This window comes from Gorilla gorilla, chromosome 15, assembly GCF_029281585.2.
Source record: "Gorilla gorilla gorilla isolate KB3781 chromosome 15, NHGRI_mGorGor1-v2.1_pri, whole genome shotgun sequence".
Taxonomy (NCBI): Eukaryota; Metazoa; Chordata; class Mammalia; order Primates; family Hominidae; genus Gorilla; species Gorilla gorilla.
In genome coordinates this window covers 41233705-41305793 of record NC_073239.2, presented here as the reverse complement: position 1 = coordinate 41305793, position 72089 = coordinate 41233705, and positions in this window count along the sequence as shown.

Sequence of the window (72089 nt, the reverse complement as noted above, 5' to 3'; positions counted from 1 at the left end):
AAGATATTTCTGTTTTCACCGTAGGCCTGAATTCGCTCAAAATGTCCACTTCCAGATACTACAGAAAGAGTGTTTCCAACCTGGGATATGAAAGGGAATGTTCAGCTCTGTGACTTGAATGCAGATATCACAAAGCAGTTTCTGACAGTGCTTCTGTGTAGATTTTAGATGAAGATATTCCCGTTTCCAACGAAATCCTTAGAGCTATCCAAATATCCACTTACAGATTCTACAAAAAGAGAGTTTCCAAACTGCTCTATTTGAAGAAAGGTTGAACTCTGTTAGTTGAGGACGCACACCACAAAGAAGTTTCTGAGAATGCTTTTGTCTAGATTTTATATGAAGATATTCCCGTTTCCAACGAAATCTTTAGAGTTATCCAAATATCCACTTACAGATTCTACAAAAAGAGAGTATCCAAACTGCTGTATCAAAAGAATGGTTGAACTCTGTTAGTTGAGGACACTCATCACAAAGAAGCTTCTGAGAATGCTTCTGTCTAGATTTTATATGAAGATATTCCCGTTTCCAACGAAATCTTCACAGTTATCCAAATATCCACTTGCAGATTCTACCAAAAGGGGGTTTTCAAACTTCTGTATCAAAAGAAAGTTTGAACTCTGTTAGTGGAGGACACTCATCACAAAGAAGTTTCTGAGAATGCTTCTCTCTAGATTTTATATGAAGATACTCCCGTTTACAATGAAATCATCAAAGTTATCCAAATATCCACTTGCAGATCCTACAAAAAGTGTGTTTCAAAACTGCTGTATGAAAAGAAAGGTTGAGCTCTGTTAGTTGAGGACACTCATTGCAAAGAAGTTTCTGGAAATGCTTCTGTCTAGATTTTATATGAATATATTCCCGTTTCCAGGGAAATCTTCACATTTATCCAAGTACCCACTTGCAGATTCTACAAAAAGAGGGTTTCCAAACTGCTGTATCAAAAGAATGGTTGAACTCTGTTAGTTGAGGACACACATCACAAAGAAGTTTCTGAGAATGCTTCTGTCTAGATTTTATATGAAGATATTCCCGTTTCCAACGAAATCTTCACAGTTATCCAAATATCCACTTGCAGATTCTACAGAAAGATTATTTCCAAGCTGCTGTATCAAAAGGAAGGTTGGACTCTGTTAGTTGAGGACACACATCACAAAGAAGTTTCGGAGAATGTTTCTGTCTAGATTTTATATGAAGATATTCCCGTTTCCACCGAAATTGTTAGAGGTATCCAAATATCCACTTACAGATTCTACAAAAAGAGGGTTTCCAAACTGCTCAATCAAAACAAAGGTTGAACTCTGTTAGGGGAGGACACTCATCACAAAGAAGTTTATGAGAATGCTTCTGTCTAGATTTTACATGAAGGTAATCCCGTTTCCAACGAAATCTTCACAGTTATCCAAATATCCACTTGCAGATTCTACCAAAAGGGGGTTTTCAAACTTCTGTGTCAAAAGAAAGGTTGAACTCTGTTAGTTGAGGACACACATCACAAAGAAGTTTCGGAGAATGCTTCTGTCTAGATTTTATATGAAGATATTCCCGTTTCCAATGTAATTGTTAGAGGTATCCAAATATCCACTTACAGATTCTAAAAAAAGAGTGATTCCAAACCGCTCAATCAAAAGAAAGGTTGAACTCTGTTAGTGGAGGACACTCATCACAAAGAAGTTTCTGAGAATGCTTCTGTCTAGATTTTATATGAAGATATTCCCGTTTCCAACGAAATCTTCAAAGTTATCCAAATATCCACCTGCAGATTCTAGAAAAAGAGTGTTTCAAAACTGCTGTATCAACATAAAGGTTCACATTTGGAAACTGGGTACACACATCCCGATTAAGTTTCTGAGAATCTTTCTGTCTCTTTTTTATGGGAAGATATTTCATTTTTCACTGTAGGCCTGAATTCGCTCAAAATGTCCAATTCCAGATACTACAAAAAGAGTGTTTCAAACCTGGTCTATGAAAGGGAATGTTCAGCTCTGTGACTTGAATGCAGATATCACAAAGCAGTTTCTGACAGTGCTTCTGTCTAGATTTTATATGAAGATATTCCCGTTTCCAACGAAATCGTTAGAGATATCCAAATATCCACTTACAGATTCTACAAAAAGAGAGTTTCCAAACTGCTCCATTTAAAGAAAGGTTGAACTCTGTTAGTTGAGGACGCACACCACAAAGAAGTTTCTGAGAATGCTTTTGTCTAGATTTTATATGAAGATATTCCCGTTTCCAGTGAAATCTTTAGAGGTATCCAAATATCCACTTACAGATTCTACAAAAAGAGAGTATCCAAACTGCTGTATCAAAAGAATGGTTGAACTCTGTTAGTTGAGGACACTCATCACAAAGAAGCTTCTGAGAATGGCTCTGTCTAGATTTTATATGAAGATATTCCCGTTTCCAACGAAATCTTCACAGTTATCCAAATATCCACTTGCAGATTCTACCAAAAGAGTGTTTCCAAACTGCTGTATCAAAAGAATGGCTGAGCTCCGTTAGTTGAGGACACTCATCACAAACAAGCTTTTGAGAATGCTTCTGTCTAGATTTTATATGAAGATATTCCCGTTTCCAATGAAATTGTTAGAGGTATCCAAATATCCACTTACAGATTCTACAAAAAGAGTGTTTCCAAACTGCTCTATCAAAAGAAAGGTGGAACTCGGTTAGTTGAAGACACACATCAAAAAGATGTTTCTGAGAATGCTTCTGTCTAGATTTTATTTGAAGATATTCCCATTTCCTACGAAATCTTCACAGTTATCCAAATATCCACATGCAGATTCTACAAAAAGAGTGTTTCCAAACTACAGTGTCAAAAGAAAGTTTGAACTCTGTTAGTGGAGGACACACATCACAATGAAGTTTCTGAGAATGCTTCTGTTTAGATTTTATATGAAGATATTCCCGTTTCCTACAAAATCTTCACTGTTATCCAAATATCCACTTGCAGATTCTTCTAAAAGAGGGTTTCCAAACTGCTGTATGAAAAGAAAGGTTGAACTCCTTTAGTTGAGGAAACTCATGTCAAAGAAGTTTCTGAGAATGCTTCCGTCTAGATTTTATAGGAAGATATTCCCGTTTCCAACGAAATTTTCACAGTTATCCCAATATCCACTTGCAGATTCTACCAAAAGAGTGTTTCCAAACTGCTGTATCAAAGAATGGTTGAGCTCCGTTAGTTGAGGACACTCATCACAAACAAGCTTTTGAGAATGCTTCTGTCTAGATTTTATATGAAGATATTCCCGTTTCCAATGAACTCTTCACAATTATCCAAATATCCACTTGCCGATTCTACAAAAAGAGTGTTTCCAAACTGCTGTATCAAAAGGAAGGTTGAACTCTGTAAGTAGAGAAAACACATCACAAAGAAGTTTCTGAGAATGCTTCTGTCTAGATTTTATATGAAGATATTCCCGTTTCCAACGAAATCTTCAAAGTTATCCAAATATCCACTTGCAGATTCTACAAAAAGAGTGTTTCCAAACTACTGTATCAACAGAAAGGTTCAACTCTGGTAACTGAGTACACACATCCCGATTAAGTTTCTGAGAATCTTTCTGTCTCTTTTTTATGGGAAGATATTTCTGTTTTCACCGTAGGCCTGAATTCGCTCAAAATGTCCACTTCCAGATACTACAGAAAGAGTGTTTCAAACCTGGGCTATGAAAGGGAATGTTCAGCTCTGTGACTTGAATGCAGATATCACAAAGCAGTTTCTGACAGTGCTTCTGTGTAGATTTTAGATGAAGATCTTCCCGTTTCCAACGAAATCGATAGAGCTATCCAAATATCCACTTACAGATTCTACAAAAAGAGAGTTTCCAAACTGCTCTATTTAAAGAAAGGTTGAACTCTGTTAGTTGAGGACACACATCACAAGCTTCTGAGAATGCTTCTGTCTAGATTTTATATGAAGATATTCCCGTTTCCAACGAAGTCTTCACAGTTATCCAAATATCCACTTGCAGATTCTACCAAAGGGGGGTTTTCAAACTTCTGTATCAAAAGAAAGGTTGAACTCTGTTAGTTGAGGACACACATCACAAAGAAGTTTCGGAGAATGCTTCTGTGTAGATTTTATATGAAGATATTCCCGTTTCCAATGAAATTGTTAGAGGTATCCAAATATCCACTTACAGATTCTACAAAAAGAGTGTTTCCAAACTGATCTATCAAAAGAAAGGTGGAACTCGGTTAGTTGAAGACACACATCAAAAAGATGTTTCTGAGAATGCTTCTGTCTAGATTTTATTTGAAGATATTCCCATTTCCTACGAAATCTTCACAGTTATCCAAATATCCACTTGCAGATTCTACAAAAAGAGTGTTTCCAAACTACAGTGTCAAAAGAAAGTTTGAACTCTGTTAGTGGAGGACACACATCACAATGAAGTTTCTGAGAATGCTTCTGTTTAGATTTTATATGAAGATATTCCCGTTTCCTACAAAATCTTCACTGTTATCCAAATATCCACTTGCAGATTCTTCTAAAAGAGGGTTTCCAAACTGCTGTATGAAAAGAAAGTTTGAACTCCTTTAGTTGAGGAAACTCATGTCAAAGAAGTTTCTGTGAATGCTTCCGTCTAGATTTTATACGAAGATATTCCCGTTTCCAACGAAATTTTCACAGTTATCCCAATATCCACTAGCAGATTCTACCAAAAGAGTGTTTCCAAACTGCTGTATCAAAAGAATGGTTGAGCTCCGTTAGTTGAGGACACTCATCACAAACAAGCTTTTGAGAATGCTTCTGTCTAGATTTTATATGAAGATATTCCCGTTTCCAATGAACTCTTCACAATTATCCAAATATCCACTTGCCGATTCTACAAAAAGAGTGTTTCCAAACTGCTGTATCAAAAGAAAGGTAGAACTCTGTAAGTAGAGAAAACACATCACAAAGAAGTTTCTGGGAATGCTTCTGTCTAGATTTTATATGAAGATATTCCCGTTTCCTACGAAATCTTCAAAGTTATCCAAATATCCACTTGCAGATTCTACAAAAAGAGTGTTTCCAAACTACTGTATCAACAGAAAGGTTCAACTCTGGTAACTGAGTACACACATCCCGATTAAGTTTCTGAGAATCTTTCTGTCTCTTTTTTATGGGAAGATATTTCTGTTTTCACCGTAGGCCTGAATTCGCTCAAAATGTCCACTTCCAGATACTACAGAAAGAGTGTTTCAAACCTGGGCTATGAAAGGGAATGTTCAGCTCTGTGACTTGAATGCAGATATCACAAAGCAGTTTCTGACAGTGCTTCTGTGTAGATTTTAGATGAAGATATTCCCGTTTCCAACGAAATCGATAGAGCTATCCAAATATCCACTTACAGATTCTACAAAAAGAGAGTTTCCAAACTGCTCTATTTAAAGAAAGGTTGAACTCTGCTAGTTGAGGACGCACATCACAAAGAAGTTTCTGAGAATGCTTTTGTCTAGATTTTATATGAAGATATTCCCGTTTCCAACGAAATCTTTAGAGGTATCCAAATATCCACTTGCAGATTCTACCAAAGGGGGGTTTTCAAACTTCTGTATCAAAAGAAAGGTTGAACTCTGTTAGTTGAGGACACACATCACAAAGAAGTTTCGGAGAATGCTTCTGTCTAGATTTTATATGAAGATATTCCCGTTTCCAATGAAATTGTTAGAGGTATCCAAATATCCACTTACAGATTCTACAAAAAGAGTGTTTCCAAACTGCTCTATCAAAAGAAAGGTGGAACTCGGTTAGTTGAAGATACACATCAAAAAGATGTTTCTGAGAATGCTTCTGTCTAGATTTTATTTGAAGATATTCCCATTTCCTACGAAATCTTCACAGTTATCCAAATATCCACTTGCAGATTCTACAAAAAGAGTGTTTCCAAACTACAGTGTCAAAAGAAAGTTTGAACTCTGTTAGTGGAGGACACACATCACAATGAAGTTTCTGAGAATGCTTCTGTTTAGATTTTATATGAAGATATTCCCGTTTCCTACAAAATCTTCACTGTTATCCAAATATCCACTTGCAGATTCTTCTAAAAGAGGGTTTCCAAACTGCTGTATGAAAAGAAAGGTTGAACTCCTTTAGTTGAGGAAACTCATGTCAAAGAAGTTTCTGAGAATGCTTCCGTCTAGATTTTATACGAAAATATTCCCGTTTCCAACGAAATTTTCAGAGTTATCCCAATATCCACTTGCAGATTCTACCAAAAGAGTGTTTCCAAACTGCTGTATCAAAAGAATGGTTGAGCTCCGTTAGTTGAGGACACTCATCACAAACAAGCTTTTGAGAATGCTTCTGTCTAGATTTTATATGAAGATATTCCCGTTTCCAATGAACTCTTCACAATTATCCAAATATCCACTTGCCGATTCTACAAAAAGAGTGTTTCCAAACTGCTGTATCAAAAGAAAGGTTGAACTCTGTAAGTAGAGAAAACACATCACAAAGAAGTTTCTGAGAATGCTTCTGTCTAGATTTTATATGAAGATATTCCCGTTTCCTACGAAATCTTCAAAGTTATCCAAATATCCACTTGCAGATTCTACAAAAAGAGTGTTTCCAAACTACTGTATCAACAGAAAGGTTCAACTCTGGTAACTGAGTACACACATCCCGATTAAGTTTCTGAGAATCTTTCTGTCTCTTTTTTATGGGAAGATATTTCTGTTTTCACCGTAGGCCTGAATTCGCTCAAAATGTCCACTTCCAGATACTACAGAAAGAGTGTTTCAAACCTGGGCTATGAAAGGGAATGTTCAGCTCTGTGACTTGAATGCAGATATCACAAACCAGTTTCTGACAGTGCTTCTGTGTAGATTTTAGATGAAGATATTCCCGTTTCCAACGAAATCGATAGAGCTATCCAAATATCCACTTACAGATTCTACAAAAAGAGAGTTTCCAAACTGCTCTATTTAAAGAAAGGTTGAACTCTGCTAGTTGAGGACGCACACCACAAAGAAGTTTCTGAGAATGCTTTTGTCTAGATTTTATATGAAGATATTCCCGTTTCCAACGAAATCTTTAGAGGTATCCAAATATCCACTTGCAGATTCTACCAAAGGGGGGTTTTCAAACTTCTGTATCAAAAGAAAGGTTGAACTCTGTCAGTTGAGGACACACATCACAAAGAAGTTTCGGAGAATGCCTCTGTCTAGATTTTATATGAAGATATTCCCGTTTCGAATGAAATTGTTAGAGGTATCCAAATATCCACTTACAGATTCTACAAAAAGAGTGTTTCCAAACTGCTCTATCAAAAGAAAGGTGGAACTCGGTTAGTTGAAGACACACATCGAAAAGATGTTTCTGAGAATGCTTCAGTCTTGATTTCATTTGAAGATATTCCCATTTCCAACGAAGTCTTCACAGTTATCGAAATATCCACTTGCAGATACTACAAAAAGAGTGTTTCCAAACTACAGTGTCAAAAGAAAGTTTGAACTCTGTTAGTGGAGGACACACATCACAATGAAGTTTCTGAGAATGCTTCTGTTTAGATTTTATATGAAGATATTCCCGTTTCCAACGAAATCTTCACTGTTATCCAAATATCCACTTGCAGATTCTTCTAAAAGAGGGTTTCCAAACTGCTGTATGAAAAGAAAGGTTGAACTCCTTTAGTTGAGGAAACTCATGTCAAAGAAGTTTCTGAGAATGCTTCCGTCTAGATTTTATATGAAGATATTCCCGTTTCCAACGACATTTTCACAGTTATCCCAATATCCACTTGCAGATTCTACCAACAGAGTGTTTCCAAACTGCTGTATCAAAAGAATGGTTGAGCTCCGTTAGTTGAGGACACTCATCACAAACAAGCTTTTGAGAATGCTTCTGTCTAGATTTTATATGAAGATATTCCCGTTTCCAACGAAATCTTCACAGTTATCCAAATATCCACTTGCAGATTCTACCAAAAGGGGGTTTTCAAACTTCTGTATCAAAGGAAAGGTTGAACCCTGTCAGTTGAGGACACACATCACAAAGAAGTTTCGGAGAATGCTTCTGTCTAGATTTTATATGAAGATATTCCCGTTTCCAATGAAATTGTTAGAGGTATCCAAATATCCACTTACAGATTCTACAAAAAGTGTGTTTCCAAACTGCTCTATCAAAAGAAAGGTGGAACTCGGTTAGTTGAAGACACACATCAAAAAGATGTTTCTGAGAATGCTTCTGTCTAGATTTTATTTGAAGATATTCCCATTTCCAACGAAATCTTCACAGTTATCCAAATATCCACTTGCAGATTCTACAAAAAGAGTGTTTCCAAACTACAGTGTCAAAAGAAAGTTTGAACTCTGTTAGTGGAGGACACACATCACAATGAAGTTTCTGAGAATGCTTCTGTTTAGATTTTATATGAAGATATTCCCGTTTCCAATGAAATCTTCACTGTTATCCAAATATCCACTTGCAGATTCTTCTAAAAGAGGGTTTCCAAACTGCTGTATGAAAAGAAAGGTTGAACTCCGTTAGTTGAGGAAACTCATCTCAAAGAAGTTTCTGAGAATGCTTCCGTGTAGATTTTATATGAAGATATTCCCGTTTCCAACGAAATTATCACAGTTATCCAAATATCCACTTGCAGATTCTACCAAAAGGGTGTTTCCAAACTGCTGTATCAAAAGAATGGTTGAGCACCGTTAGTTGAGGACACTCATCACAAACAAGCTTTTGAGAATGCTTCTGTCTAGATTTTATATGAAGATATTCCCGTTTCCAACGAACTCTTCACAGTTATCCTAATATCCATTTGCCGATTCTACAAAAAGAGTGTTTCCAAACTGCTGTATCAAAAGAAAGGTGGAACTCTGTAAGTAGAGAAAACACATCACAAAGAAGTTTCTGAGAATGCTTCTGTCTAGATTTTATATGAAGATATTCCCGTTTCCAACGAAATCTTCAAAGTTATCCAAATATCCACTTGCAGATTCTACAAAAAGAGTGTTTCCCAACTACTGTATCAACAGAAAGGTTCAACCCTGGTAACTGAGTACACACATCCCGATTAAGTTTCTGAGAATCTTTCTGTCTCTTTTTTATGGGAAGATATTTCTGTTTTCACCGTAGGCCTGAATTCGCTCAAAATGTCCACTTCCAGATACTACAGAAAGAGTGTTTCCAACCTGGGATATGAAAGGGAATGTTCAGCTCTGTGACTTGAATGCAGATATCACAAAGCAGTTTCTGACAGTGCTTCTGTGTAGATTTTAGATGAAGATATTCCCGTTTCCAACGAAATCCTTAGAGCTATCCAAATATCCACTTACAGATTCTACAAAAAGAGAGTTTCCAAACTGCTCTATTTGAAGAAAGGTTGAACTCTGTTAGTTGAGGACGCACACCACAAAGAAGTTTCTGAGAATGCTTTTGTCTAGATTTTATATGAAGATATTCCCGTTTCCAACGAAATCTTTAGAGGTATCCAAATATCCACTTACAGATTCTACAAAAAGAGAGTATCCAAACTGCTGTATCAAAAGAATGGTTGAACTCTGTTAGTTGAGGACACTCATCACAAAGAAGCTTCTGAGAATGCTTCTGTCTAGATTTTATATGAAGATATTCCCGTTTCCAACGAAATCTTCACAGTTATCCAAATATCCACTTGCAGATTCTACCAAAAGGGGGTTTTCAAACTTCTGTATCAAAAGAAAGTTTGAACTCTGTTAGTGGAGGACACTCATCACAAAGAAGTTTCTGAGAATGCTTCTCTCTAGATTTTATATGAAGATACTCCCGTTTCCAATGAAATCATCAAAGTTATCCAAATATCCACTTGCAGATCCTACAAAAAGTGTGTTTCAAAACTGCTGTATGAAAAGAAAGGTTGAGCTCTGTTAGTTGAGGACACTCATTGCAAAGAAGTTTCTGGAAATGCTTCTGTCTAGATTTTATATGAATATATTCCCGTTTCCAGGGAAATCTTCACATTTATCCAAGTACCCACTTGCAGATTCTACAAAAAGAGGGTTTCCAAACTGCTGTATCAAAAGAATGGTTGAACTCTGTTAGTTGAGGACACACATCAAAAAGAAGTTTCTGAGAATGCTTCTGTCTAGATTTTATATGAAGATATTCCCGTTTCCAAGGAAATCTTCACAGTTATCCAAATATCCACTTGCAGATTCTACAGAAAGATTATTTCCAAGCTGCTGTATCAAAAGAAAGGTTGGACTCTGTTAGTTGAGGACACACATCACAAAGAAGTTTCGGAGAATGTTTCTGTCTAGATTTTATATGAAGATATTCCCGTTTCCACCGAAATTGTTAGAGGTATCCAAATATCCACTTACAGATTCTACAAAAAGAGGGTTTCCAAACTGCTCAATCAAAACAAAGGTTGAACTCTGTTAGGGGAGGACACTCATCACAAAGAATTTTATGAGAATGCTTCTGTCTAGATTTTACATGAAGGTAATCCCGTTTCCAACGAAATCTTCACTGTTATCCAAATATCCACTTGCAGATTCTACCAAAAGGGGGTTTTCAAACTTCTGTGTCAAAAGAAAGGTTGAATTCTGTTAGTTGAGGACACACATCACAAAGAAGTTTCGGAGAATGCTTCTGTCTAGATTTTATATGAAGATATTCCCGTTTCCAATGTAATTGTTAGAGGTATCCAAATATCCACTTACAGATTCTAAAAAAAGAGTGATTCCAAACCGCTCAATCAAAAGAAAGGTTGAACTCTGTTAGTGGAGGACACTCATCACAAAGAAGTTTCTGAGAATGCTTCTGTCTAGATTTTATATGAAGATATTCCCGTTTCCAACGAAATCTTCACAGTTATCCAAATATCCACCTGCAGATTCTACAAAAAGAGTGTTTCAAAACTACTGTATCAACAGAAAGGTTCAAATTTGGAAACTGGGTACACACATCCCGATTAAGTTTCTGAGAATCTTTCTGTCTCTTTTTTATGGGAAGATATTTCTGTTTTCACCGTAGGCCTGAATTCGCTCAAAATGTCCAATTCCAGATACTACAAAAAGAGTGTTTCAAACCTGGTCTATGAAAGGGAATGTTCAGCTCTGTGACTTGAATGCAGATATCACAAAGCAGTTTCCGACAGTGCTTCTGTCTAGATTTTATATGAAGATATTCCCGTTTCCAACGAAATCGTTAGAGATATCCAAATATCCACTTACAGATTCTACAAAAAGAGAGTTTCCAAACTGCTCTATTTAAAGAAAGGTTGAACTCTGTTAGTTGAGGACGCACACCACAAAGAAGTTTCTGAGAATGCTTTTGTCTAGATTTTATATGAAGATATTCCCGTTTCCAGTGAAATCTTTAGAGGTATCCAAATATCCACTTACAGATTCTACAAAAAGAGAGTATCCAAACTGCTGTATCAAAAGAATGGTTGAACTCTGTTAGTTGAGGACACTCATCACAAAGAAGCTTCAGAGAATGCTTCTGTCTAGATTTTATATGAAGATATTCCCGTTTCCAACGAAATCTTCACAGTTATCCAAATATCCACTTGCAGATTCTACCAAAAGAGTGTTTCCAAACTGCTGTATCAAAAGAATGGCTGAGCTCCGTTAGTTGAGGACACTCATCACAAACAAGCTTTTGAGAATGCTTCTGTCTAGATTTTATATGAAGATATTCCCGTTTCCAATGAAATTGTTAGAGGTATCCAAATATCCACTTACAGATTCCACAAAAAGAGTGTTTCCAAACTGCTCTATCAAAACAAAGGTGGAACTCGGTTAGTTGAAGACACGCATCAAAAAGATGTTTCTGAGAATGCTTCTGTCTAGATTTTATTTGAAGATATTCCCATTTCCAACGAAATCTTCACAGTTATCGAAATATCCACTTGCAGATTCTACAAAAAGAGTGTTTCCAAACTACAGTGTCAAAAGAAAGTTTGAACTCTGTTAGTGGAGGACACACATCACAATGAAGTTTCTGAGAATGCTTCTGTTTAGATTTTATATGAAGATATTCCCGTTTCGAACGAAATCTTCCCTGTAATCCAAATATCCACTTGCAGATTCTTCTAAAAGAAGGTTTCCAAACTGCTGTATGAAAAGAAAGGTTGAGCTCCTTTAGTTGAGGAAACTCATGTCAAAGAAGTTTCTGAGAATGCTTCCGTCTAGATTTTATATGAAGATATTCCCGTTTCCAACGAAATTTTCACAGTTATCCAAATATCCACTTGCAGATTCTACCAAAAGAGTGTTTCCAAACTGCTGTATCAAAAGAATGGTTGAGCTCCGTTAGTTGAGGACACTCATCACAAACAAGCTTTTGAGAATGCTTCTGTCTAGATTTTATATGAAGATATTCCCGTTTCCAACGAACTCTTCACAGTTATCCAAATATCCACTTGCCGATTCTACAAAAAGAGTGTTTCCAAACTGCTGTATCAAAAGAAAGGTTGAACTCTGTAAGTAGAGAAAACACATCACAAAGAAGTTTCTGAGAATGCTTCTGTCTAGATTTTATATGAAGATATTCCCGTTTCCAACGAAATCTTCAAAGTTATCCAAATATTCACTTGCAGATAATACAAAAAGAGTGTTTCCAAACAACTGTATCAACAGAAAGGTTCAACTCTGGTAACTGTGTACACACATCCCGATTAAGTTTCTGAGAATCTTTCTGTCTCTTTTTTATGGGAAGATATTTCTGTTTTCACCGTAGGCCTGAATTCGCTCAAAATGTCCACTTCCAGATACTACAGAAAGAGTGTTTCAAACCTGGGCTATGAAAGGGAATGTTCAGCTTTGTGACTTGAATGCAGATATCACAAAGCAGTTTCTGACAGTGCTTCTGTGTAGATTTTAGATGAAGATATTCCCGTTTCCAACGAAATCCTTAGAGCTATCCAAATATCCACTTACAGATTCTACAAAAAGAGAGTTTCCAAACTGCTCTATTTAAAGAAAGGTTGAACTCTGTTAGTTGAGGACGCACACCACAAAGAAGTTTCGGAGAATGCTTTTGTCTAGATTTTATATGAAGATATTCCCGTTTCCAACGAAATCTTTAGAGGTATCCAAATATCCACTTACAGATTCTACAAAAAGAGAGTATCCAAACTGCTGTATCAAAAGAATGGTTGAACTCTGTTAGTTGAGGACACTCATCACAAAGAAGCTTCTGAGAATGCTTCTGTCTAGATTTTATATGAAGATATTCCAGTTTCCAACGAAATCTTCACAGTTATCCAAATATCCACTTGCAGATTCTACCAAAGGGGGGTTTTCAAACTTCTGTATCAAAAGAAAGGTTGAACTCTGTTAGTTGAGGACACACATCACAAAGAAGTTTCGGAGAATGCTTCTGTCTAGATTTTATATGAAGATATTCCCTTTTCCAATGAAATTGTTAGAGGTATCCAAATATCCACTTACAGATTCTACAAAAAGAGTGTTTCCAAACTGCTCTATCAAAAGAAAGGTGGAACTCGGTTAGTTGAAGACACACATCAAAAAGATGTTTCTGAGAATGCTTCTGTCTAGATTTTATTTGAAGATATTCCCATTTCCTACGAAATCTTCACAGTTATCCAAATATCCACTTGCAGATTCTACAAAAAGAGTGTTTCCAAACTACAGTGTCAAAAGAAAGTTTGAACTCTGTTAGTGGAGGACACACATCACAATGAAGTTTCTGAGAATGCTTCTGTTTAGATTTTATATGAAGATATTCCCGTTTCCTACAAAATCTTCACTGTTATCCAAATATCCACTTGCAGATTCTTCTAAAAGAGGGTTTCCAAACTGCTGTATGAAAAGAAAGGTTGAACTCCTTTAGTTGAGGAAACTCATGTCAAAGAAGTTTCTGAGAATGCTTCCGTCTAGATTTTATACGAAGATATTCCCGTTTCCAACGAAATTTTCACAGTTATCCCAATATCCACTTGCAGATTCTACCAAAAGAGTGTTTCCAAACTGCTGTATCAAAAGAATGGTTGAGCTCCGTTAGTTGAGGACACTCATCACAAACAAGCTTTTGAGAATGCTTCTGTCTAGATTTTATATGAAGATATTCCCGTTTCCAATGAATTCTTCACAATTATCCAAATATCCACTTGCCGATTCTACAAAAAGAGTGTTTCCAAACTGCTGTATCAAAAGAATGGTTGAACTCTGTAAGTAGAGAAAACACATCACAAAGAAGTTTCTGAGAATGCTTCTGTCTAGATTTTATATGAAGATATTCCCGTTTCCTACGAAATCTTCAAAGTTATCCAAATATCCACTTGCAGATTCTACAAAAAGAGTGTTTCCAAACTACTGTATCAACAGAAAGGTTCAACTCTGGTAACTGAGTACACACATCCCGATTAAGTTTCTGAGAATCTTTCTGTCTCTTTTTTATGGGAAGATATTTCTGTTTTCACCGTAGGCCTGAATTCGCTCAAAATGTCCACTTCCAGATACTACAGAAAGAGTGTTTCAAACCTGGGCTATGAAAGGGAATGTTCAGCTCTGTGACTTGAATGCAGATATCACAAAGCAGTTTCAGACAGTGCTTCTGTGTAGATTTTAGATGAAGATATTCCCGTTTCCAACGAAATCGATAGAGCTATCCAAATATTCACTTACAGATTCTACAAAAAGAGAGTTTCCAAACTGCTCTATTTAAAAAAGGTTGAACTCTGCTAGTTGAGGACGCACACCACAAAGAAGTTTCTGAGAATGCTTTTGTCTAGATTTTATATGAAGATATTCCCGTTTCCAACGAAATCTTTAGAGGTATCCAAATATCCACTTGCAGATTCTACCAAAGGGGGGTTTTCAAACTTCTGTATCAAAAGAAAGGTTGAACTCTGTTAGTTGAGGACACACATCACAAAGAAGTTTCGGAGAATGCTTCTGTCTAGATTTTATATGAAGATATTCCCGTTTCCAATGAAATTGTTAGTTGTATCCAAATATCCACTTACAGATTCTACAAAAAGAGTGTTTCCAAACTGCTCTATCAAAAGAAAGGTGGAACTCGGTTAGTTGAAGACACACATCAAAAAGATGTTTCTGAGAATGCTTCTGTCTAGATTTTATTTGAAGATATTCCCATTTCCTACGAAATCTTCACAGTTATCCAAATATCCACTTGCAGATTCTACAAAAAGAGTGTTTCCAAACTACAGTGTCAAAAGAAAGTTTGAACTCTGTTAGTGGAGGACACACATCACAATGAAGTTTCTGAGAATGCTTCTGTTTAGATTTTATATGAAGATATTCCCGTTTCCTACAAAATCTTCACTGTTATCCAAATATCCACTTGCAGATTCTTCTAAAAGAGGGTTTCCAAACTGCTGTATGAAAAGAAAGGTTGAACTCCTTTAGTTGAGGAAACTCATGTCAAAGAAGTTTCTGAGAATGCTTCCGTCTAGATTTTATAGGAAGATATTCCCGTTTCCAACGAAATTTTCACAGTTATCCCAATATCCACTTGCAGATTCTACCAAAAGAGTGTTTCCAAACTGCTGTATCAAAAGAATGGTTGAGCTCCGTTAGTTGAGGACACTCATCACAAACAAGCTTTTGAGAATGCTTCTGTCTAGATTTTATATGAAGATATTCCCGTTTCCAATGAACTCTTCACAATTATCCAAATATCCACTTGCCGATTCTACAAAAAGAGTGTTTCCAAACTGCAGTATCAAAAGGAAGGTTGAACTCTGTAAGTAGAGAAAACATATCAGAAAGAAGTTTCTGAGAATGCTTCTGTCTAGATTTTATATGATGATATTCCCGTTTCCAACGAAATCTTCAAAGTTATCCAAATATCCACTTGCAGATTCTACAAAAAGAGTGTTTCCAAACTACTGTATCAAAAAAAGGTTCAACTCTGGTAACTGAGTACACACATCCCGATTAAGTTTCTGAGAATCTTTCTGTCTCTTTTTTATGGGAAGATATTTCTGTTTTCACCGTAGGCCTGAATTCGCACAAAATGTCCACTTCCAGATACTACAGAAAGGATGTTTCAAACCTGGGCTATGAAAGGGAATGTTCAGCTCTGTGACTTGAATGCAGATATCACAAACCAGTTTCTGACAGTGCTTCTGTGTAGATTTTAGATGAAGATATTCCCGTTTCCAACGAAATCGATAGAGCTATCCAAATATCCACTTACAGATTCTACAAAAAGAGAGTTTCCAAACTGCTCTATTTAAAGAAAGGTTGAACTCTGCTAGTTGAGGACGCACACCACAAAGAAGTTTCTGAGAATGCTTTTGTCTAGATTTTATATGAAGATATTCCCGTTTCCAACGAAATCTTTAGAGGTATCCAAATATCCACTTACAGATTCTACAAAAAGAGAGTATCCAAACTTCTGTATCAAAAGAAAGGTTGAACTCTGTTAGTTGAGGACACTCATCACAAAGAAGTTTCGGAGAATGCTTCTGTCTAGATTTTATATGAAGATATTCCCGTTTCCAATGAAATTGTTAGTTGTATCCAAATATCCACTTACAGATTCTACAAAAAGAGTGTTTCCAAACTGCTCTATCAAAAGAAAGGTGGAACTCGGTTAGTTGAAGACACACATCGAAAAGATGTTTCTGAGAATGCTTCTGTCTAGATTTTATTTGAAGATATTCTGATTTCCAACGAAATCTTCACAGTTATCGAAATATCCACTTGCAGATTCTACAAAAAGAGTGTTCCCAAACTACAGTGTCAAAAGAAAGTTTGAACTCTCTTAGTGGAGGACCACATCACAATGAAGTTTCTGAGAATGCTTCTGTTTAGATTTTAGATGAAGATATTCCCGTTTCCAACGAAGTCTTCACAGTTATCCAAATATCCACTTGCAGATTCTACAAAAAGAGTGTTTCCAAACTACAGTGTCAAAAGAAATTTTGAACTCTGTTAGTGGAGGACACACATCACAATGAAGTTTCTGAGAATGCTTCTGTTTAGATTTTATATGAAGATATTCCCGTTTCCAACAAAATCTTCACTGTTATCCAAATATCCACTTGCAGATTCTTCTAAAAGAGGGTTTCCAAACTGCTGTATGAATAGAAAGGTTGAACTCCTTTAGTTGAGGAAACTCATGTCAAAGAAGTTTCTGAGAATGCTTCCGTCTAGATTTTATATGAAGATATTCCCGTTTCCAACGAAATTTTCACAGTTATCCCAATATCCACTTGCAGATTCTACCAAAAGAGTGTTTCCAAACTGCTGTATCAAAAGAATGGTTGAGCTCCGTTAGTTGAGGACACTCATCACAAACAAGCTTTTGAGAATGCTTCTGTCTAGATTTCATATGAAGGTATTCCCGTTTCCAATGAACTCTTCACAGTTATCCAAATATGCACTTGCCGATTCTACAAAAAGAGTGTTTCCAAACTGCTGTATCAAAAGAAAGGTTGAACTCTGTAAGTAGAGAAAACACATCACAAAGAAGTTTCTGAGAATGATTCTGTCTAGATTTTATATGAAGATATTCCCATTTCCAACGAAATCTTCAAAGTTATCCAAATATCCACTTGCAGATTCTACAAAAAGAGTGTTTCCAAACTACTGTATCAACAGAAAGGTTCAACTCTGGTAACTGAGTACACACATGCCGATTAAGTTTCTGAGAATCTTTCTGTCTCTTTTTTATGGGAAGATATTTCTGTTTTCACCGTAGGCCTGAATTCGCTCAAAATGTCCACTTCCAGATACTACAGAAAGAGTGTTTCAAACCTGGGCTATGAAAGGGAATGTTCAGCTCTGTGACTTGAATGCAGATATCACAAAGCAGTTTCTGACAGTGCTTCTGTGTAGATTTTAGATGAAGATATTCCCGTTTCCAACGAAATCGTTACAGCTATCCAAATATCCACTTACAGATTCTACAAAAAGAGAGTTTCCAAACTGCTCTATTTAAAGAAAGGTTGAACTCTGTTAGTTGAGGACGCACACCACAAGGAAGTTTCTGAGAATGCTTTTGTCTAGATTTTATATGAAGATATTCCCGTTTCCAACGAAATCTTTAGAGGTATCCAAATATCCACTTACAGATTCTACAAAAAGAGAGTATCCAAACTGCTGTATCAAAAGAATGGTTGAACTCTGTTAGTTGAGGACACTCATCACAAAGAAGCTTCTGAGAATGCTTCTGTCTAGATTTTATATGAAGATATTCCCGTTTCCAACGAAATCTTCACAGTTATCCAAATATCCACTTGCAGATTCTACCAAAGGGGGGTTTTCAAACTTCTGTATCAAAAGAAAGGTTGAACTCTGTTAGTTGAGGACACACATCACAAAGAAGTTTCGGAGAATGCTTCTGTCTAGATTTTATATGAAGATAGTCCCGTTTCCAATGAAATTGTTAGATGTATCCAAATATCCACTTACAGATTCTACAAAAAGAGTGTTTCCAAACTGCTCTATCAAAAGAAAGGTGGAACTCGGTTAGTTGAAGACACACATCAAAAAGATGTTTCTGAGAATGCTTCTGTCTAGATTTTATTTGAAGATATTCCCATTTCCAACGAAATCTTCACAGTTATCCAAATATCCACTTGCAGATTCTACAAAAAGAGTGTTTCCAAACTACAGTGTCAAAAGAAAGTTTGAACTCTGTTAGTGGAGGACACACATCACAATGAAGTTTCTGAGAATGCTTCTGTTTAGATTTTATATGAAGATATTCCCGTTTCCTACAAAATCTTCACTGTTATTCAAATATCCACTTGCAGATTCTTCTAAAAGAGGGTTTACAAACTGCTGTATGAAAAGAAAGTTTGAACTCCTTTAGTTGAGGAAACTCATGTCAAAGAAGTTTCTGAGAATTCTTCCGTCTAGATTTTATACGAAGATATTCCCGTTTCCAACGAAATTTTCACAGTTATCCCAATATCCACTTGCAGATTCTACCAAAAGAGTGTTTCCAAACTGCTGTATCAAAAGAACGGTTGAGCTCCGTTAGTTGAGGACACTCATCACAAACAAGCTTTTGAGAATGCTTCTGTCTAGATTTTATACGAAGATATTCCCGTTTCCAATGAACTCTTCACAATTATCCAAATATCCACTTGCCGATTCTACAAAAAGAGTGTTTCCAAACTGCTGTATCAAAAGAATGGTTGAACTCTGTAAGTAGAGAAAACACATCACAAAGAAGTTTCTGAGAATGCTTCTGTCTAGATTTTATATGAAGATATTCCCGTTTCCTACGAAATCTTCAAAGTTATCCAAATATCCACTTGCAGATTCTACAAAAAGAGTGTTTCCCAACTACTGTATCAACAGAAAGGTTCAACTCTGGTAACTGAGTACACACATCCCGATTAAGTTTCTGAGAATCTTTCTGTCTCTTTTTTATGGGAAGATATTTCTGTTTTCACCGTAGGCCTGAATTCGCTCAAAATGTCCACTTCCTGATACTACAGAAAGAGTGTTTCAAACCTGGGCTATGAAAGGGAATGTTCAGCTCTGTGACTTGAATGCAGATATCACAAAGCAGTTTCTGACAGTGCTTCTGTGTAGATTTTAGATGAAGATATTCCCGTTTCCAACGAAATCGTTACAGCTATCCAAATATCCACTTACAGATTCTACAAAAAGAGAGTTTCCAAACTGCTCTATTTAAAGAAAGGTTGAACTCTGTTAGTTGAGGACGCACACCACAAAGAAGTTTCTGAGAATGCTTTTGTCTAGATTTTATATGAAGATATTCCCGTTTCCAACGAAATCTTTAGAGGTATCCAAATATCCACTTACAGATTCTACAAAAAGAGAGTATCCAAACTTCTGTATCAAAAGAAAGGTTGAACTCTGTTAGTTGAGGACACACATCACAAAGAAGTTTCGGAGAATGTTTCTGTCTAGATTTTATATGAAGATATTCCCGTTTCCAATGAAATTGTTAGTTGTATCCAAATATCCACTTACAGATTCTACAAAAAGAGTGTTTCCAAACTGCTCTATCAAAAGAAAGGTGGAACACGGTTAGTTGAAGACACACATCGAAAAGATGTTTCTGAGAATGCTTCTGTCTAGATTTTAATTGAAGATATTCTGATTTCCAACGAAATCTTCACAGTTATCGAAATATCCACTGGCAGATTCTACAAAAAGAGTGTTCCCAAACTACAGTGTCAAAAGAAAGTTTGAACTCTGTTAGTGGAGGACACACATCACAATGAAGTTTCTGAGAATGCTTCTGTTTAGATTTTATATGAAGATACTCCCGTTTCAAACGAAATCTTCACTGTTATCCAAATATCCACTTGCAGATTCTTCTAAAAGAGGGTTTCCAAACTGCTGTATGAAAAGAAAGGTTGAACTCCTTTAGTTGAGGAAACTCATGTCAAAGAAGTTTCTGAGAATGCTTCCGTCTAGATTTTATATGAAGATATTCCCGTTTCCAAGGAAATTTTCACAGTTATCCAAATATCCACTTGCAGATTCTACCAAAAGAGTGTTTCCAAACTGCTGTGTCAAAAGAATGGTTGAGCTCCGTTAGTTGAGGACACTCATCAAAAACAAGGTTTTGAGAATGCTTCTGTCTAGATTTTATATGAAGATATTCCCTTTTCCAACGAACTCTTCACAGTTATCCAAATATCCACTTGCCGATTCTACAAAAAGAGTGTTTCCAAACTGCTGTATCAAAAGAAAGGTGAAACTCTGTAAGTAGAGAAAGCACATCACAAAGAAGTTTCTGAGAATGCTTCTGTCTAGATTTTATATGAAGATATTCCCTTTTCCAACGAAAACTTCAAAGTTATCCAAATATCCACTTGCAGATTCTACAAAAAGAGTGTTTCCAAACTACTGTATCAACAGAAAGGTTCAACCCTGGTAACTGAGTACACACATCCCGATTAAGTTTCTGAGAATCTTTCTGTCTCTTTTTTATGGGAAGATATTTCTGTTTTCACCGTAGGCCTGAATTCGCTCAAAATGTCCACTTCCAGATACTACAGAAAGAGTGTTTCAAACCTGGGCTATGAAAGGGAATGTTCAGCTCTGTGACTTGAATGCAGATATCACAAAGCAGTTTCTGACAGTGCTTCTGTGTAGATTTTATATGAAGATATTCCCGTTTCCAACGAAATCTTTAGAGGTATCCAAATATCCACTTACAGATTCTACAAAAAGAGAGTATCCAAACTGCTGTATCAAAAGAATGGTTGAACTCTGTTAGTTGAGGACACTCATCACAAAGAAGCTTCTGAGAATGCTTCTGTCTAGATTTTATATGAAGATATTCCAGTTTCCAACGAAATCTTCACAGTTATCCAAATATCCACTTGCAGATTCTACCAAAGGGGGGTTTTCAAACTTCTGTATCAAAAGAAAGGTTGAACTCTGTTAGTTGAGGACACACATCACAAAGAAGTTTCGGAGAATGCTTCTGTCTAGATTTTATATGAAGATATTCCCTTTTCCAATGAAATTGTTAGAGGTATCCAAATATCCACTTACAGATTCTACAAAAAGAGTGTTTCCAAACTGCTCTATCAAAAGAAAGGTGGAACTCGGTTAGTTGAAGACACACATCAAAAAGATGTTTCTGAGAATGCTTCTGTCTAGATTTTATTTGAAGATATTCCCATTTCCTACGAAATCTTCACAGTTATCCAAATATCCACTTGCAGATTCTACAAAAAGAGTGTTTCCAAACTACAGTGTCAAAAGAAAGTTTGAACTCTGTTAGTGGAGGACACACATCACAATGAAGTTTCTGAGAATGCTTCTGTTTAGATTTTATATGAAGATATTCCCGTTTCCTACAAAATCTTCACTGTTATCCAAATATCCACTTGCAGATTCTTCTAAAAGAGGGTTTCCAAACTGCTGTATGAAAAGAAAGGTTGAACTCCTTTAGTTGAGGAAACTCATGTCAAAGAAGTTTCTGAGAATGCTTCCGTCTAGATTTTATACGAAGATATTCCCGTTTCCAACGAAATTTTCACAGTTATCCCAATATCCACTTGCAGATTCTACCAAAAGAGTGTTTCCAAACTGCTGTATCAAAAGAATGGTTGAGCTCCGTTAGTTGAGGACACTCATCACAAACAAGCTTTTGAGAATGCTTCTGTCTAGATTTTATATGAAGATATTCCCGTTTCCAATGAATTCTTCACAATTATCCAAATATCCACTTTCCGATTCTACAAAAAGAGTGTTTCCAAACTGCTGTATCAAAAGAATGGTTGAACTCTGTAAGTAGAGAAAACACATCACAAAGAAGTTTCTGAGAATGCTTCTGTCTAGATTTTATATGAAGATATTCCCGTTTCCTACGAAATCTTCAAAGTTATCCAAATATCCACTTGCAGATTCTACAAAAAGAGTGTTTCCCAACTACTGTATCAACAGAAAGGTTCAACTCTGGTAACTGAGTACACACATCCCGATTAAGTTTCTGAGAATCTTTCTGTCTCTTTTTTATGGGAAGATATTTCTGTTTTCACCGTAGGCCTGAATTCGCTCAAAATGTCCACTTCCTGATACTACAGAAAGAGTGTTTCAAACCTGGGCTATGAAAGGGAATGTTCAGCTCTGTGACTTGAATGCAGATATCACAAAGCAGTTTCTGACAGTGCTTCTGTGTAGATTTTAGATGAAGATATTCCCGTTTCCAACGAAATCGTTACAGCTATCCAAATATCCACTTACAGATTCTACAAAAAGAGAGTTTCCAAACTGCTCTATTTAAAGAAAGGTTGAACTCTGTTAGTTGAGGACGCACACCACAAAGAAGTTTCTGAGAATGCTTTTGTCTAGATTTTATATGAAGATATTCCCGTTTCCAACGAAATCTTTAGAGGTATCCAAATATCCACTTACAGATTCTACAAAAAGAGAGTATCCAAACTTCTGTATCAAAAGAAAGGTTGAACTCTGTTAGTTGAGGACACACATCACAAAGAAGTTTCGGAGAATGTTTCTGTCTAGATTTTATATGAAGATATTCCCGTTTCCAATGAAATTGTTAGTTGTATCCAAATATCCACTTACAGATTCTACAAAAAGAGTGTTTCCAAACTGCTCTATCAAAAGAAAGGTGGAACACGGTTAGTTGAAGACACACATCGAAAAGATGTTTCTGAGAATGCTTCTGTCTAGATTTTAATTGAAGATATTCTGATTTCCAACGAAATCTTCACAGTTATCGAAATATCCACTGGCAGATTCTACAAAAAGAGTGTTCCCAAACTACAGTGTCAAAAGAAAGTTTGAACTCTGTTAGTGGAGGACACACATCACAATGAAGTTTCTGAGAATGCTTCTGTTTAGATTTTATATGAAGATACTCCCGTTTCAAACGAAATCTTCACTGTTATCCAAATATCCACTTGCAGATTCTTCTAAAAGAGGGTTTCCAAACTGCTGTATGAAAAGAAAGGTTGAACTCCTTTAGTTGAGGAAACTCATGTCAAAGAAGTTTCTGAGAATGCTTCCGTCTAGATTTTATATGAAGATATTCCCGTTTCCAAGGAAATTTTCACAGTTATCCAAATATCCACTTGCAGATTCTACCAAAAGAGTGTTTCCAAACTGCTGTGTCAAAAGAATGGTTGAGCTCCGTTAGTTGAGGACACTCATCAAAAACAAGGTTTTGAGAATGCTTCTGTCTAGATTTTATATGAAGATATTCCCTTTTCCAACGAACTCTTCACAGTTATCCAAATATCCACTTGCCGATTCTACAAAAAGAGTGTTTCCAAACTGCTGTATCAAAAGAAAGGTGAAACTCTGTAAGTAGAGAAAGCACATCACAAAGAAGTTTCTGAGAATGCTTCTGTCGAGATTTTATATGAAGATATTCCCTTTTCCAACGAAAACTTCAAAGTTATCCAAATATCCACTTGCAGATTCTACAAAAAGAGTGTTTCCAAACTACTGTATCAACAGAAAGGTTCAACCCTGGTAACTGAGTACACACATCCCGATTAAGTTTCTGAGAATCTTTCTGTCTCTTTTTTATGGGAAGATATTTCTGTTTTCACCGTAGGCCTGAATTCGCTCAAAATGTCCACTTCCAGATACTACAGAAAGAGTGTTTCAAACCTGGGCTATGAAAGGGAATGTTCAGCTCTGTGACTTGAATGCAGATATCACAAAGCAGTTTCTGACAGTGCTTCTGTGTAGATTTTATATGAAGATATTCCCGTTTCCAACGAAATCTTTAGAGGTATCCAAATATCCACTTACAGATTCTACAAAAAGAGAGTATCCAAACTGCTGTATCAAAAGAATGGTTGAACTCTGTTAGTAGAGGACACTCATCACAAAGAAGCTTCTGAGAATGCTTCTGTCTAGATTTTATATGAAGATATTCCAGTTTCCAACGAAATCTTCACAGTTATCCAAATATCCACTTGCAGATTCTACCAAAGGGGGGTTTTCAAACTTCTGTATCAAAAGAAAGGTTGAACTCTGTTAGTTGAGGACACACATCACAAAGAAGTTTCGGAGAATGCTTCTGTCTAGATTTTATATGAAGATATTCCCTTTTCCAATGAAATTGTTAGAGGTATCCAAATATCCACTTACAGATTCTACAAAAAGAGTGTTTCCAAACTGCTCTATCAAAAGAAAGGTGGAACTCGGTTAGTTGAAGACACACATCAAAAAGATGTTTCTGAGAATGCTTCTGTCTAGATTTTATTTGAAGATATTCCCATTTCCTACGAAATCTTCACAGTTATCCAAATATCCACTTGCAGATTCTACAAAAAGAGTGTTTCCAAACTACAGTGTCAAAAGAAAGTTTGAACTCTGTTAGTGGAGGACACACATCACAATGAAGTTTCTGAGAATGCTTCTGTTTAGATTTTATATGAAGATATTCCCGTTTCCTACAAAATCTTCACTGTTATCCAAATATCCACTTGCAGATTCTTCTAAAAGAGGGTTTCCAAACTGCTGTATGAAAAGAAAGGTTGAACTCCTTTAGTTGAGGAAACTCATGTCAAAGAAGTTTCTGAGAATGCTTCCGTCTAGATTTTATACGAAGATATTCCCGTTTCCAACGAAATTTTCACAGTTATCCCAATATCCACTTGCAGATTCTACCAAAAGAGTGTTTCCAAACTGCTGTATCAAAAGAATGGTTGAGCTCCGTTAGTTGAGGACACTCATCACAAACAAGCTTTTGAGAATGCTTCTGTCTAGATTTTATATGAAGATATTCCCGTTTCCAATGAATTCTTCACAATTATCCAAATATCCACTTTCCGATTCTACAAAAAGAGTGTTTCCAAACTGCTGTATCAAAAGAATGGTTGAACTCTGTAAGTAGAGAAAACACATCACAAAGAAGTTTCTGAGAATGCTTCTGTCTAGATTTTATATGAAGATATTCCCGTTTCCTACGAAATCTTCAAAGTTATCCAAATATCCACTTGCAGATTCTACAAAAAGAGTGTTTCCCAACTACTGTATCAACAGAAAGGTTCAACTCTGGTAACTGAGTACACACATCCCGATTAAGTTTCTGAGAATCTTTCTGTCTCTTTTTTATGGGAAGATATTTCTGTTTTCACCGTAGGCCTGAATTCGCTCAAAATGTCCACTTCCTGATACTACAGAAAGAGTGTTTCAAACCTGGGCTATGAAAGGGAATGTTCAGCTCTGTGACTTGAATGCAGATATCACAAAGCAGTTTCTGACAGTGCTTCTGTGTAGATTTTAGATGAAGATATTCCCGTTTCCAACGAAATCGTTACAGCTATCCAAATATCCACTTACAGATTCTACAAAAAGAGAGTTTCCAAACTGCTCTATTTAAAGAAAGGTTGAACTCTGTTAGTTGAGGACGCACACCACAAAGAAGTTTCTGAGAATGCTTTTGTCTAGATTTTATATGAAGATATTCCCGTTTCCAACGAAATCTTTAGAGGTATCCAAATATCCACTTACAGATTCTACAAAAAGAGAGTATCCAAACTTCTGTATCAAAAGAAAGGTTGAACTCTGTTAGTTGAGGACACACATCACAAAGAAGTTTCGGAGAATGTTTCTGTCTAGATTTTATATGAAGATATTCCCGTTTCCAATGAAATTGTTAGTTGTATCCAAATATCCACTTACAGATTCTACAAAAAGAGTGTTTCCAAACTGCTCTATCAAAAGAAAGGTGGAACACGGTTAATTGAAGACACACATCGAAAAGATGTTTCTGAGAATGCTTCTGTCTAGATTTTAATTGAAGATATTCTGATTTCCAACGAAATCTTCACAGTTATCGAAATATCCACTGGCAGATTCTACAAAAAGAGTGTTCCCAAACTACAGTGTCAAAAGAAAGTTTGAACTCTGTTAGTGGAGGACACACATCACAATGAAGTTTCTGAGAATGCTTCTGTTTAGATTTTATATGAAGATACTCCCGTTTCAAACGAAATCTTCACTGTTATCCATATATCCACTTGCAGATTCTTCTAAAAGAGGGTTTCCAAACTGCTGTATGAAAAGAAAGGTTGAACTCCTTTAGTTGAGGAAACTCATGTCAAAGAAGTTTCTGAGAATGCTTCCGTCTAGATTTTATATGAAGATATTCCCGTTTCCAAGGAAATTTTCACAGTTATCCAAATATCCACTTGCAGATTCTACCAAAAGAGTGTTTCCAAACTGCTGTGTCAAAAGAATGGTTGAGCTCCGTTAGTTGAGGACACTCATCAAAAACAAGGTTTTGAGAATGCTTCTGTCTAGATTTTATATGAAGATATTCCCTTTTCCAACGAACTCTTCACAGTTATCCAAATATCCACTTGCCGATTCTACAAAAAGAGTGTTTCCAAACTGCTGTATCAAAAGAAAGGTGAAACTCTGTAAGTAGAGAAAGCACATCACAAAGAAGTTTCTGAGAATGCTTCTGTCTAGATTTTATATGAAGATATTCCCTTTTCCAACGAAAACTTCAAAGTTATCCAAATATCCACTTGCAGATTCTACAAAAAGAGTGTTTCCAAACTACTGTATCAACAGAAAGGTTCAACCCTGGTAACTGAGTACACACATCCCGATTAAGTTTCTGAGAATCTTTCTGTCTCTTTTTTATGGGAAGATATTTCTGTTTTCACCGTAGGCCTGAATTCGCTCAAAATGTCCACTTCCAGATACTACAGAAAGAGTGTTTCAAACCTGGGCTATGAAAGGGAATGTTCAGCTCTGTGACTTGAATGCAGATATCACAAAGCAGTTTCTGACAGTGCTTCTGTGTAGATTTTATATGAAGATATTCCCGTTTCCAACGAAATCTTTAGAGGTATCCAAATATCCACTTACAGATTCTACAAAAAGAGAGTATCCAAACTGCTGTATCAAAAGAATGGTTGAACTCTGTTAGTTGAGGACACTCATCACAAAGAAGCTTCTGAGAATGCTTCTGTCTAGATTTTATATGAAGATATTCCAGTTTCCAACGAAATCTTCACAGTTATCCAAATATCCACTTGCAGATTCTACCAAAGGGGGGTTTTCAAACTTCTGTATCAAAAGAAAGGTTGAACTCTGTTAGTTGAGGACACACATCACAAAGAAGTTTCGGAGAATGCTTCTGTCTAGATTTTATATGAAGATATTCCCTTTTCCAATGAAATTGTTAGAGGTATCCAAATATCCACTTACAGATTCTACAAAAAGAGTGTTTCCAAACTGCTCTATCAAAAGAAAGGTGGAACTCGGTTAGTTGAAGACACACATCAAAAAGATGTTTCTGAGAATGCTTCTGTCTAGATTTTATTTGAAGATATTCCCATTTCCTACGAAATCTTCACAGTTATCCAAATATCCACTTGCAGATTCTACAAAAAGAGTGTTTCCAAACTACAGTGTCAAAAGAAAGTTTGAACTCTGTTAGTGGAGGACACACATCACAATGAAGTTTCTGAGAATGCTTCTGTTTAGATTTTATATGAAGATATTCCCGTTTCCTACAAAATCTTCACTGTTATCCAAATATCCATTTGCAGATTCTTCTAAAAGAGGGTTTCCAAACTGCTGTATGAAAAGAAAGGTTGAACTCCTTTAGTTGAGGAAACTCATGTCAAAGAAGTTTCTGAGAATGCTTCCGTCTAGATTTTATACGAAGATATTCCCGTTTCCAACGAAATTTTCACAGTTATCCCAATATCCACTTGCAGATTCTACCAAAAGAGTGTTTCCAAACTGCTGTATCAAAAGAATGGTTGAGCTCCGTTAGTTGAGGACACTCATCACAAACAAGCTTTTGAGAATGCTTCTGTCTAGATTTTATATGAAGATATTCCCGTTTCCAATGAATTCTTCACAATTATCCAAATATCCACTTTCCGATTCTACAAAAAGAGTGTTTCCAAACTGCTGTATCAAAAGAATGGTTGAACTCTGTAAGTAGAGAAAACACATCACAAAGAAGTTTCTGAGAATGCTTCTGTCTAGATTTTATATGAAGATATTCCCGTTTCCTACGAAATCTTCAAAGTTATCCAAATATCCACTTGCAGATTCTACAAAAAGAGTGTTTCCCAACTACTGTATCAACAGAAAGGTTCAACTCTGGTAACTGAGTACACACATCCCGATTAAGTTTCTGAGAATCTTTCTGTCTCTTTTTTATGGGAAGATATTTCTGTTTTCACCGTAGGCCTGAATTCGCTCAAAATGTCCACTTCCTGATACTACAGAAAGAGTGTTTCAAACCTGGGCTATGAAAGGGAATGTTCAGCTCTGTGACTTGAATGCAGATATCACAAAGCAGTTTCTGACAGTGCTTCTGTGTAGATTTTAGATGAAGATATTCCCGTTTCCAACGAAATCGTTACAGCTATCCAAATATCCACTTACAGATTCTACAAAAAGAGAGTTTCCAAACTGCTCTATTTAAAGAAAGGTTGAACTCTGTTAGTTGAGGACGCACACCACAAAGAAGTTTCTGAGAATGCTTTTGTCTAGATTTTATATGAAGATATTCCCGTTTCCAACGAAATCTTTAGAGGTATCCAAATATCCACTTACAGATTCTACAAAAAGAGAGTATCCAAACTTCTGTATCAAAAGAAAGGTTGAACTCTGTTAGTTGAGGACACACATCACAAAGAAGTTTCGGAGAATGTTTCTGTCTAGATTTTATATGAAGATATTCCCGTTTCCAATGAAATTGTTAGTTGTATCCAAATATCCACTTACAGATTCTACAAAAAGAGTGTTTCCAAACTGCTCTATCAAAAGAAAGGTGGAACACGGTTAGTTGAAGACACACATCGAAAAGATGTTTCTGAGAATGCTTCTGTCTAGATTTTAATTGAAGATATTCTGATTTCCAACGAAATCTTCACAGTTATCGAAATATCCACTGGCAGATTCTACAAAAAGAGTGTTCCCAAACTACAGTGTCAAAAGAAAGTTTGAACTCTGTTAGTGGAGGACACACATCACAATGAAGTTTCTGAGAATGCTTCTGTTTAGATTTTATATGAAGATACTCCCGTTTCAAACGAAATCTTCACTGTTATCCAAATATCCACTTGCAGATTCTTCTAAAAGAGGGTTTCCAAACTGCTGTATGAAAAGAAAGGTTGAACTCCTTTAGTTGAGGAAACTCATGTCAAAGAAGTTTCTGAGAATGCTTCCGTCTAGATTTTATATGAAGATATTCCCGTTTCCAAGGAAATTTTCACAGTTATCCAAATATCCACTTGCAGATTCTACCAAAAGAGTGTTTCCAAACTGCTGTGTCAAAAGAATGGTTGAGCTCCGTTAGTTGAGGACACTCATCAAAAACAAGGTTTTGAGAATGCTTCTGTCTAGATTTTATATGAAGATATTCCCTTTTCCAACGAACTCTTCACAGTTATCCAAATATCCACTTGCCGATTCTACAAAAAGAGTGTTTCCAAACTGCTGTATCAAAAGAAAGGTGAAACTCTGTAAGTAGAGAAAGCACATCACAAAGAAGTTTCTGAGAATGCTTCTGTCTAGATTTTATATGAAGATATTCCCTTTTCCAACGAAAACTTCAAAGTTATCCAAATATCCACTTGCAGATTCTACAAAAAGAGTGTTTCCAAACTACTGTATCAACAGAAAGGTTCAACCCTGGTAACTGAGTACACACATCCCGATTAAGTTTCTGAGAATCTTTCTGTCTCTTTTTTATGGGAAGATATTTCTGTTTTCACCGTAGGCCTGAATTCGCTCAAAATGTCCACTTCCAGATACTACAGAAAGAGTGTTTCAAACCTGGGCTATGAAAGGGAATGTTCAGCTCTGTGACTTGAATGCAGATATCACAAAGCAGTTTCTGACAGTGCTTCTGTGTAGATTTTATATGAAGATATTCCCGTTTCCAACGAAATCTTTAGAGGTATCCAAATATCCACTTACAGATTCTACAAAAAGAGAGTATCCAAACTGCTGTATCAAAAGAATGGTTGAACTCTGTTAGTTGAGGACACTCATCACAAAGAAGCTTCTGAGAATGCTTCTGTCTAGATTTTATATGAAGATATTCCAGTTTCCAACGAAATCTTCACAGTTATCCAAATATCCACTTGCAGATTCTACCAAAGGGGGGTTTTCAAACTTCTGTATCAAAAGAAAGGTTGAACTCTGTTAGTTGAGGACACACATCACAAAGAAGTTTCGGAGAATGCTTCTGTCTAGATTTTATATGAAGATATTCCCTTTTCCAATGAAATTGTTAGAGGTATCCAAATATCCACTTACAGATTCTACAAAAAGAGTGTTTCCAAACTGCTCTATCAAAAGAAAGGTGGAACTCGGTTAGTTGAAGACACACATCAAAAAGATGTTTCTGAGAATGCTTCTGTCTAGATTTTATTTGAAGATATTCCCATTTCCTACGAAATCTTCACAGTTATCCAAATATCCACTTGCAGATTCTACAAAAAGAGTGTTTCCAAACTACAGTGTCAAAAGAAAGTTTGAACTCTGTTAGTGGAGGACACACATCACAATGAAGTTTCTGAGAATGCTTCTGTTTAGATTTTATATGAAGATATTCCCGTTTCCTACAAAATCTTCACTGTTATCCAAATATCCACTTGCAGATTCTTCTAAAAGAGGGTTTCCAAACTGCTGTATGAAAAGAAAGGTTGAACTCCTTTAGTTGAGGAAACTCATGTCAAAGAAGTTTCTGAGAATGCTTCCGTCTAGATTTTATACGAAGATATTCCCGTTTCCAACGAAATTTTCACAGTTATCCCAATATCCACTTGCAGATTCTACCAAAAGAGTGTTTCCAAACTGCTGTATCAAAAGAATGGTTGAGCTCCGTTAGTTGAGGACACTCATCACAAACAAGCTTTTGAGAATGCTTCTGTCTAGATTTTATATGAAGATATTCCCGTTTCCAATGAATTCTTCACAATTATCCAAATATCCACTTTCCGATTCTACAAAAAGAGTGTTTCCAAACTGCTGTATCAAAAGAATGGTTGAACTCTGTAAGTAGAGAAAACACATCACAAAGAAGTTTCTGAGAATGCTTCTGTCTAGATTTTATATGAAGATATTCCCGTTTCCTACGAAATCTTCAAAGTTATCCAAATATCCACTTGCAGATTCTACAAAAAGAGTGTTTCCAAACTACTGTATCAACAGAAAGGTTCAACTCTGGTAACTGAGTACACACATCCCGATTAAGTTTCTGAGAATCTTTCTGTCTCTTTTTTATGGGAAGATATTTCTGTTTTCACCGTAGGCCTGAATTCGCTCAAAATGTCCACTTCCAGATACTACAGAAAGAGTGTTTCAAACCTGGGCTATGAAAGGGAATGTTCAGCTCTGTGACTTGAATGCAGATATCACAAAGCAGTTTCAGACAGTGCTTCTGTGTAGATTTTAGATGAAGATATTCCCGTTTCCAACGAAATCGATAGAGCTATCCAAATATTCACTTACAGATTCTACAAAAAGAGAGTTTCCAAACTGCTCTATTTAAAGAAAGGTTGAACTCTGCTAGTTGAGGACGCACACCACAAAGAAGTTTCTGAGAATGCTTTTGTCTAGATTTTATATGAAGATATTCCCGTTTCCAACGAAATCTTTAGAGGTATCCAAATATCCACTTGCAGATTCTACCAAAGGGGGGTTTTCAAACTTCTGTATCAAAAGAAAGGTTGAACTCTGTTAGTTGAGGACACACATCACAAAGAAGTTTCGGAGAATGCTTCTGTCTAGATTTTATATGAAGATATTCCCGTTTCCAATGAAATTGTTAGTTGTATCCAAATATCCACTTACAGATTCTACAAAAAGAGTGTTTCCAAACTGCTCTATCAAAAGAAAGGTGGAACTCGGTTAGTTGAAGACACACATCAAAAAGATGTTTCTGAGAATGCTTCTGTCTAGATTTTATTTGAAGATATTCCCATTTCCTACGAAATCTTCACAGTTATCCAAATATCCACTTGCAGATTCTACAAAAAGAGTGTTTCCAAACTACAGTGTCAAAAGAAAGTTTGAACTCTGTTAGTGGAGGACACACATCACAATGAAGTTTCTGAGAATGCTTCTGTTTAGATTTTATATGAAGATATTCCCGTTTCCTACAAAATCTTCACTGTTATCCAAATATCCACTTGCAGATTCTTCTAAAAGAGGGTTTCCAAACTGCTGTATGAAAAGAAAGGTTGAACTCCTTTAGTTGAGGAAACTCATGTCAAAGAAGTTTCTGAGAATGCTTCCGTCTAGATTTTATAGGAAGATATTCCCGTTTCCAACGAAATTTTCACAGTTATCCCAATATCCACTTGCAGATTCTACCAAAAGAGTGTTTCCAAACTGCTGTATCAAAAGAATGGTTGAGCTCCGTTAGTTGAGGACACTCATCACAAACAAGCTTTTCAGAATGCTTCTGTCTAGATTTTATATGAAGATATTCCCGTTTCCAATGAACTCTTCACAATTATCCAAATATCCACTTGCCGATTCTACAAAAAGAGTGTTTCCAAACTGCAGTATCAAAAGGAAGGTTGAACTCTGTAAGTAGAGAAAACATATCAGAAAGAAGTTTCTGAGAATGCTTCTGTCTAGATTTTATATGATGATATTCCCGTTTCCAACGAAATCTTCAAAGTTATCCAAATATCCACTTGCAGATTCTACAAAAAGAGTGTTTCCAAACTACTGTATCAAAAAAAGGTTCAACTCTGGTAACTGAGTACACACATCCCGATTAAGTTTCTGAGAATCTTTCTGTCTCTTTTTTATGGGAAGATATTTCTGTTTTCACCGTAGGCCTGAATTCGCACAAAATGTCCACTTCCAGATACTACAGAAAGGATGTTTCAAACCTGGGCTATGAAAGGGAATGTTCAGCTCTGTGACTTGAATGCAGATATCACAAACCAGTTTCTGACAGTGCTTCTGTGTAGATTTTAGATGAAGATATTCCCGTTTCCAACGAAATCGATAGAGCTATCCAAATATCCACGTACAGATTCTACAAAAAGAGAGTTTCCAAACTGCTCTATTTAAAGAAAGGTTGAACTCTGCTAGTTGAGGACGCACACCACAAAGAAGTTTCTGAGAATGCTTTTGTCTAGATTTTATATGAAGATATTCCCGTTTCCAACGAAATCTTTAGAGGTATCCAAATATCCACTTACAGATTCTACAAAAAGAGAGTATCCAAACTTCTGTATCAAAAGAAAGGTTGAACTCTGTTAGTTGAGGACACTCATCACAAAGAAGTTTCGGAGAATGCTTCTGTCTAGATTTTATATGAAGATATTCCCGTTTCCAATGAAATTGTTAGTTGTATCCAAATATCCACTTACAGATTCTACAAAAAGAGTGTTTCCAAACTGCTCTATCAAAAGAAAGGTGGAACTCGGTTAGTTGAAGACACACATCGAAAAGATGTTTCTGAGAATGCTTCTGTCTAGATTTTATTTGAAGATATTCTGATTTCCAACGAAATCTTCACAGTTATCGAAATATCCACTTGCAGATTCTACAAAAAGAGTGTTCCCAAACTACAGTGTCAAAAGAAAGTTTGAACTCTCTTAGTGGAGGACCACATCACAATGAAGTTTCTGAGAATGCTTCTGTTTAGATTTTAGATGAAGATATTCCCGTTTCCAACGAAGTCTTCACAGTTATCCAAATATCCACTTGCAGATTCTACAAAAAGAGTGTTTCCAAACTACAGTGTCAAAAGAAATTTTGAACTCTGTTAGTGGAGGACACACATCACAATGAAGTTTCTGAGAATGCTTCTGTTTAGATTTTATATGAAGATATTCCCGTTTCCAACAAAATCTTCACTGTTATCCAAATATCCACTTGCAGATTCTTCTAAAAGAGGGTTTCCAAACTGCTGTATGAATAGAAAGGTTGAACTCCTTTAGTTGAGGAAACTCATGTCAAAGAAGTTTCTGAGAATGCTTCCGTCTAGATTTTATATGAAGATATTCCCGTTTCCAACGAAATTTTCACAGTTATCCCAATATCCACTTGCAGATTCTACCAAAAGAGTGTTTCCAAACTGCTGTATCAAAAGAATGGTTGAGCTCCGTTAGTTGAGGACACTCATCACAAACAAGCTTTTGAGAATGCTTCTGTCTAGATTTCATATGAAGGTATTCCCGTTTCCAATGAACTCTTCACAGTTATCCAAATATGCACTTGCCGATTCTACAAAAAGAGTGTTTCCAAACTGCTGTATCAAAAGAAAGGTTGAACTCTGTAAGTAGAGAAAACACATCACAAAGAAGTTTCTGAGAATGATTCTGTCTAGATTTTATATGAAGATATTCCCATTTCCAACGAAATCTTCAAAGTTATCCAAATATCCACTTGCAGATTCTACAAAAAGAGTGTTTCCAAACTACTGTATCAACAGAAAGGTTCAACTCTGGTAACTGAGTACACACATGCCGATTAAGTTTCTGAGAATCTTTCTGTCTCTTTTTTATGGGAAGATATTTCTGTTTTCACCGTAGGCCTGAATTCGCTCAAAATGTCCACTTCCAGATACTACAGAAAGAGTGTTTCAAACCTGGGCTATGAAAGGGAATGTTCAGCTCTGTGACTTGAATGCAGATATCACAAAGCAGTTTCTGACAGTGCTTCTGTGTAGATTTTAGATGAAGATATTCCCGTTTCCAACGAAATCGTTACAGCTATCCAAATATCCACTTACAGATTCTACAAAAAGAGAGTTTCCAAACTGCTCTATTTAAAGAAAGGTTGAACTCTGTTAGTTGAGGACGCACACCACAAGGAAGTTTCTGAGAATGCTTTTGTCTAGATTTTATATGAAGATATTCCCGTTTCCAACGAAATCTTTAGAGGTATCCAAATATCCACTTACAGATTCTACAAAAAGAGAGTATCCAAACTGCTGTATCAAAAGAATGGTTGAACTCTGTTAGTTGAGGACACTCATCACAAAGAAGCTTCTGAGAATGCTTCTGTCTAGATTTTATATGAAGATATTCCCGTTTCCAACGAAATCTTCACAGTTATCCTAATATCCACTTGCAGATTCTACCAAAGGGGGGTTTTCAAACTTCTGTATCAAAAGAAAGGTTGAACTCTGTTAGTTGAGGACACACATCACAAAGAAGTTTCGGAGAATGCTTCTGTCTAGATTTTATATGAAGATATTCCCGTTTCCAATGAAATTGTTAGATGTATCCAAATATCCACTTACAGATTCTACAAAAAGAGTGTTTCCAAACTGCTCTATCAAAAGAAAGGTGGAACTCGGTTAGTTGAAGACACACATCAAAAAGATGTTTCTGAGAATGCTTCTGTCTAGATTTTATTTGAAGATATTCCCATTTCCAACGAAATCTTCACAGTTATCCAAATATCCACTTGCAGATTCTACAAAAAGAGTGTTTCCAAACTACAGTGTCAAAAGAAAGTTTGAACTCTGTTAGTGGAGGACACACATCACAATGAAGTTTCTGAGAATGCTTCTGTTTAGATTTTATATGAAGATATTCCCGTTTCCTACAAAATCTTCACTGTTATTCAAATATCCACTTGCAGATTCTTCTAAAAGAGGGTTTACAAACTGCTGTATGAAAAGAAAGTTTGAACTCCTTTAGTTGAGGAAACTCATGTCAAAGAAGTTTCTGAGAATTCTTCCGTCTAGATTTTATACGAAGATATTCCCGTTTCCAACGAAATTTTCACAGTTATCCCAATATCCACTTGCAGATTCTACCAAAAGAGTGTTTCCAAACTGCTGTATCAAAAGAATGGTTGAGCTCCGTTAGTTGAGGACACTCATCACAAACAAGCTTTTGAGAATGCTTCTGTCTAGATTTTATACGAAGATATTCCCGTTTCCAATGAACTCTTCACAATTATCCAAATATCCACTTGCCGATTCTACAAAAAGAGTGTTTCCAAACTGCTGTATCAAAAGAATGGTTGAACTCTGTAAGTAGAGAAAACACATCACAAAGAAGTTTCTGAGAATGCTTCTGTCTAGATTTTATATGAAGATATTCCCGTTTCCTACGAAATCTTCAAAGTTATCCAAATATCCACTTGCAGATTCTACAAAAAGAGTGTTTCCCAACTACTGTATCAACAGAAAGGTTCAACTCTGGTAACTGAGTACACACATCCCGATTAAGTTTCTGAGAATCTTTCTGTCTCTTTTTTATGGGAAGATATTTCTGTTTTCACCGTAGGCCTGAATTCGCTCAAAATGTCCACTTCCTGATACTACAGAAAGAGTGTTTCAAACCTGGGCTATGAAAGGGAATGTTCAGCTCTGTGACTTGAATGCAGATATCACAAAGCAGTTTCTGACAGTGCTTCTGTGTAGATTTTAGATGAAGATATTCCCGTTTCCAACGAAATCGTTACAGCTATCCAAATATCCACTTACAGATTCTACAAAAAGAGAGTTTCCAAACTGCTCTATTTAAAGAAAGGTTGAACTCTGTTAGTTGAGGACGCACACCACAAAGAAGTTTCTGAGAATGCTTTTGTCTAGATTTTATATGAAGATATTCCCGTTTCCAACGAAATCTTTAGAGGTATCCAAATATCCACTTACAGATTCTACAAAAAGAGAGTATCCAAACTTCTGTATCAAAAGAAAGGTTGAACTCTGTTAGTTGAGGACACACATCACAAAGAAGTTTCGGAGAATGTTTCTGTCTAGATTTTATATGAAGATATTCCCGTTTCCAATGAAATTGTTAGTTGTATCCAAATATCCACTTACAGATTCTACAAAAAGAGTGTTTCCAAACTGCTCTATCAAAAGAAAGGTGGAACACGGTTAGTTGAAGACACACATCGAAAAGATGTTTCTGAGAATGCTTCTGTCTAGATTTTAATTGAAGATATTCTGATTTCCAACGAAATCTTCACAGTTATCGAAATATCCACTGGCAGATTCTACAAAAAGAGTGTTCCCAAACTACAGTGTCAAAAGAAAGTTTGAACTCTGTTAGTGGAGGACACACATCACAATGAAGTTTCTGAGAATGCTTCTGTTTAGATTTTATATGAAGATACTCCCGTTTCAAACGAAATCTTCACTGTTATCCAAATATCCACTTGCAGATTCTTCTAAAAGAGGGTTTCCAAACTGCTGTATGAAAAGAAAGGTTGAACTCCTTTAGTTGAGGAAACTCATGTCAAAGAAGTTTCTGAGAATGCTTCCGTCTAGATTTTATATGAAGATATTCCCGTTTCCAAGGAAATTTTCACAGTTATCCAAATATCCACTTGCAGATTCTACCAAAAGAGTGTTTCCAAACTGCTGTGTCAAAAGAATGGTTGAGCTCCGTTAGTTGAGGACACTCATCAAAAACAAGGTTTTGAGAATGCTTCTGTCTAGATTTTATATGAAGATATTCCCTTTTCCAACGAACTCTTCACAGTTATCCAAATATCCACTTGCCGATTCTACAAAAAGAGTGTTTCCAAACTGCTGTATCAAAAGAAAGGTGAAACTCTGTAAGTAGAGAAAGCACATCACAAAGAAGTTTCTGAGAATGCTTCTGTCTAGATTTTATATGAAGATATTCCCTTTTCCAACGAAAACTTCAAAGTTATCCAAATATCCACTTGCAGATTCTACAAAAAGAGTGTTTCCAAACTACTGTATCAACAGAAAGGTTCAACCCTGGTTACTGAGTACACACATCCCGATTAAGTTTCTGAGAATCTTTCTGTCTCTTTTTTATGGGAAGATATTTCTGTTTTCACCGTAGGCCTGAATTCGCTCAAAATGTCCACTTCCAGATACTACAGAAAGAGTGTTTCAAACCTGGGCTATGAAAGGGAATGTTCAGCTCTGTGACTTGAATGCAGATATCACAAAGCAGTTTCTTACAGTGCTTCTGTGTAGATTTTAGATGAAGATATTCCCGTTTCCAATGAAATCGTTAGAGCTATCCAAATATCCACTTACAGATTCTACAAAAAGAGAGTTTCCAAACTGCTCTATTTAAAGAAAGGTTGAACTCTGTTAGTTGAGGACGCACACCACAAAGAAGTTTCTGAGAATGCTTTTGTCTAGATTTTATATGAAGATATTCCCGTTTCCAACGAAATCTTTAGAGGTATCCAAATATCCACTTACAGATTCTACAAAAAGAGAGTATCCAAACTGCTGTATTAAAAGAATGGTTGAACTCTGTTAGTTGAGGACACTCATCACAAAGAAGCTTCTGAGAATGGTTCTGTCTAGATTTTATATGAAGATATTCCCGTTTCCAACGAAATCTTCACAGTTATCCAAATATCCACTTGCAGATTCTACCAAAGGGGGGTTTTCAAACTTCTGTATCAAAAGAAAGGTTGAACTCTGTTAGTTGAGGACACACATCACGAAGAAGTTTCGGAGAATGCTTCTGTCTAGATTTTATATGAAGATATTCCCGTTTCCAATGAAATTGTTAGAGGTATCCAAATATCCACTTACAGATTCTACAAAAAGAGTGTTTCCAAACTGATCTATCAAAAGAAAGGTGGAACTCGGTTAGTTGAAGACACACATCAAAAAGATGTTTCTGAGAATGCTTCTGTCTAGATTTTATTTGAAGATATTCCCATTTCCTACGAAATCTTCACAGTTATCCAAATATCCACTTGCAGATTCTACAAAAAGAGTGTTTCCAAACTACAGTGTCAAAAGAAAGTTTGAACTCTGTTAGTGGAGGACACACATCACAATGAAGTTTCTGAGAATGCTTCTGTTTAGATTTTATATGAAGATATTCCCGTTTCCTACAAAATCTTCACTGTTATCCAAATATCCACTTGCAGATTCTTCTAAAAGAGGGTTTCCAAACTGCTGTATGAAAAGAAAGTTTGAACTCCTTTAGTTGAGGAAACTCATGTCAAAGAAGTTTCTGAGAATGCTTCCGTCTAGATTTTATATGAAGATATTCCCGTTTCCAACGAAATTTTCACAGTTATCCCAATATCCACTTGCAGATTCTACCAAAAGAGTGTTTCCAAACTGCTGTATCAAAAGAATGGTTGAGCTCCGTTAGTTGAGGACACTCATCACAAACAAGCTTTTGAGAATGCTTCTGTCTAGATTTTATATGAAGATATTCCCGTTTCCAATGAACTCTTCACAATTATCCAAATATCCACTTGCCGATTCTACAAAAAGAGTGTTTCCAAACTGCTGTATCAAAAGAAAGGTTGAACTCTGTAAGTAGAGAAAACACATCACAAAGAAGTTTCTGAGAATGCATCTGTCTAGATTTTATATGAAGATATTCCCGTTTCCTACGAAATCTTCAAAGTTATCCAAATATCCACTTGCAGATTCTACAAAAAGAGTGTTTCCAAACTACTGTATCAACAGAAAGGTTCAACTCTTGTAACTGAGTACACACATCCCGATTAAGTTTCTGAGAATCTTTCTGTCTCTTTTTTATGGGAAGATATTTCTGTTTTCACCGTAGGCCTGAATTCGCTCAAAATGTCCACTTCCAGATACTACAGAAAGAGTGTTTCAAACCTGGGCTATGAAAGGGAATGTTCAGCTCTGTGACTTGAATGCAGATATCACAAAGCAGTTTCTGACAGTGCTTCTGTGTAGATTTTAGATGAAGATATTCCCGTTTCCAACGAAATCCTTAGAGCTATCCAAATATCCACTTACAGATTCTACAAAAAGAGAGTTTCCAAACTGCTCTATTTAAAGAAAGGTTGAACTCTGCTAGTTGAGGACGCACACCACAAAGAAGTTTCTGAGAATGCTTTTGTGTAGATTTTATATGAAGATATTCCCGTTTCCAACGAAATCTTTAGAGGTATCCAAATATCCACTTGCAGATTCTACCAAAGGGGGGTTTTCAAACTTCTGTATCAAAAGAAAGGTTGAACTCTGTTAGTTGAGGACACACATCACAAAGAAGTTTCGGAGAATGCTTCTGTCTAGATTTTATATGAAGATATTCCCGTTTCCAATGAAATTGTTAGAGGTACCCAAATATCCACTTACAGATTCTACAAAAAGAGTGTTTCCAAACTGCTCTATCAAAAGAAAGGTGGAACTCGGTTAGTTGAAAACACACATCAAAAAGATGTTTCTTAGAATGCTTCTGTCTAGATTTTATTTGAAGATATTCCCATTTCCTACGAAATCTTCACTGTTATCCAAATATCCACTTGCAGATTCTACAAAAAGAGTGTTTCCAAACTACAGTGTCAAAAGAAAGTTTGAACTCTGTAAGTGGAGGACACACATCACAATGAAGTTTCTGAGAATGCTTCTGTTTAGATTTTATATGAAGATATTCCCGTTTCCTACAAAATCTTCACTGTTATCCAAATATCCACTTGCAGATTCTTCTAAAAGAGGGTTTCCAAACTGCTGTATGAAAAGAAAGGTTGAACTCCTTTAGTTGAGGAAACTCATGTCAAAGAAGTTTCTGAGAATGCTTCCGTCTAGATTTTATACGAAGATATTCCCGTTTCCAACGAAATTTTCACAGTTATCCCAATATCCACTTGCAGATTCTACCAAAAGAGTGTTTCCAAACTGCTGTATCAAAAGAATGGTTGAGCTCCGTTAGTTGAGGACACTCATCACAAACAAGCTTTTGAGAATGCTTCTGTCTAGATTTTATATGAAGATATTCCCGTTTCCAATGAACTCTTCACAATTATCCAAATATCCACTTGCCGATTCTACAAAAAGAGTGTTTCCAAACTGCTGTATCAAAAGAAAGGTTGAACTCTGTAAGTAGAGAAAACACATCACAAAGAAGTTTCTGAGAATGCTTCTGTCTAGATTTTATATGAAGATATTCCCGTTTCCTACGAAATCTTCAAAGTTATCCAAATATCCACTTGCAGATTCTACAAAAAGAGTGTTTCCAAACTACTGTATCAACAGAAAGGTTCAACTCTGGTAACTGAGTACACACATCCTGATTAAGTTTCTGAGAATCTTTCTGTCTCTTTTTTATGGGAAGATATTTCTGTTTTCACCGTAGGCCTGAATTCACTCAAACTGTCCACTTCCAGATACTACAGAAAGAGTGTTTCAAACCTGGGCTATGAAAGGGAATGTTCAGCTCTGTGACTTGAATGCAGATATCACAAACCAGTTTCTGACAGTGCTTCTGTGTAGATTTTAGATGAAGATATTCCCGTTTCCAACGAAATCGTTACAGCTATCCAAATATCCACTTACAGATTCTACAAAAAGAGAGTTTCCAAACTGCTCTATTAAAAGAAAGGTTGAACTCTGTTAGTTGAGGACGCACACCACAAAGAAGTTTCTGAGAATGCTTTTGTCTAGATTTTATATGAAGATATTCCCGTTTCCAACGAAATCTTTAGAGGTATCCAAATATCCACTTACAGATTCTACAAAAAGAGAGTATCCAAACTGCTGTATCAAAAGAATGGTTGAACCCTGTTAGTTGAGGACACTCATCACAAAGAAGTTTCGGAGAATGCTTCTGTCTAGATTTTATATGAAGATATTCCCGTTTCCAATGAAATTGTTAGTTGTATCCAAATACCCACTTACAGATTCTACAAAAAGAGTGTTTCCAAACTGCTCTATCAAAAGAAAGGTGGAACTCGGTTAGTTGAAGACACACATCGAAAAGATGTTTCTGAGAATGCTTCTGTCTAGATTTTAATTGAAGATATTCTGATTTCCAACGAAATCTTCACAGTTATCGAAATATCCACTGGCAGATTCTACAAAAAGAGTGTTCCCAAACTACAGTGTCAAAAGAAAGTTTGAACTCTGTTAGTGGAGGACCACATCACAATGAAGTTTCTGAGAATGCTTCTGTTTAGATTTTAGATGAAGATATTCCCGTTTCCAACGAAGTCTTCACAGTTATCCAAATATCCAGTTGCAGATTCTACAAAAAGAGTGTTTCCAAACTACAGTGTCAAAAGAAATTTTGAACTCTGTTAGTGGAGGACACACATCACAATGAAGTTTCTGAGAATGCTTCTGTTTAGATTTTATATGAAGATATTCCCGTTTCCTACAAAATCTTCACTGTTATCCAAATATCCACTTGCAGATTCTTCTAAAAGAGGGTTTCCAAACTGCTGTATGAAAAGAAAGGTTGAACTCCTTTAGTTGAGGAAACTCATGTCAAAATAGTTTCTGAGAATGCTTCCGTCTAGATTTTATACGAAGATATTCCCGTTTCCAACGAAATTTTCACAGTTATCCCAATATCCACATGCAGATTCTACCAAAAGAGTGTTTCCAAACTGCTGTATCAAAAGAATGGTTGAGCTCCGTTAGTTGAGGACACTCATCACAAACAAGCTTTTGAGAATGCTTCTGTCTAGATTTTATATGAATGTATTCCCGTTTCCAATGAACTCTTCAAAGTTATCCAAATATCCACTTGCCGATTCTACAAAAAGGGTGTTTCCAAACTGCTGTATCAAAAGAAAGGTTGAACTCTGTAAGTGGAGAAAACACATCACAAAGAAGTTTCTGAGAATGCTTCTGTCTAGATTTTATATGAAGATATTCCCGTTTCCAATGAAATTGTTAGAGGTATCCAAATATCCACTTACAGATTCTACAAAAAGAGTGATTCCAAACTGCTCAATCAAAAGAAAGGTTGAATTCTGTTAGTGGTGGACACTCATCACAAAGAAGCTTCTGAGAATGCTTCTGTGTAGATTTTATATGTGGATATTCCCGTTTCCAACGAAATCTTCACAGTTATCCAAATATCCACCTGCAGATTCTACAAAAAGAGTGTTTCCAAACTACTGTATCAACAGAATGGTTCAACTCTGGAAACTGAGTACACACATCCTGATTAAGTTTCTGAGAATCTTTCTGTCTTTTTTTTATGGGAAGATATTTCATTTTTCACCATAGGCCTGAATTCGCTCAAAATGTCCACTTCCAGATACTACAGAAAGAGTGTTTCAAACCTGGTCTATGAAAGGGAATGTTCAGCTCTGTGACATGAATGCAGATATCACAAAGCAGTTTCTGACAGTGCTTCTGTGTAGGTTTTAGGTGAAGATATTCCCGTTTCCAACGAAATCGTTAGAGCTATCCAAATATCCACTTAAAGATTCTACAAAAAGAGAGTTTCCAAACTGCTCTATTTAAAGAAAGATTGAACTCTGTTAGTTGAGGACGCACACCACAAAGAAGTTTCTGAGAATGCTTTTGTCTAGATTTTATATGAAAATATTCCCGTTTCCAACGAAATCTTTAGAGGTATCCAAATATCCACCTACAGATTCTACAAAAAGAGAGTATCCAAACTGCTGTATCTAAAGAATGGTTGAGCTCCGTTAGTTGAGGACACTCATCACATACAAGCTTTTGAGAATGCTTCTGTCTAGATTTTATATGAAGATATTCCCGTTTCCAACGAACTCATCACAGTTATCCAAATATCCACTTGCCGATTCTACAAAAAGAGTGTTTCTAAACTGCTCTATCAAAGAAAGGTTGAACTCTGCAAGTAGAGAAAACACATCACAAAGAAGTTTCTGAGAATGCTTCTGTCTAGATTTTATATGAAGATATTCCCGTTTCCAACGAAATCTTCAAAGTTATCCAAATATCCACTTGCAGATCCTACAAAAAGGGTGTTTCAAAACCGCTGTATGAAAAGAAAGGTTGAGCTCTGTTAGTTGAGGACACTCATTGCAAAGAAGTTTCTGGAAATGCTTCTGTCTAGATTTTATATGAATATATTCCCGTTTCCAGGGAAATCTTCACATTTATCCAAGTATCCACTTGCAGATTCTACAAAAAGAGGGTTTCCAAAGTGCTGTATCAAAAGAATGGTTGAACTCTGTTAGTTGAGGACACACATCAAAAAGAAGTTTCTGAGAATGCTTCTGTCTAGATTTTATATGAAGATATTCCCGTTTCCAAGGAAATCTTCACAGTTATCCAAATATCCACTTGCAGATTCTACAGAAAGATTATTTCCAAACTGCTGTATCAAAAGAAAGGGTGGACTCTGTTAGTTGAGGACACACATCACAAAGAAGTTTCGGAGAATGTTTCTGTCTAGATTTTATATGAAGATATTCCCGTTTCCAACGAAATTGTTAGAGGTATCCAAATATCCACTTACAGATTCTACAAAAAGAGTGTTTCCAAACTGCTCTATCAAAACAAAGGTTGAACTCTGTTAGGGGAGGACACTCATCACAAAGAAGTTTATGAGAATGCTTCTGTCTAGATTTTACATGAAGATAATCCCGTTTCCAACGAAATCTTCACAGTTATCCAAATATCCACTTGCAGATTCTACCAAAAGGGGGTTTTCAAACTTCTGTATCAAAAGAAAGGTTGAACTCTGTTAGTTGAGGACACACATCACAAAGAAGTTTCAGAGAATGCTTCTGTCTAGATTTTATATGAAGATATTCCCGTTTCCAATGAAATTGTTAGAGGTATCCAAATATTCACTTACAGATTCTACAAAAAGAGGGATTCCAAACTGCTCAATCAAAAGAAAGGTTGAACTCTGTTAGTGGAGGACACTCATCACAAAGAAGTTTCTGAGAATGCTTCTGTCTAGATTTTATATGAAGATATTCCCGTTTCCAACGAAATTTTCACAGTTATCCAAATATCCACTTGCAGATTCTACCAAAAGAGTTTTCCAAACTGCTGTATCAAAAGAATGGTTGAGCTCCGTTAGTTGAGGACACTCATCACAAACAAGCTTTTGAGAATGCTTCTGTCTAGATTTTATATGAAGATATTCCCGTTTCCAACGAACACTTCACAGTTATCCAAATATCCACTTGCCGATTCTACAAAAAGAGTGTTTCCAAACTGCTGTATCAAAAGAAAGGTTGAACTCTGTAAGTAGAGAAAACACATCACAAAGAAGTTTCTGAGAATGCTTCTGTCTAGATTTTATATGAAGATATTCCCGTTTCCAATGAAATCTTCAAAGTTATCCAAATATCCACTTGCAGATTCTACAAAAAGAGTGTTTCCAAACTACTGTATCAACAGAAAGGTTCAACTCTGGTAACTGAGTACACACATCCCGATTAAGTTTCTGAGAATCTTTCTGTCTCTTTTTTATGGGAAGATATTTCTGTTTTCACCGTAGGCCTGAATTCGCTCAAAATGTCCACTTCCAGATACTACAGAAAGAGTGTTTCAAACCTGGGCTATGAAAGGGAATGTTCAGCTTTGTGACTTGAATGCAGATATCACAAAGCAGTTTCTGACAGTGCTTCTGTGTAGATTTTAGATGAAGATATTCCCGTTTCCAACGAAATCGTAAGAGCTATCCATATATCCACTTATAGATTCTACAAAAAGAGAGTTTCCAAACTGCTCTATTTAAAGAAAGGTTGAACTCTGTTAGTTGAGGACGCACACCACAAAGAAGTTTCTGAGAATGCTTTTGTCTAGATTTTATATGAAGATATTCCCGTTTCCAACGAAATCTTTAGAGGTATCCAAATATCCACTTACAGATTCTACAAAAAGAGAGTATCCAACTGCTGTATCAAAAGAATGGTTGAACACTGTTAGTTGAGGACACTCATTACAAAGAAGCTTCTGAGAATGCTTCTGTCTAGATTTTATATGAAGATATTCCCGTTTCCAACGAAATCTTCACAGTTATCCAAATATCCACTTGCAGATTCTACCAAAAGGGGGTTTTCAAACTTCTGTATCAAAAGAAAGGTTGAACTCTGTAAGTTGAGGACACACATCACAAAGAAGTTTCGAAGAATGCTTCTGTCTAGATTTTATATGAAGATATTCCCGTTACCAACGAAATTGTTAGAGGTATCCTAATATCCACTGTCAGATTCCACAAAAAGAGTGTTTCCAAACTGCTCTATCAAAAGAAAGGTGGAACTCGGTTAGTTGGAGACACACATCAAAAAGATGTTTCTGAGAATGCTTCTGTCTAGATTTTATATGAAGATATTCCCATTTCCAATGAAATCTTCACAGTTATCGAAATATCCACTTGCAGATTCTAAAAAAAGAGTGTTTCCAAACTACAGTGTCAAAAGAAAGTTTGAACTCTGATAGAGGAGGGCACACATCACAATGAAGCTTATGAGAATGCTTCTGTTTAGATTTTATATGAAGATATTCCCGTTTCCAACGAAATCTTCACTGTTATCCAAATATCCACTGGCAGATTCTTCTAAAAGAGGGTTTCCAAACTGCTGTATGAAAAGAAAGGTTGAACTCCGTTAGTTGAGGAAACTCATCTCAAAGAAGTTTCTGAGAATGCTTCCGTCTAGATTTTATATGAATATATTCCCGTTTCCAACGAAATTTTCACATTTATCCAAAGATCCAGTTGCAGATCCTACAAAAAGAGTGTTTCAAAACTGCTGTATGAAAAGAAAGGTTGAACTTTGTTAGCTGAGGACACTCCTCGCAAAGAAGTTTCTGGAAATGCTTCTGTCTAGATTTTATAGGAAGATATTCCCGTTTCCAACGAAACCTTCACAGTTATCCAAATATACACTTGCAGATTCTACAGAAAGATTGTTTCCAAACTGCTGTATCAAAAGAAAGGTTGGACTCTGTTAGTTGAGGACACACATCACAAAGAAGTTTCGGAGACTCTTTCTGTCTAGATTTTATATGAAGATATTCCCGTTTCCAATGAAATTGTTAGAGGTATCCAAATATCCACTTACAGATTCTACAAAAAGAGTGTTTCCAAACTGCTCAATCAAAAGAAAGGTTGAACTCTGTTATTGGAGGACACTCATCACAAAGAAGCTTCTGAGAATGCTTCTCTCTAGATTTTATAGGAAGATACTCCCGTTTCCAATGAAATCTTCAAAGTTATCCAAATATCCACTTGCAGATCCCACAAAAAGTGTGTTTCAAAACTGCTGTATGAAAAGAAAGGTTGAGCTCTGTTAGTTGAGGACACTCATTGCAAAGAAGCTTCTGGAAATGCTTCTGTCTAGATTTTATATGAATATATTCCCGTTTCCAGGGATATCTTCACATTTTTCCAAGTATCCACTTGCAGATTCTACAAAAAGAGGGTTTCCAAAGTGCTGTATCAAAAGAATGGTTGAACTCTGCTGGTTGAGGACACACATCAAAAAGAAGTTTCTGAGAATGCTTCTGTCTAGATTTTATATGAAGATATTCCCGTTTCCAAGGAAATCTTCACAGTTTTCCAAATATCCACTTGCAGATTCTACAGAAAGATTATTTCCAAGCTGCTGTATCAAAAGAAAGTTTGGACTCTGTTAGTTGAGGACACACATCACAAAGAAGTTTCGGAGAATGTTTCTGTCTAGATTTTATATGAAGATATTCCCGTTTCCAACGAAATTGTTAGAGGTATCCAAATATCCACGTAGAGATTCTACAAAAAGAGTGTTTCCAAACTGCTCAATCAAAACAAAGGTTGAACTCTGTTAGGGGAGGACACTCATCACAAAGAAGTTTATGAGAATGCTTCTGTCTAGATTTTACATGAAGATAATCCCGTTTCCAACAAAATCTTCACAGTTATCCAAATATCCACTTGCAGATTCTACCAAAAGGGGGTTTTCAAACTTCTGTATCAAAAGAAAGGTTGAACTCTGTTAGTTGAGGACACACATCACAAAGAAGTTTCGGAGAATGCTTCTGTCTAGATTTTATATGAAGATATTCCCGTTTCCAACGAAATCGTTAGAGGTATCCAAATATCCACTTACAGATTCTACAAAAAGAGAGTTTCCAAACTGCTCTATTTAAAGAAAGGTTGAACTCTGTTAGTTGAGGATGCACACCACAAAGAAGTTTCTGAGAATGCTTTTGTCTAGATTTTATATGAAGATATTCCCGTTTCCAACGAAATCTTTAGAGGTATCCAAATATCCACTTACAGATTCTACAAAAAGAGAGTATCCAAACTGCTGTATCAAAAGAATGCTTGAACTCTGTTAGTTGAGGACACTCATCACAAAGAAGCTTCAGAGAATGCTTCTGTCTAGATTTTATATGAAGATATTCCCGTTTCCAACGAAATCTTCACAGTTATCCAAATATCCACTTGCAGATTCTACCAAAAGAGTGTTTCCAAACTGCTGTATCAAAAGAATGGCTGAGCTCCGTTAGTTGAGGACACTCATCACAAACAAGCTTTTGAGAATGCTTCTGTCTAGATTTTATATGAAGATATTCCCGTTTCCAATGAAATTGTTAGAGGTATCCAAATATCCACTTACAGATTCCACAAAAAGAGTGTTTCCAAACTGCTCTATCAAAACAAAGGTGGAACTCGGTTAGTTGAAGACACACATCAAAAAGATGTTTCTGAGAATGCTTCTGTCTAGATTTTATATGAAGATATTCCCATTTCCAACGAAATCTTCACAGTTATCGAAATATCCACTTGCAGATTCTACAAAAAGAGTGTTTCCAAACTACAGTGTGAAAAGAAAGTTTGAACTCTGTTAGAGGAGGACACACATCACAATGAAGTTTATGAGAATGCTTCTGTTTAGATTTTATATGAAGATATTCCCGTTTCCAACGAAATCTTCACACTTATCCAAATATCCACTTGCAGTTTCTTCTAAAAGAGGGTTTCCAAACTGCTGTATGAAAAGAAAGGTTGAACTCCGTTAGTTGAGGAAACTCATCTCAAAGAAGCTTCTGAGAATGCTTCCGTCTAGATTTTATATGAAGATATTCCCGTTTCCAACGAAATTTTCACAGTTATCCAAATATCCAGTTGCAGATTCCACAAAAAGAGTGTTTCAAAACTGCTGTATGAAAAGAAAGGTTGAACTCTATTAGCTGAGGACACTCATCACAAAGAAGTTTCTGAGAATGCTTCCGTCTAGATTTTATATGAAGATATTCCCGTTTACAACAAAATCTTCACAGTTTTCCAAATATACACTTGCCGATTCTACAGAAATATGGTTTCCAAACTGCTGTATCAAAAGAAAGGTTGGACTCTGTTAGTTGAGGACACACATCACAAAGAAGTTTCGGACAATGTTTCTGTCTAGATTTTATATGAAGATATTCCCGTTTCCAACGAAATCTTTTGAGGTATCCAAATATGCACTTACAGATTCTACAAAAAGAGTGTTTCCAAACTGCTCAAACAAAAGAAATGTTGAACTCTGTTAGTGGAGGACACTCATCACAAAGAAGTTTCTGAGAATGCTTCTGTCTATATTTTGTATGAAGATATTCCCGTTTCCAATGAAATCTTCACAGTTATCCAAATATCCACCTGCAGATTCTACCAAAAGGGGGTTTTCAAACTTCTGTATCAAAAGAAAGGTTGAACTCTGTTAGGTGAGGACACACATCACAAAGAAGTTTCGGAGAATTCCTCTGTCTAGATTTTATATGAAGATATTCCCGTTTCCAATGAAATTGTTAGAGGTATCCAAATATCCACTTACGGATTCTACAAAAAGAGTGATTCCAAACTGCTCAATCAAAAGAAAGTTTGAACTCTGTTAGTGGAGGACACTCTTCACAAAGAAGTTTCTGAGAATGCTTCTGTCTAGATTTTATATGAAGATATTCCCGTTTCCAACAAAATCTTCAAAGTTATCCAAATATCCACTTGCAGATTCTACAAAAAGAGTGTTTCCCAACTACTGTATCTACAGAAAGGTTCACCTCTGGTAACTGAGTAAACACATCCTGATTAAGTTTCTGAGAATCTTTCTGTCTCTTTTTTATTGGAAGATATTTCTGTTTTCACCGTAGGCCTGAATTCGCTCAAAATGTCCACTTCCAGATACTACAGAAAGAGTGTTTCAAACCTGGGCTATGAAAGGGAATGTTCAGCTCTGTGACTTGAATGCAGATATCACAAAGCAGTTTCTGACAGTGCTTCTGTGTAGATTTTAGATGAAGATATTCCCGTTTCCAACGAAATCGTTAGAGCTATCCAAATATCCACTTACAGATTCTACAAAAAGAGAGTTTCCAAACTGCTCTATTTAAAGAAAGGTTGAACTCTGTTAGTTGAGGACGCACACCACAAAGAAGTTTCTGAGAATGCTTTTGTCTAGATTTTATATGAAGATATTCTCGTTTCCAACGAAATCTTTAGAGGTATCCAAATATCCACTTACAGATTCTACAAAAACAGAGTATCCAAACTTCTGTATCAAAAGAAATGTTGAACTCTGTTAGTTGAGGACACACATCACAAAGAAGTTTCGGAGAATGCTTCTGTCTAGATTTTATATGAAGATATTCGCGTTACCAATGAAATTGTTAGAGGTATCCTAATATCCACTTTCAGATTCCACAAAAAGAGTGTTTCCAAACTGCTCTATCAAAAGAAAGGTGGAACTCGGTTAGTTGGAGACACACATAAAAAAGATGTTTCTGAGAATGCTTCTGTCTAGATTTTATATGAAGATATTCCCATTTCCAACGAAATCTTCACAGTTATCGAAATATCCACTTGCAGATTCTACAAAAAGAGTGTTTCCAAACTACAGTGTCAAAAGAAAGTTTGAACTCTGTTAGAGGAGGGCACACATCACAATGAAGTTTATGAGAATGCTTCTGTTTAGATTTTATATGAAGATATTCCCTTTTCCAACGAAATCTTCACACTTATCCAAATATCCACTGGCAGATTCTTCTAAAAGTGGGTTTCCAAACTGCTGTATGAAAAGAAAGGTTGAACTCCGTTAGTTGAGGAAAGTCATCTCAAAGAAGTTTCTGAGAATGCTTCCGTCTAGATTTTATATGAAGATATTCCCGTTTCCAACGATATTTTCACATTTATCCAAAGATCCAGTTGCAGATCCTACAAAAAGAGTGTTTCAAAACTGCTGTATGAAAAGAAAGGTTGAACTTTGTTAGCTGAGGACACTCCTCGCAAAGAAGTTTCTGGAAATGCTTCTGTCTAGATTTTATATGAATATATTCCCGTTTCCAGGGAAATTTTCATATTGATCCAAATATCCACATGCTGATTATACCAAAAGAGGGTTTCCAAAGTTCTGTATCAAAAGAATGGTTGAATTCTGTTAGTTGAGGACCCTCATCACAAAGAAGTTTCTGAGAATGCTTCTGTCTACATTTTATATGAAGATATTCCCGTTTCCAACGAAATCTTCACAGTTATCCAAATATACACTTGCAGATTCTACAGAAAGATTGTTTCCAAACTGCTGTATCAAAAGAAAGTTTGGACTCTGTTAGTTGAGGACACACATCACAAAGAAGTTTCGGAGAATGTTTCTGTCTAGATTTTATATGAAGATATTCCCTTTTCCAATGAAATTGTTAGAGGTATCCAAATATCCACTTACAGATTCTACAAAAAGAGTGTTTCCAAACTGCTCAATCAAAAGAAAGGTTGAACTCTGTTAGTGGAGGACACTCATCACAAAGAAGTTTCTGAGAATGCTTCTCTCTAGATTTTATATGAAGATACTCCCGTTTCTAATGAAATCTTCAAAGTTATCCAAATATCCACTTGCAGATCCCACAAAAAGTGTGTTTCAAAACTGCTGTATGAAAAGAAAGGTTGAGCTCTGTTAGTTGAGGACACTCATTGCAAAGAAGTTTCTGGAAATGCTTCTGTCTAGATTTTATATGAATATATTCCCGTTTCCAGGGATATCTTCACATTTATCCAAGTATCCACTTGCAGATTCTACAAAAAGAGGGTTTCCAAAGTGCTGCATAAAAAGAATGGTTGAACTCTGCTGGTTGAGGACACACATCAAAAAGAAGTTTCTGAGAATGCTTCTGTCTAGTTTTTATATGAAGATATTCCCGTTTCCAAGGAAATCTTCACAGTTATCCAAATATCCACTTGCAGATACTACAGGAAGATTATTTCCAAGCTGCTGTATCAAAAGAAAGTTTGGACTCTGTTAGTTGAAGACACACATCACAAAGAAGTTTCGGAGAATGTTTCTGTCTAGATTTTATATGAAGATATTCCCGTTTCCAACGAAATTGTTAGAGGTATCCAAATATCCACTTACAGATTCTACAAAAAGAGTGTTTCCAAACTGCTCAATCAAAACAAAGGTTGAACTCTGTTAGGGGAGGACACTCATCACAAAGAAGTTTATGAGAATGCTTCTGTCTAGATTTTACATGAAGATAATCCCGTTTCCAACGAAATCTTCACAGTTATCCAAATATCCACTTGCAGATTCTACCAAAAGGGGGTTTTCAAACTTCTGTATCAAAAGAAAGGTTGAACTCTGTTAGTTGAGGACACACATCACAAAGAAGTTTCGGAGAATGCTTCTGTCTAGATTTTATATGAAGATATTCCCGTTTCCAATGAAATTGTTAGAGGTATCCAAATATCCACTTACAGATTCTACAAAAAGAGAGTTTCCAAACTGCTCTATTTAAAGAAAGGTTGAACTCTGTTAGTTGAGGACGCACACCACAAAGAAGTTTCTGAGAATGCTTTTGTCTAGATTTTATATGAAGATATTCCCGTTTCCAGTGAAATCTTTAGAGGTATCCAAATATCCACTTACAGATTCTACAAAAAGAGAGTATCCAAACTGCTGTATCAAAAGAATTGTTGAACTCTGTTAGTTGAGGACACTCATCACAAAGAAGCTTCAGAGAATGCTTCTGTCTAGATTTTATATGAAGATATTCCCGTTTCCAACGAAATCTTCACAGTTATCCAAATATCCACTTGCAGATTCTACCAAAAGAGTGTTTCCAAACTGCTGTATCAAAAGAATGGCTGAGCTCCGTTAGTTGAGGACACTCATCACAAACAAGCTTTTGAGAATGCTTCTGTCTAGATTTTATATGAAGATATTCCCGTTTCCAATGAAATTGTTAGAGGTATCCAAATATCCACTTACAGATTCCACAAAAAGAGTGTTTCCAAACTGCTCTATCAAAACAAATGTGGAACTCGGTTAGTTGAAGACACACATCAAAAAGATGTTTCTGAGAATGCTTCTGTCTAGATTTTATATGAAGATATTCCCATTTCCAACGAAATCTTCACAGTTATCGAAATATCCACTTGCAGATTCTAAAAAGAGAATGTTTCCAAACTACAGTGTCAAAAGAAAGTTTGAACTCTGTTAGAGGAGGACACACATCACAATGAAGTTTATGAGAATGCTTCTGTTTAGATTTTATATGAAGATATTCCCGTTTCCAGCGAAATCTTCACACTTATCCAGATATCCACTTGCAGATTCTTCTAAAAGAGGGTTTCCAAACTGCTGTATGAAAAGAAAGGTTGAACTCCGTTAGTTGAGGAAACTCATCTCAAAGAAGCTTCTGAGAATGCTTCCGTCTAGATTTTATATGAAGATATTCCCGTTTCCAACGAAATTTTCACAGTTATCCAAATATCCAGTTGCAGATTCCACAAAAAGAGTGTTTCAAAACTGCTGTATGAAAAGAAACGTTGAACTCTATTAGCTGAGGACTCTCATCGCAAAGAAGTTTCTGGGAATGCTTCTGTCTAGGTTTTATATGAAGATATTCCCGTTTCCAGGGAAATCTTCATATTTATCCATATATCCACATGCAGATTCTACAAAAAGAGGGTTTCCAAAGTGCTGTATCAAAAGAATGGTTGAATTCTGATATTTGAGGACCCTCATCACAAAGAAGTTTCTGAGAATGCTTCTGTCTAGATTTTATATGAATATATTCCCGTTTACGACGAAATCTTCACAGTTTTCCAAATATACACTTGCCGATTCTACAGAAATATTGTTTCCAAACTGCTGTATCAAAAGAAAGGCTGGACTCTGTTAGTTGAGGACACACATCACAAAGAAGTTTCGGACAATGTTTCTGTCTAAATTTTATATGAAGATATTCCCGTTTCCAACGAAATCTTTAGAGGTATCCAAATATGCACTTACAGATTCTACAAAAAGAGTGTTTTCAAACTGCTCAAACAAAAGAAATGTTGAACTCTGTTAGTGGAGGACACTCATTACAAAGAAGTTTCTGAGAATGCTTCTGTCTATATTTTGTATGAAGATACTCCCGTTTCCAATGAAATCTTCACAATTATCCAAATATCCACCTGCAGATTCTACCAAAAGGGGGTTTTCAAACTTCTGTATCAAAAGAAAGGTTGAACTCTGTTAGTTGAGGACACACATCACAAAGAAGTTTCGGAGAATTCCTCTGTCTAGATTTCATATGAAGATATTCCCGTTTCCAATGAAATTGTTAGAGGTATCCAAATATCCACTTACAGATTCTACAAAAAGAGTGATTCCAAACTGCTCAATCAAAAGAAAGGTTGAACTCTGTTAGTGGAGGACACTCTTCACAAAGAAGTTTCTGAGAATGCTTCTGTCTAGATTTTGTATGAAGATATTCCCGTTTCCAACGAAATCTTCAAAGTTATCCAAATATCCACTTGCAGATTCTACCAAAAGAGTGTTTCCAAACTGCTGTATCAAAAGAATGGTTGAGCTCCGTTAGTTGAGGACACTCATCACAAACAAGCTTTTGAGAATGCTTCTGTCTAGATTTTATATGAAGATATTCCCGTTTACAACGAACTCTTCACAGTTATCCAAATATCCACTTGCCGATTCTACAAAAGAGTGTTTCCAAACTGCTGTATCAAAAGAAAGGTTGAACTCTGTAAGTAGAGAAAACACATCACAAAGAAGTTTCTGAGAATGCTTCTGTCTAGATTTTATGAGAAGATATTCCCGTTTCCAACGAAATCTTCAAAGTTATCCAAATATCCACTTGCAGATTCCACAAAAAGAGTGTTTCCCAACTACTGTATCAACAGAAAGGTTCAACTCTGGTAACTGAGTACTCACATCCCGATTAAGTTTCTGAGAATCTTTCTGTCTCTTTTTTATGGGAAGATATTTCTGTTTTCACCGTAGGCCTGAATTCGCTCAAAATGTCCACTTCCAGATACTACAGAAAGAGTGTTTCCAACCTGGGCTATGAAAGGGAATGTTCAGCTCTGTGACTTGAATGCAGATATCACAAAGCAGTTTCTGACAGTGCTTCTGTGTAGATTTAAGATGAAGATATTCCCGTTTCCAACGAAATCCTTAGAACTATCCAAATATCCACTTACAGATTCTACAAAAAGAGAGTTTCCAAACTGCTCTATTTAAAGAAAGGTTGAACTCTGTTAGTTGAGGACGCACACCACAAAGAAGTTTCTGAGAATGCTTTTGTCTAGATTTTATATGAAGATATTCCCGTTTCCAACGAAATCTTTAGAGGTATCCAAATATCCACTTACAGATTCTACAAAAAGAGAGTATCCAAACTGCTGTATCAAAAGAATGGTTGAACTCTGTTAGTTGAGGACACTCATCACATAGAAGCTTCTGAGAATGCTTCTGTCTAGATTTTATATGAAGATATTCCCGTTTCCAAAGAAATCTTCACAGTTATCCAAATATCCACTTGCAGATTCTACCAAAAGGGGGTTTTCAAACTTCTGTATCAAAAGAAAGGTTGAACTCTGTTAGTTGAGTACACACATCACAAAGAAGTTTCGGAGAATGCTTCTGTCTAGATTTTATATGAAGATATTCCCGTTTCCAATGAAATTGTTAGTTGTATCCAAATATCCACTTACAGATTCTACAAAAAGTGTGTTTCCAAACTGCTCTGTCAAAAGAAAGGTGGAACTCGGTTAGTTGAAGACACACATCGAAAAGATGTTTCTGAGAATGCTTCTGTCTAGATTTTATTTGAAGATATTCCCATTTCCAACGAAATCTTCACAGTTATCGAAATATCCACTTGCAGATTCTACAAAAAGAGTGTTTCCAAACTACAGTGTCAAAAGAAAGTTTGAACTCTGTTAGTGGAGGACAAACATCACAATGAAGTTTCTGAGAATGCTTCTGTTTAGATTTTATATGAAGATATTCCCGTTTCCAACGAAATCTTCACTGTTATCCAAATATCCACTTGCAGATTCTTCTAAAAGAGGGTTTCCAAACTGCTGTATGAAAAGAAAGGTTGAACTCCTTTAGTTGAGGAAACTCATGTCAAAGAAGTTTCTGAGAATGCTTCCGTCTAGATTTTCTATGAAGATATTCCCATTTCCAATGAAATTTTCCCAGTTATCCAAATATCCACTTGCAGATTCTACCAAAAGAGTGTTTCCAAACTGCTGTATCAAAAGAATGGTTGAGCTCCGTTAGTTGAGGACACTCATCACAAACAAGCTTTTGAGAATGCTTCTGTCTAGATTTTATATGAAGATATTCCCATTTCCAACGAACTCTTCACAGGTATCCAAATATCCACTTGCCGATTCTACAAAATGAGTGTTTCCTAACTGCTGTATCAAAAGAAAGGTTGAACTCTGTAAGTAGAGAAAACATATCACAAAGAAGTTTCTGAGAATGCTTCTGTCTAGATTTTATATGAAGATATTCCCGTTTCCAACGAAATCTTCAAAGTTATCCAAATATCCACTTGCAGATTCTACAAAAAGAGTGTTTCCCAACTACTGTATCAACAGAAAGGTTCACCTCTGGTAACTGAGTACACACATCCCGATTAAGTTTCTGAGAATCTTTCTGTCTCTTTTTTATGGGAAGATATTTCTGTTTTCACCGTAGGCCTGAATTCGCTCAAAATGTCCACTTCCAGATACTACAGAAAGAGTGTTTCCAACCTGGGCTATGAAAGGGAATGTTCAGCTCTGTGACTTGAATGCAGATATCACAAAGCAGTTTCTGACAGTGCTTCTGTGTAGATTTAAGATGAAGATATTCCCGTTTCCAACGAAATCCTTAGAGCTATCCAAATATCCACTTACAGATTCTACAAAAAGAGAGTATCCAAACTGCTGTATCAAAAGAATGGTTGAACTCTGTTAGTTGAGGACACTCATCACATAGAAGCTTCTGAGAATGCTTCTGTCTAGATTTTATATGAAGATATTCCCGTTTCCAACGAAATCTTCATAGTTATCCAAATATCCACTTGCAGATTCTACCAAAAGGGTGTTTCCAAACTGCTGTATCAAAAGAATGGTTGAGCTCCGTTAGTTGAGGACACTCATCACAAACAAGCTTTTGAGAATGCTTCTGTCTAGATTTTATATGAAGATATTCCCGTTTCCAACGAACTCTTCACAGTTATCCAAATATCCATTTGCCGATTCTACAAAAAGAGTGTTTCCAAACTGCTGTATCAAAAGAAAGGTTGAACTCTGTAAGTAGAGAAAACACATCACAAAGAAGTTTCTGAGAATGCTTCTGTCTAGATTTTATATGAAGATATTCCCGTTTCCAACGAAATCTTCAAAGTTATCCAAATATCCACTTGCAGATTCTACAAAAAGAGTGTTTCCCAACTACTGTATCAACAGAAAGGTTCAACTCTGGTAACTGAGTACACACATCCCGATTAAGTTTCTGAGAATCTTTCTGTGTCTTTTTTATGGGAAGATATTTCTGTTTTCACCGTAGGCCTGAATTCGCTCAAAATGTCCACTTCCAGATACTACAGAAAGAGTGTTTCAAACCTGGGCTATGAAAGGGAATGTTCAGCTCTGTGACTTGAATGCAGATATCACAAAGCAGTTTCTGACAGTGCTTCTGTGTACATTTTAGATGAAGATATTCCCGTTTCCAACGAAATCTTTAGAGGTATCCAAATATCCACTTACAGATTCTACAAAAAGAGAGTATCCAAACTGCTGTATCAAAAGAATAGTTGAACTCTGTTAGTTGAGGACACTCATCACAAAGAAGCTTCTGAGAATGCTTCTGTCTAGATTTTATATGAAGATATTCCCGTTTCCAACGAAATCTTCACAGTTATCCAAATATCCACTTGCAGATTCTACCAAAAGGGGGTTTTCAAACTTCTGTATCAAAAGAAAGGTTGAACTCTGTTAGTTGAGGACACACATCACAAAGAAGTTTCGGAGAATGCTTCTGTCTAGATTTTATATGAAGATATTCCCGTTTCCAATGAAATTGTTAGAGGTATCCAAATATCCACTTACAGATTCTACAAAAAGAGTGTTTCCAAACTGCTCTATCAAAAGAAAGGTGGAACTCGGTTAGTTGAAGACACACATCAAAATGATGTTTCTGAGAATGCTTCTGTCTAGATTTTATTTGAAGATATTCCCATTTCCAACGAAATCTTCACAGTTATCGAAATATCCACTTGCAGATTCTACAAAAAGAGTGTTTCCAAACTACAGTGTCAAAAGGAAGTTTGAACTCTGTTAGTGGAGGACACACATCACAATGAAGTTTCTGAGAATGCTTCTGTTTAGATTTTATATGAAGATATTCCCGTTTGCAACAAAATCTCCACAGTTATCCAAATATCCACTTGCAGATTCTACAAAAAGAGTGTTTCCAAACTACAGTGTCAAAAGAAAGTTTGAACTCTGTTAGTGGAGGACACACATCACAATGAAGTTTCTGAGAATGCTTCTGTTTAGATTTTAAATGAAGATATTCCCGTTTCCAATGAAATCTTCAGTGTTATCCAAATACCCACTTGCAGATTCTTCTAAAAGAGGTTTTCCAAACTGCTGTATGAAAAGAAAGGTTGAACTCCTTTAGTTGAGGAAACTCATGTCAAAGAAGTTTCTGAGAATGCTTCCGTCTAGATTTTATACGAAGATATTCCCGTTTCCAACGAAATTTTCACAGTTATCCAAATATCCACTTGCAGATTCTACCAACAGAGTGTTTCCAAACTGCTGTATCAAAAGAATGGTTGAGCTCCGTTAGTTGAGGACACTCATCACAAACAGGCTTTTGAGAATGCTTCTGTCTAGATTTTATATGAAGATATTCCCGTTTCCAACGAACTCTTCACAGTTATCCTAATATCCATTTGCCGATTCTACAAAAAGAGTGTTTCCAAACTGCTGTATCTAAAGAAAGGTTGAACTCTGTAAGTAGAGAAAACACATCACAAAGAAGTTTCTGAGAATGCTTCTGTCTAGATTTTATATGAAGATATTCCCGTTTCCAACGAAATCTTCAAAGTTATCCAAATATCCACTTGCAGATTCCACAAAAAGAGTGTTTCCCAACTACTGTATCAACAGAAAGGTTCAACTCTGGTAACTGAGTACTCACATCCCGATTAAGTTTCTGAGAATCTTTCTGTCTCTTTTTTATGGGAAGATATTTCTGTTTTCACCGTAGGCCTGAATTCGCTCAAAATGTCCACTTCCAGATACTACAGAAAGAGTGTTTCCAACCTGGGCTATGAAAGGGAATGTTCAACTCTGTGACTTGAATGCAGATATCACAAAGCAGTTTCTGACAGTGCTTCTGTGTAGATTTAAGATGAAGATATTCCCGTTTCCAACGAAATCCTTAGAGCTATCCAAATATCCACTTACAGATTCTACAAAAAGAGAGTTTCCAAACTGCTCTATTTAAAGAAAGGTTGAACTCTGTTAGTTGAGGACGCACACCACAAAGAAGTTTCTGAGAATGCTTTTGTCTAGATTTTATATGAAGATATTCCCGTTTCCAACGAAATCTTTAGAGGTATCCAAATATCCACTTACAGATTCTACAAAAAGAGAGTATCCAAACTGCTGTATCAAAAGAATGGTTGAACTCTGTTAGTTGAGGACACTCATCACATAGAAGCTTCTGAGAATGCTTCTGTCTAGATTTTATATGAAGATATTCCCGTTTCCAACGAAATCTTCACAGTTATCCAAATATCCACTTGCAGATTCTACCAAAAGGGGGTTTTCAAACTTCTGTATCAAAAGAAAGGTTGAACTCTGTTAGTTGAGTACACACATCACAAAGAAGTTTCGGAGAATGCTTCTGTCTAGATTTTATATGAAGATATTCCCGTTTCCAATGAAATTGTTAGAGGTATCCAAATATCCACTTACAGATTCTCCAAAAAGTGTGTTTCCAAACTGCTCTGTCAAAAGAAAGGTGGAACTCGGTTAGTTGAAGACACACATCGAAAAGATGTTTCTGAGAATGCTTCTGTCTAGATTTTATTTGAAGATATTCCCATTTCCAACGAAATCTTCACAGTTATCGAAATATCCACTTGCAGATTCTACAAAAAGAGTGTTTCCAAACTACAGTGTCAAAAGAAAGTTTGAACTCTGTTAGTGGAGGACAAACATCACAATGAAGTTTCTGAGAATGCTTCTGTTTAGATTTTATATGAAGATATTCCCGTTTCCAACGAAATCTTCACTGTTATCCAAATATCCACTTGCAGATTCTTCTAAAAGAGGGTTTCCAAACTGCTGTATGAAAAGAAAGGTTGAACTCCTTTAGTTGAGGAAACTCATGTCAAAGAAGTTTCTGAGAATGCTTCCGTCTAGATTTTCTATGAAGATATTCCCATTTCCAATGAAATTTTCACAGTTATCCAAATATCCACTTGCAGATTCTACCAAAAGAGTGTTTCCAAACTGCTGTATCAAAAGAATGGTTGAGCTCCGTTAGTTGAGGACACTCATCACAAACAAGCTTTTGAGAATGCTTCTGTCTAGATTTTATATGAAGATATTCCCATTTCCAACGAACTCTTCACAGGTATCCAAATATCCACTTGCCGATTCTACAAAATGAGTGTTTCCTAACTGCTGTATCAAAAGAAAGGTTGAACTCTGTAAGTAGAGAAAACATATCACAAAGAAGTTTCTGAGAATGCTTCTGTCTAGATTTTATATGAAGATATTCCCGTTTCCAACGAAATCTTCAAAGTTATCCAAATATCCACTTGCAGATTCTACAAAAAGAGTGTTTCCCAACTACTGTATCAACAGAAAGGTTCACCTCTGGTAACTGAGTACACACATCCCGATTAAGTTTCTGAGAATCTTTCTGTCTCTTTTTTATGGGAAGATATTTCTGTTTTCACCGTAGGCCTGAATTCGCTCAAAATGTCCACTTCCAGATACTACAGAAAGAGTGTTTCCAACCTGGGCTATGAAAGGGAATGTTCAGCTCTGTGACTTGAATGCAGATATCACAAAGCAGTTTCTGACAGTGCTTCTGTGTAGATTTAAGATGAAGATATTCCCGTTTCCAACGAAATCCTTAGAGCTATCCAAATATCCACTTACAGATTCTACAAAAAGAGAGTTTCCAAACTGCTCTATGTAAAGAAAGGTTGAACTCTGTTAGTTGAGGACGCACACCACAAAGAAGTTTCTGAGAATGCTTTTGTCTAGATTTTATATGAAGATATTCCCGTTTCCAACGAAATCTTTAGAGGTATCCAAATATCCACTTACAGATTCTACAAAAAGAGAGTATCCAAACTGCTGTATCAAAAGAATGGTTGAACTCTGTTAGTTGAGGACACTCATCACATAGAAGCTTCTGAGAATGCTTCTGTCTAGATTTTATGTGAAGATATTCCCGTTTCCAACGAAATCTTCACAGTTTTCCAAATATCCACTTGCAGATTCTACCAAAAGGGGGTTTTCAAACTTCTGTATTCAAAGAAAGGTTGAACTCTGTTAGTTGAGGACACACATCACAAAGAAGTTTCGGAGAATGCTTCTGTCTAGATTTTATATGAAGATATTCCCGTTTCCAATGAAATTGTTAGAGGTATCCAAATATCCACTTACAGATTCTACAAAAAGTGTGTTTCCAAACTGCTCTGTCAAAAGAAAGGTGGAACTCGGTTAGTTGAAGACACACAACGAAAAGATGTTTCTGAGAATGCTTCTGTCTAGATTTTATTTGAAGATATTCCCATTTCCAACGAAATCTTCACAGTTATCGAAATATCCACTTGCAGATTCTACAAAAAGAGTGTTTCCAAACTACAGTGTCAAAAGAAAGTTTGAACTCTGTTAGTGGAGGACACACATCACCATGAAGTTTCTGAGAATGCTTCTGTTTAGATTTTATATGAAGATATTCCCGTTTCCAATGAAATCTTCACTGTTATCCAAATATCCACTTGCAGATTCTTCTAAAAGAGGGTTTCCAAACTGCTGTATGAAAAGAAAGGTTGAACTCCTTTAGTTGAGGAAACTCATGTCAAAGAAGTTTCTGAGAATGCTTCCGTCTAGATTTTATATGAAGATATTCCCGTTTCCAACGAAATTTTCACAGTTATCCAAATATCCACTTGCAGATTCTACCAAAAGGGTGTTTCCAAACTGCTGTATCAAAAGAATGGTTGAGCTCCGTTAGTTGAGGACACTCATCACAAACAAGCTTTTGAGAATGCTTCTGTCTAGATTTTATATGAAGATATTCCCGTTTCCAACGAACTCTTCACAGTTATCCAAATATCCATTTGCCGATTCTACAAAAAGAGTGTTTCCAAACTGCTGTATCAAAAGAAAGGTTGAACTCTGTAAGTAGAGAAAACACATCACAAAGAAGTTTCTGAGAATGCTTCTGTCTAGATTTTATATGAAGATATTCCCGTTTCCAACGAAATCTTCAAAGTTATCCAAATATCCACTTGCAGATTCTACAAAAAGAGTGTTTCCCAACTACTGTATCAACAGAAAGGTTCAACTCTGGTAACTGAGTACACACATCTCGATTAAGTTTCTGAGAATCTTTCTGTCTCTTTTTTATGGGAAGATATTTCTGTTTTCACCGTAGGCCTGAATTCGCTCAAAATGTCCACTTCCAGATACTACAGAAAGAGTGTTTCAAACCTGGGCTATGAAAGGGAATGTTCAGCTCTGTGACTTGAATGCAGATATCACAAAGCAGTTTCTGACAGTGCTTCTGTGTACATTTTAGATGAAGATATTCCCGTTTCCAACGAAATCTTTAGAGGTATCCAAATATCCACTTACAGATTCTACAAAAAGAGAGTATCCAAACTCCTGTATCAAAAGAATGGTTGAACTCTGTTAGTTGAGGACACTCATCACAAAGAAGCTTCTGAGAATGCTTCTGTCTAGATTTTATATGAAGATATTCCCGTTTCCAACGAAATCTTCACAGTTATCCAAATATCCACTTGCAGATTCTACGAAAAGGGGGTTTTCAAACTTCTGTATCAAAAGAAAGGTTGAACTCTGTTAGTTGAGGACACACATCACAAAGAAGTTTCGGAGAATGCTTCTGTCTAGATTTTATATGAAGATATTCCCGTTTCCAATGAAATTGTTAGAGGTATCCAAATATCCACTTACAGATTCTACAAAAAGAGTGTTTCCAAACTGCTCTATCAAAAGAAAGGTGGAACTCGGTTAGTTGAAGACACACATCAAAATGATGTTTCTGAGAATGCTTCTGTCTAGATTTTATTTGAAGATATTCCCATTTCCAACGAAATCTTCACAGTTATCGAAATATCCACTTGCAGATTCTACAAAAAGAGTGTTTCCAAACTACAGTGTCAAAAGGAAGTTTGAACTCTGTTAGTGGAGGACACACATCACAATGAAGTTTCTGAGAATGCTTCTGTTTAGATTTTATATGAAGATATTCCCGTTTGCAACAAAATCTCCACAGTTATCCAAATATCCACTTGCAGATTCTACAAAAAGAGTGTTTCCAAACTACAGTGTCAAAAGAAAGTTTGAACTCTGTTAGTGGAGGACACACATCACAATGAAGTTTCTGAGAATGCTTCTGTTTAGATTTTAAATGAAGATATTCCCGTTTCCAATGAAATCTTCAGTGTTATCCAAATACCCACTTGCAGATTCTTCTAAAAGAGGTTTTCCAAACTGCTGTATGAAAAGAAAGGTTGAACTCCTTTAGTTGAGGAAACTCATGTCAAAGAAGTTTCTGAGAATGCTTCCGTCTAGATTTTATACGAAGATATTCCCGTTTCCAACGAAATTTTCACAGTTATCCAAATATCCACTTGCAGATTCTACCAAAAGAGTGTTTCCAAACTGCTGTATCAAAAGAATGGTTGAGCTCCGTTAGTTGAGGACACTCATCACAAACAGGCTTTTGAGAATGCTTCTGTCTAGATTTTATATGAAGATATTCCCGTTTCCAACGAACTCTTCACAGTTATCCTAATATCCATTTGCCGATTCTACAAAAAGAGTGTTTCCAAACTGCTGTATCTAAAGAAAGGTTGAACTCTGTAAGTAGAGAAAACACATCACAAAGAAGTTTCTGAGAATGCTTCTGTCTAGATTTTATATGAAGATATTCCCGTTTCCAACGAAATCTTCAAAGTTATCCAAATATCCACTTGCAGATTCCACAAAAAGAGTGTTTCCCAACTACTGTATCAACAGAAAGGTTCAACTCTGGTAACTGAGTACTCACATCCCGATTAAGTTTCTGAGAATCTTTCTGTCTCTTTTTTATGGGAAGATATTTCTGTTTTCACCGTAGGCCTGAATTCGCTCAAAATGTCCACTTCCAGATACTACAGAAAGAGTGTTTCCAACCTGGGCTATGAAAGGGAATGTTCAACTCTGTGACTTGAATGCAGATATCACAAAGCAGTTTCTGACAGTGCTTCTGTGTAGATTTAAGATGAAGATATTCCCGTTTCCAACGAAATCCTTAGAGCTATCCAAATATCCACTTACAGATTCTACAAAAAGAGAGTTTCCAAACTGCTCTATTTAAAGAAAGGTTGAACTCTGTTAGTTGAGGACGCACACCACAAAGAAGTTTCTGAGAATGCTTTTGTCTAGATTTTATATGAAGATATTCCCGTTTCCAACGAAATCTTTAGAGGTATCCAAATATCCACTTACAGATTCTACAAAAAGAGAGTATCCAAACTGCTGTATCAAAAGAATGGTTGAACTCTGTTAGTTGAGGACACTCATCACATAGAAGCTTCTGAGAATGCTTCTGTCTAGATTTTATATGAAGATATTCCCGTTTCCAACGAAATCTTCACAGTTATCCAAATATCCACTTGCAGATTCTACCAAAAGGGGGTTTTCAAACTTCTGTATCAAAAGAAAGGTTGAACTCTGTTAGTTGAGTACACACATCACAAAGAAGTTTCGGAGAATGCTTCTGTCTAGATTTTATATGAAGATATTCCCGTTTCCAATGAAATTGTTAGAGGTATCCAAATATCCACTTACAGATTCTACAAAAAGTGTGTTTCCAAACTGCTCTGTCAAAAGAAAGGTGGAACTCGGTTAGTTGAAGACACACATCGAAAAGATGTTTCTGAGAATGCTTCTGTCTAGATTTTATTTGAAGATATTCCCATTTCCAACGAAATCTTCACAGTTATCGAAATATCCACTTGCAGATTCTACAAAAAGAGTGTTTCCAAACTACAGTGTCAAAAGAAAGTTTGAACTCTGTTAGTGGAGGACAAACATCACAATGAAGTTTCTGAGAATGCTTCTGTTTAGATTTTATATGAAGATATTCCCGTTTCCAACGAAATCTTCACTGTTATCCAAATATCCACTTGCAGATTCTTCTAAAAGAGGGTTTCCAAACTGCTGTATGAAAAGAAAGGTTGAACTCCTTTAGTTGAGGAAACTCATGTCAAAGAAGTTTCTGAGAATGCTTCCGTCTAGATTTTCTATGAAGATATTCCCATTTCCAATGAAATTTTCACAGTTATCCAAATATCCACTTGCAGATTCTACCAAAAGAGTGTTTCCAAACTGCTGTATCAAAAGAATGGTTGAGCTCCGTTAGTTGAGGACACTCATCACAAACAAGCTTTTGAGAATGCTTCTGTCTAGATTTTATATGAAGATATTCCCATTTCCAACGAACTCTTCACAGGTATCCAAATATCCACTTGCCGATTCTACAAAATGAGTGTTTCCTAACTGCTGTATCAAAAGAAAGGTTGAACTCTGTAAGTAGAGAAAACATATCACAAAGAAGTTTCTGAGAATGATTCTGTCTAGATTTTATATGAAGATATTCCCGTTTCCAACGAAATCTTCAAAGTTATCCAAATATCCACTTGCAGATTCTACAAAAAGAGTGTTTCCCAACTACTGTATCAACAGAAAGGTTCACCTCTGGTAACTGAGTACACACATCCCGATTAAGTTTCTGAGAATCTTTCTGTCTCTTTTTTATGGGAAGATATTTCTGTTTTCACCGTAGGCCTGAATTCGCTCAAAATGTCCACTTCCAGATACTACAGAAAGAGTGTTTCCAACCTGGGCTATGAAAGGGAATGTTCAGCTCTGTGACTTGAATGCAGATATCACAAAGCAGTTTCTGACAGTGCTTCTGTGTAGATTTAAGATGAAGATATTCCCGTTTCCAACGAAATCCTTAGAGCTATCCAAATATCCACTTACAGATTCTACAAAAAGAGAGTTTCCAAACTGCTCTATGTAAAGAAAGGTTGAACTCTGTTAGTTGAGGACGCACACCACAAAGAAGTTTCTGAGAATGCTTTTGTCTAGATTTTATATGAAGATATTAACGTTTCCAACGAAATCTTTAGAGGTATCCAAATATCCACTTACAGATTCTACAAAAAGAGAGTATCCAAACTGCTGTATCAAAAGAATGGTTGAACTCTGTTAGTTGAGGACACTCATCACATAGAAGCTTCTGAGAATGCTTCTGTCTAGATTTTATGTGAAGATATTCCCGTTTCCAACGAAATCTTCACAGTTATCCAAATATCCACTTGCAGATTCTACCAAAAGGGGGTTTTCAAACTTCTGTATTCAAAGAAAGGTTGAACTCTGTTAGTTGAGGACACACATCACAAAGAAGTTTCGGAGAATGCTTCTGTCTAGATTTTATATGAAGATATTCCCGTTTCCAATGAAATTGTTAGAGGTATCCAAATATCCACTTACAGATTCTACAAAAAGTGTGTTTCCAAACTGCTCTGTCAAAAGAAAGGTGGAACTCGGTTAGTTGAAGACACACAACGAAAAGATGTTTCTGAGAATGCTTCTGTCTAGATTTTATTTGAAGATATTCCCATTTCCAACGAAATCTTCACAGTTATCGAAATATCCACTTGCAGATTCTACAAAAAGAGTGTTTCCAAACTACAGTGTCAAAAGAAAGTTTGAACTCTGTTAGTGGAGGACACACATCACAATGAAGTTTCTGAGAATGCTTCTGTTTAGATTTTATATGAAGATATTCCCGTTTCCAATGAAATCTTCACTGTTATCCAAATATCCACTTGCAGATTCTTCTAAAAGAGGGTTTCCAAACTGCTGTATGAAAAGAAAGGTTGAACTCCTTTAGTTGAGGAAACTCATGTCAAAGAAGTTTCTGAGAATGCTTCCGTCTAGATTTTATATGAAGATATTCCCGTTTCCAACGAAATTTTCACAGTTATCCAAATATCCACTTGCAGATTCTACCAAAAGGGTGTTTCCAAACTGCTGTATCAAAAGAATGGTTGAGCTCCGTTAGTTGAGGACACTCATCACAAACAAGCTTTTGAGAATGCTTCTGTCTAGATTTTATATGAAGATATTCCCGTTTCCAACGAACTCTTCACAGTTATCCAAATATCCATTTGCCGATTCTACAAAAAGAGTGTTTCCAAACTGCTGTATCAAAAGAAAGGTTGAACTCTGTAAGTAGAGGAAACACATCACAAAGAAGTTTCTGAGAATGCTTCTGTCTAGATTTTATATGAAGATATTCCCGTTTCCAACGAAATCTTCAAAGTTATCCAAATATCCACTTGCAGATTCTACAAAAAGAGTGTTTCCCAACTACTGTATCAACAGAAAGGTTCAACTCTGGTAACTGAGTACACACATCTCGATTAAGTTTCTGAGAATCTTTCTGTCTCTTTTTTATGGGAAGATATTTCTGTTTTCACCGTAGGCCTGAATTCGCTCAAAATGTCCACTTCCAGATACTACAGAAAGAGTGTTTCAAACCTGGGCTATGAAAGGGAATGTTCAGCTCTGTGACTTGAATGCAGATATCACAAAGCAGTTTCTGACAGTGCTTCTGTGTACATTTTAGATGAAGATATTCCCGTTTCCAACGAAATCTTTAGAGGTATCCAAATATCCACTTACAGATTCTACAAAAAGAGAGTATCCAAACTGCTGTATCAAAAGAATGGTTGAACTCTGTTAGTTGAGGACACTCATCACAAAGAAGCTTCTGAGAATGCTTCTGTCTAGATTTTATATGAAGATATTCCCGTTTCCAACGAAATCTTCACAGTTATCCAAATATCCACTTGCAGATTCTACGAAAAGGGGGTTTTCAAACTTCTGTATCAAAAGAAAGGTTGAACTCTGTTAGTTGAGGACACACATCACAAAGAAGTTTCGGAGAATGCTTCTGTCTAGATTTTATATGAAGATATTCCCGTTTCCAATGAAATTGTTAGAGGTATCCAAATATCCACTTACAGATTCTACAAAAAGAGTGTTTCCAAACTGCTCTATCAAAAGAAAGGTGGAACTCGGTTAGTTGAAGACACACATCAAAATGATGTTTCTGAGAATGCTTCTGTCTAGATTTTATTTGAAGATATTCCCATTTCCAACGAAATCTTCACAGTTATCGAAATATCCACTTGCAGATTCTACAAAAAGAGTGTTTCCAAACTACAGTGTCAAAAGGAAGTTTGAACTCTGTTAGTGGAGGACACACATCACAATGAAGTTTCTGAGAATGCTTCTGTTTAGATTTTATATGAAGATATTCCCGTTTGCAACAAAATCTCCACAGTTATCCAAATATCCACTTGCAGATTCTACAAAAAGAGTGTTTCCAAACTACAGTGTCAAAAGAAAGTTTGAACTCTGTTAGTGGAGGACACACATCACAATGAAGTTTCTGAGAATGCTTCTGTTTAGATTTTAAATGAAGATATTCCCGTTTCCAATGAAATCTTCAGTGTTATCCAAATACCCACTTGCAGATTCTTCTAAAAGAGGTTTTCCAAACTGCTGTATGAAAAGAAAGGTTGAACTCCTTTAGTTGAGGAAACTCATGTCAAAGAAGTTTCTGAGAATGCTTCCGTCTAGATTTTATACGAAGATATTCCCGTTTCCAACGAAATTTTCACAGTTATCCAAATATCCACTTGCAGATTCTACCAAAAGAGTGTTTCCAAACTGCTGTATCAAAAGAATGGTTGAGCTCCGTTAGTTGAGGACACTCATCACAAACAGGCTTTTGAGAATGCTTCTGTCTAGATTTTATATGAAGATATTCCCGTTTCCAACGAACTCTTCACAGTTATCCTAATATCCATTTGCCGATTCTACAAAAAGAGTGTTTCCAAACTGCTGTATCAAAAGAAAGGTTGAACTCTGTAAGTAGAGAAAACACATCACAAAGAAGTTTCTGAGAATGCTTCTGTCTAGATTTTATATGAAGATATTCCCGTTTCCAACGAAATCTTCAAAGTTATCCAAATATCCACTTGCAGATTCTACAAAAAGAGTGTTTCCAAACTACTGTATCAACAGAAAGGTTCAACTCTGGTAACTGAGTACACACATCCCGATTAAGTTTCTGAGAATCTTTCTGTCTCTTTTTTATGGGAAGATATTTCTGTTTTCACCGTAGGCCTGAATTCGCTCAAAATGTCCACTTCCAGATACTACAGAAAGAGTGTTTCAAACCTGGGCTATGAAAGGGAATGTTCAGCTCTGTGACTTGAATGCAGATATCACAAAGCAGTTTCTGACAGTGCTTCTGTGTAGATTTTAGATGAAGATATTCCCGTTTCCAACGAAATTGTTAGAGCTATCCAAATATCCACTTACAGATTCTACAAAAAGAGAGTTTCCAAACTGCTCTATTTAAAGAAAGGTTGAACTCTGTTAGTTGAGGACGCACACCACAAAGAAGTTTCTGAGAATGCTTTTGTCTAGATTTTATATGAAGATATTCCCGTTTCCAACGAAATCTTTAGAGGTATCCAAATATCCACTTACAGATTCTACAAAAAGAGAGTATCCAAACTGCTGTATCAAAAGAATGGTTGAACTCTGTTAGTTGAGGACACTCATCACAAAGAAGCTTCTGAGAATGCTTCTGTCTAGATTTTATATGAAGATATTCCCGTTTCCAACGAAATCTTCACAGTTATCCAAATATCCACTTGCAGATTCTACCAAAAGGGGGTTTTCAAACTTCTGTATCAAAAGAAAGGTTGAACTCTGTTAGTTGAGGACACACATCACAAAGAAGTTTCGGAGAATGCTTCTGTCTAGATTTTATATGAAGATATTCCCGTTTCCAATGAAATTGTTAGAGGTATCCAAATATCCACTTACAGATTCTACAAAAAGTGTGTTTCCAAACTGCTCTGTCAAAAGAAAAGTGGAACTCGGTTAGTTGAAGACACACATCGAAAAGATGTTTCTGAGAATGCTTCTGTCTAGATTTTATTTGAAGATATTCCCATTTCCAACGAAATCTTCACAGTTATCGAAATATCCACTTGCAGATTCTACAAAAAGAGTGTTTCCAAACTACAGTGTCAAAAGAAAGTTTGAACTCTGTTAGTGGAGGACACACATCACAATGAAGTTTCTGAGAATGCTTCTGTTAAGATTTTATATGAAGATATTCCCGTTTCCAACGAAATCTTCACTGTTATCCAAATATCCACTTGCAGATTCTTCTAAAAGAGGGTTTCCAAACTGCTGTATGAAAAGAAAGGTTGAACTCCTTTGGTTGAGGAAACTCATGTCAAAGAAGTTTCTGAGAATGCTTCCGTCTAGATTTTATATGAAGATATTCCCGTTTCCAACGAAATTTTCACAGTTATCCAAATATCCACTTGCAGATTCTACCAAAAGAGTGTTTCCAAACTGCTGTATCAAAAGAATGGTTGAGCTCCGTTAGTTGAGGACACTCATCACAAACAAGCTTTTGAGAATGCTTCTGTCTAGATTTTATATGAAGATATTCCCGTTTCTAACGAACTCTTCACAGTTATCCAAATATCCACTTGCCGATTCTACAAAAAGAGTGTTTCCAAACTGCTGTATCAAAAGAAAGGTTGAACTATGTAAGTAGAGAAAACATATCACAAAGAAGTTTCTGAGAATGCTTCTGTCTAGATTTTATATGAAGATATTCCCGTTTCCAACGAAATCTTCAAAGTTATCCAAATATCCACTTGCAGATTCTACAAAAAGAGTGTTTCCAAACTACTGTATCAACAGAAAGCTTCAACTCTGGTAACTGAGTACACACATCCCGATTAAGTTTCTGAGAATCTTTCTGTCTCTTTTTTATGGGAAGATATTTCTGTTTTCTCCGTAGGCCTGAAATCTCTCAAAATGTCCACTTCCAGATACTACAGAAAGAGTGTTTCAAACCTGGGCTATGAAAGGGAATGTTCAGCTCTGTGACTTGAATGCAGATATCACAAAGCAGTTTCTGAGAGTGCTTCTGTGTAGATTTTAGATGAAGATATTCCCGTTTCCAACGAAATCTTTAGAGCTATCCAAATATCCACTTACAGATTCTACAAAAAGAGCGTTTCCAAACTGCTCTATTTAAAGAAAGGTTGAACTCTGTTAGTTGAGGACGCACACCACAAAGAAGTTTCTGAGAATGCTTTTGTCTAGATTTTATATGAAGATATTCCCGTTTCCAACGAAATCTTCACAGTTATCCAAATATCCACTTGCAGATTCTACATTAAGAGTGTTTCCAAACGACAGTGTCAAAAGAAAGTTTGAACTCTGTTAGTGGAGGACACACATCACAATGAGGTTTCTGAGAATGCTTCTGTTTAGATTTTATATGAAGATATTCCCGTTTCCAATGAAATCTTCACTGTTATCCAAATATCCACTTGCAGATTCTTCTAAAAGAGGTTTTCCAAACTGCTGTATGAAAAGAAAGGTTGAACTCCTTTA